The sequence below is a fragment of the Malus domestica genome, chromosome 15, assembly GCF_042453785.1.
Source record: "Malus domestica chromosome 15, GDT2T_hap1".
Classification (NCBI taxonomy): domain Eukaryota; kingdom Viridiplantae; phylum Streptophyta; class Magnoliopsida; order Rosales; family Rosaceae; genus Malus; species Malus domestica.
The window spans coordinates 47,632,075-47,704,163 of NC_091675.1; the positions used below are offsets into that span (position 1 = coordinate 47,632,075).

General features: G+C 37.2%; 3 protein-coding genes and 1 long non-coding RNA gene across 6 annotated transcripts; 2 read left to right on the plus strand and 2 right to left on the minus strand.

The window, feature by feature from the left end:
* The first annotated feature begins 5,829 nt into the window (after positions 1 to 5,829).
* On the plus strand, positions 5,830 to 10,550 carry LOC103401962 (GEM-like protein 1). 2 transcript variants are annotated; one of them, XM_008340689.4, is made up of 4 exons: positions 5,830 to 6,456; positions 6,615 to 6,716; positions 7,710 to 7,981; positions 10,060 to 10,550. In XM_008340689.4, the coding sequence occupies exons 1-4, from the start codon at positions 6,111 to 6,113 to the stop codon at positions 10,255 to 10,257; spliced, it is 918 nt and encodes a 305-aa protein (XP_008338911.1). In that variant the 5' UTR covers positions 5,830 to 6,110; the 3' UTR covers positions 10,258 to 10,550. The 2 variants fall into 2 exon arrangements, with proteins under 2 accessions (XP_008338911.1, XP_028949761.1); XM_029093928.2 differs by having other exon boundaries at positions 5,968 to 6,456; positions 6,630 to 6,716.
* Positions 10,551 to 13,673: 3,123 nt separating this feature from the next.
* On the minus strand, positions 13,674 to 17,070 carry LOC103401963 (zinc-finger homeodomain protein 2-like). 2 transcript variants are annotated; one of them, XM_008340691.4, is made up of 2 exons: positions 16,073 to 17,070; positions 13,674 to 13,981 (listed from the first exon to the last, which is right to left on the minus strand). In XM_008340691.4, exons 1-2 carry the CDS (start codon positions 16,872 to 16,874, stop codon positions 13,953 to 13,955), a joined length of 831 nt encoding a protein of 276 aa, XP_008338913.1. In that variant the 5' UTR covers positions 16,875 to 17,070; the 3' UTR covers positions 13,674 to 13,952. The 2 variants fall into 2 exon arrangements, with proteins under 2 accessions (XP_008338913.1, XP_008338912.1); XM_008340690.4 differs by lacking the exon at positions 13,674 to 13,981 and adding an exon at positions 14,821 to 15,147 and having other exon boundaries at positions 16,073 to 17,060.
* A 30,406-nt stretch (positions 17,071 to 47,476) lies between these two features.
* On the plus strand, positions 47,477 to 51,104 carry LOC114821655 (uncharacterized). Its single transcript, XR_003769339.2, has 5 exons — positions 47,477 to 47,893; positions 47,994 to 48,061; positions 48,710 to 48,773; positions 49,448 to 49,514; positions 50,703 to 51,104. It is a non-coding gene; the product is annotated as an uncharacterized lncRNA (long non-coding RNA).
* A 747-nt stretch (positions 51,105 to 51,851) lies between these two features.
* On the minus strand, positions 51,852 to 54,084 carry LOC103401964 (serine/threonine-protein kinase-like protein At1g28390). The gene has a single exon (XM_008340692.4). It carries the CDS (start codon positions 53,561 to 53,563, stop codon positions 52,025 to 52,027), a length of 1,539 nt encoding a protein of 512 aa, XP_008338914.2. The 5' UTR covers positions 53,564 to 54,084; the 3' UTR covers positions 51,852 to 52,024.
* Positions 54,085 to 72,089: the final 18,005 nt, after the last annotated feature.

Consider the following 72,089-nt stretch of genomic DNA (forward strand, 5'->3'; position numbering starts at 1 on the left):
AGTACTTGCAGTGCTTCTTACAAAAAACATAAGTTACTTTAAGTGTTTTTGGAATCTAAAAATACATTCACCAAAATGCAGCAGCCACTTTAAATGTTTTTGGAATCAATCATTAGTAGAAATGCAAGTGAATCTTGAACAGTACTTTAAGTGCTCATGGAATTCAAAAACACCTTTATAAATTCAATAATTTTAAAAACACTTTCAAATGAGCTCTTAAGAAGAGAAAAGAAAACCTATAATTTTTGTTGTGATGTTGATATAAAGCAAGTACAAATTTCTCATTGGGCCATCTAGACAATGGCCGCGTATTAGTACAAGAGGAGCGTGTTTGAAGATCCATGTTTTCGATTTGGGGTTGAAATGTAAATGTCAATGGTCGTACGTATTATCCTTATCAACACACAACTTTAAGCCTTTGCAATTTGCATGTTGATAATTATCTAATTACTATTAATACTTGACAAAAAGGAAAAAACAAAGTCGTGTCGTTTTACATTTAATCGATGAAACGATAAAGTCATTGCATAAATCTTGTTCTATCTTTTTTTTTTGTTTTTTTGGAAAAAAATTGAGAGGAAGCATGTGATTTTAGCAGCCAAATCTGACTTCCCGGCATGATTTCTTAGTTAAGATGAATGGATCGTACCAAGAAAATTTGAACATTAGTTGTTAGTTATATTTGTATTCTAAAAGGGAAGTTCAAAAGTTCAAACCTTTTCTTCACTAAAGTCCGTTTGGTTTGTAGATTTGAGACCAGTGATAGGATATAAATCATTGTTGGGATTATGAAACTAGTAATACGATTATTGAGATCTGTCATCACGTGAAGATGTGTCTATCATACTTAAAAATATTTCCGTCATGAGCAGTTATTTATTGTAACTTGCCAATGCGTACACAGTAAAACATCTCTATAGTGACACTCTATAAGGAAATAACTTCCTCATATTCATAAAATTTCTAGTCTCAACTCAATTTGGGCCAATTATAATGATTTTGTTGCTTGGAATTTTTGTATTGATTGAATAATTATTTAAAAAAATTACCCAAAACTCATGTGACACACCCCTATCCGGAATGACGTCCTGAAAGATGCGAAAAATTTTAAACCTAAAGGTGCCTAATAACAGAGTGCACATAATCTAAGGTCACCTACCAGTCGGAACCCTCTCTAATGGTCTGTATGACTGGCATGTCGGAACCACCTCTAGTGGTCTGTACGACTAGCATCTACTTGGATCCAAGGTGAGCGTGTGATGCAAGGTGAATAACATAAGCACTAACACCGGGGGTGCAGGTTATGAGCTCTCAACACAATTCACCTCATCAATAAATCACATGAGCAACATAAACCTCACCTAATACTCACCTGTGCGTCCACAACACCATTTCACATATATGCATTATATACTATTTTTTTTCTTCTGGGAAAGTATACAGGTTTTACATTGAGGGGATATAATTGTTGATAAATGAGATGTTTTGAAAAGCTTTATTTTCGCCCATTCACGTTTTCTGTTTTGCACCCCTCTAGGTTCTAGTAGCAAAGTTCCTTATCGACAAGGATTTGTGGCATGTCCCTGCTAAGGTGGCGGCCAGCACAGCTCGATTCGGGGTCCTAGTGGACATTCCGGATCGGGGTGTGTCACATGGGTTTGAGTTAGAGTTGTTAAAAATTGCAAAAAATGAAACCAGTCTTGAACGCATATTTTCCTTCTCAAAATCAAACAATCTACCCACTCGAATCACACTAATCAAACTAAAAGCTTAGACTGGTTATAAAAAAAGAGTCTAAGTGGGGGGGGATTGGGAGGTTGGAGGCGTTGTATATCCCATGGGCTGGTTGGTCGTTGGATGACGAGAGGATGAACATGGAGTCATGCAAAGGAGGTTGGGTGGTGGTGCTTAGTGGTGGGCTTTATTGCTTTAAAACAAAAGCATTAAAGTCACTCAGTACTACGGTTTAGTGGTATTCCTCTTTGATTAGAAGTGAGAGATCTTAGGTTTGAATCTCGTAAATGGCGAATTCGACATCAAATTAGGTTGTCCATTGTGTGGTTTAGCCGAACTGTCCCATCCTCTTAGTGTAAAATATATATTTGTACTAAAAAAATGGAATTTATATTGGTTTAGTGTGTAGAATAGAGGTAAACAGATGTATTAAAACTAAAATTGTCTAAAATATCCTTAGATTTAAAGTTCTTTAACGGAATATGTGCAGTGAGACCAAAACAGTTGAAAATCTTAGTTTTAGAAGGCAAAGTGACACAAAATCAATTTTAGGAGTAAATTGAGACTAAATGATAGTTTTAGGGAGCATCAATTAATAAGCCTTTTTTTAAAGGGTAGTGCTATTCACACACACTTTTTACTTATGACAAACTCTTGTTAACTTTTGTCTATTCATCTTCTTTAATTTATTTTATCCGACGATCGAAAATTAAAAATGTAGTGAGAGGTAAAAATAGTGTTTAAATAGCATCACCCTTTTAAAGTATAAGCTCGCTCTAATTGTCATTTTATTTCTAACAAGTAAGATATTAGTATGTATATTTACACATATGTCATAAAGGGGAAAAATCTGGTGACTCTTGGAGCCTTGGAGGTGATTATTGCACTCATTTTCTTAAAAGGTAATACAAGAGCCTCATCAGTAGTTAGCTAGACAATATACATTTCTCATTTGATCATTGAAGAAATGTCACAAGCTATATCACTAATCTACATTAAGACCATCTCCGATCCTTGAGGATAAAGTTTCAAAATTCAAGCCAGAAAATTTTAGGTCATAACCCAAAAACTGTTTTTCTTCTCCAACCCTTATGGCTTAAAATTTTAGCCGAGATTATTAAACAATGATTTTAGCCTAACTTTATTCTTTCGGTAACTTTTTTGAAAATAAAATTTATGTAAATTATCCTAATTTATTATTATGAACATTATAATCTAAAAATATTTAAATTCTCATAAGTAATTAAAAATCATATAAATATATAGGTATTTATAAAGTTTTAAGTTAAGTTTGATTTAAATAATATCTTAAATTATTTTAAACGTTAGATTTAATTTTGGACCGTCAAATCTATTTTTTACCATTAGATTTGATCTCATTTGATCATAACCGTTAGATTATAAGTAAAAAAAAAAAATTGAAATATGACAGTTTGATGCATTTAGAATAATTTAAGTCAGGCTTAAATCCTGACGGGAATCTAGCCTAAATATATATTTGATCCTAAGGGCTTATTTTAGCCCATGGTTCGAGATGGCTTGGGGAGTTTTAACGCTTATATTTTAAGCTTTATTCCATAAGTCAAAAATGGCCTAAAAGAAGTAAAAACAATTTAACACCGTAAATGCAATGAGTTGAAAAATAAGCCTTATGTTACGCATTTTCATTTACAACCTGCTTAATTTGATTTCACAAGGCTCCTATAGGCTATAGCTACTTCCCCCATTTCCATGTGAGTAGGGGACCCTGCTTGAAGTACTGTTTTCGTACATTTATTCATTAAGTTACAAATGTTCGTATTTTGGGACATCTGTATAAAATTAAATAGGACCACATCATTCTTGGATCTATAAATTCATTGAATTTTGTGCTGCAAAATTACAACGAAGGATCATGAAGCTTAGCTGACTGCAAAAGACGAAACAGGCAAACCACTAAACAGCCCATGTGTAGATAAAGCACTGCAGCCGCTGCTTTTGGTAAACATGGTGAATCCAGAATTATTAACATGTTTTTTCAATCTTTTCAATGAGGTATTTGATCAAGCACTTAATGTGCGGAATGTTGACATTTGCTGAGTGCTGTTGAGAATCTCTGGTGAGTTCTATTGAGTACAATTGCTAAATAATGAGACTTCATATCAAATGGTGTTGACGCATCTTGTTAAGAATGTTGTTGCAACTTGCTAAGATCTGATAAGTAAGCATATCATTGAACACGTAATAATAAGCACAAATGAATCTACCATCAAACATTCAAAAGATCCCAAAAAATATTCACATGCGCTTGTTACAAGTAGGTCTCGGAACGACTCCGGGACCTACATGATTCGTAATTCTTTTTGGTGAACTTAGAGGATTTAGGGTATTGATAAGTAAATATGCTAGCTCACATAACAAACACAGTATTTTTACTTTCTATCTTTTGTCCTGTTTAGGAACAGAAACACATTATTTTCTGACATGCAGGGTCTAGTTCCAACTCTAAATCATCAATAGAAAACATCTGCAAAATTATATGCTTATGTACTTGAAATATGAACTGCTCACTCGTAATTCCAACGATTCCATTGTACAACTGGGATTCAGGTAAGGATTTTGGGAATGAAATTGAGTAACGATAATCAAATATTTTCTCACCAGACCATATCCTTAATTATTATTTTTGGTAATACTGATTTCGATTTTGATTCTTGAAAGTTCATATACATATTAACGGGAATTAACTTCATACTCATTTAAATGGAACTATTGGTGTATAAATGTATTTGCTATGTTGGTTTTATTACATGCAAGTTGTAAGATGTAATGTGAGTCTTTGGATTATATTCCATATGATATTTAGATTAGATTGTAACGAGTCATAGCTCATGACAGGTGTAAGCATCTTACATGATGACTTAAGAATGGACGGTTGTGATTGAGTTGTAATGATGTGAGAGAATGAGTGTGTTACTCACTCCTCTAATGGTAATATATGCTTTCCGAGTTCCTTGCTTGGAGGGATAGGAATCCTATGAACCTTGAAGCTTCCATGGCTCTCTAATCTCTTCCTCTCTGTACATTACTGTATTCATTTTTTCCATTGAAGAAACTCAATCCAGAAATCAAACACTAATAGGAACGCCTTAAATTTCGGTTTCATTTCCAATCATTCTCATTCCGATTCTAGATATGTAAACGTTCCATCGAGGTTATGTATTTAAGTAATTATAGACAAACTTCTAATTACGTATATGTAGGCAATATAACTTGATACATAAACTGTAACTTGGTTGAAACCATGCACCGATGTAAAAGTCTACGAAGCTTGTCTACATCTTGTTTTATCTACTAGAAGTTTTTGCGATTACGCCACGTCTACATCTTGTTTTGAATTTTTTATATAAATAATAAGACAAAAAGAATAGTGTGAGAGGAAGGAATGGAAGATGATGGTAATAGGAGGGGAGAGAATCCTACACCAAAAGAAGGGGGGCTTCCAATTAATCTGGGTGCAGTGAGATTAAACACGAACTCTCGATCACTAAGACAATTAACTACTTGCTATTTCAAAGAGATTACTCGCACGCGAGTATTTTTACTGTATACTATACAGTTCTAGGAAAATTACAGTCGCCGCTGCTACTGAATACTGATTATTGCACTGGACGAAAGTCACAAAACCAATAAACGAAACCCTAATCTATGAGAATTATTGAAGCAGCGATTTTATATTTTATTTTTTGAAAATTGAGGTTGTAATAAGACAGCTAATTTTTCTACTGCTCATCTGCAAACGTTGGCTGGGAAGCATTGTAAAAAGTAGAAGCTAGCTTTTTCTCTTATGGTTTTAACTTTTACCGATCTGTGATTACTTGGATTTACATGGAGTTAAAAGTCATGCTAATCGGACGATCAGCTTTTGGATGAGTAGGCTTTTAGGTGTGCATGTCTACGAAAATGACAGAAGCTAAGCTATGCATGTGTATGAGCCTGTGACGGTGAGGAGGAAAGAGATAGGTCTATCCATGCTGTACGTCCACTTCCGGATATCAGGAAGAAATGCTTCCATTGCTGTCTAGATTTGGCCTGCATTTGTCCATCTCCATAAACAAAACAAAAAAACTTGATAGCTCAAGAGAAACCATATGCATGGAAGATCATTTGGGCCTTGAGATATAAAGCCCAAGATCCATTGACTATTTGACTACACAAATGGACTGTCAAAATTCCGTCTTATGACAGACACTGTCCATGTCCAAATCCAAGATCCCAAATAAAACGCTCCTCCCCTCAGAAGCTGAATCTGGTCGCACCGGTTGTCTTCTCGCAGACGAACAAGCCGTTTGAATTCCCAAACAAGACAAAGATTCCATTTTCCCAATCACTACAATATGAGCGACCACAAGGCGGCAGCTGCACCACCAGCACCTGATCACCCACCACCACCATCTCACTCCCAAGACTACGCTCCATACCCTAAGCTTGACCTCAATGACGTCGCTCCGCCTCCCCACTCCGAAACTTGGACCTCCGTCTCCATCGCCTCTGAACCGCCGAAATCGGAGGGTCCGCCGGTGCAGCCACCTGTGCCGCCGCCTGTGTCTCCACCGGTGTCCGATCCGGTGGTTCAAGCCGAGGCTCGCGGTCCCATCCCCGGCGACGCCGCCACCTCCATGCCGGCGGAATCCAATCCCTACGTTGCCACTCCTGCGCCGCCTCCCCCCTCCTCCGTCAAGAGTGAGTAACCAACCAACACTTGTGTGTTCGATTCTTTGATATGTTAGGGTTTTTTCTTGAGGAAATGATGAATTTGTGAGTGTTACTATGGCGGTTGGAATATGACGATTGGTTTGTGTCGTATTGTATTGTATTGTATCGTTTGTTGTGGTTATTAGAGTCGATGGATTCAGTGAAAGATGCGCTTGGAAAATGGGGAAAGAAGGCTGCGGAGGCCACCAAGAAGGCTGAGGATCTTGCTGGCAACATGTGGCAACACTGTAAGTATTCAACTCCTGTTTAATTAACTGGTTATTTTGAGTGTTGTGTTTTTAATATGAATTTGCAATGATAATTGTTTTGTGCATGCACTAAAATCTGTATTAGCCAATGTGATTGATTGCCACGACCGGAGGTTATTTCTAGGCTGTTAAATTGCGGTCTTTGTGTTTTTATGAAACGATTAAGCAATTGCATAAAATTCTAAGTGTAGCAGTCTGGTTTGTGCATAGAAGAGGGAATGGTGTCAATATTGCGTGTTGGGAGTAGGGAATCAGGAATGGTGTTTTAAGTTGAGTGGATGTTAGAGTTAGGAATTTGCCTCTAGATTACGTTTTCACTGACTTCGTGATTGCTACATCATCATCATGAGTCTTCATTTTTGTGACTCTTCTTAATTGGACATTTAGTTCTAATTGCAGCGGTTATAGTAGGACCCAAGGTTCTAAAAGAAGCTAAACGCTAGTCGGGCGGCGGAATGGGGCCTAGGGGCTAGGCAAGGCCTAGGCAGACTAGGCAAATTTAAGTAAACTTATTATATATCGTATAAATAAGTGCTTTATTTATACTTAAAAAATACATAATTGTATTGGGATACAAAAATTGAAAAATAGAATGACATATAGATGAGAAAGCATTAGAACATATTGAAAACATGGAAACCAAAATATAATGAATGCTCATCAAAGTATTCCACAAGTCTCTTACAATTTATTAAAAAAAAAAATGCAAAATTAAAGTCATCTATTTTCTGTTTAAGTGAGATTTGCAACATAAGTGGGTGCCTAGACGTGCTAGGTGGGTGCCTAAGTATGTCTAGGCACATTTTCTTAATTTTCAAACGCCTACGGATTAATCGGGGCAGTTGCTAGGCAGAGATTTTTAGAACAGTGGTAGGAACGATGAATCTCTGATGATTTATGGGTTTTGTAGTAGTTTTTCTACTGTTTTTTTTAGTGAGAAATAATGGATGTAGTGCTGTTTCCCTGAACTAGTGAAGACAGGACCGAGTTTTGCTGATGCTGCTGTGACAAGAATTGCTCAGAGCACTAAAGTACTGGCAGAAGGTGGTTATGAGAAGATCTTTCGACAAAATTTTGAGACTGTCCCAGAGGAGCAACTTCAAAAGACATTTGCTTGCTACTTATCTACATCTGCTGGTCCAGTAATGGGAACTCTATTTTTGTCATCAGCGAAGCTTGCATTTTGCAGTGACGATCCTCTTTCATACAAAGTAGGTGACCGGACTGAATGGAGCTATTATAAGGTATAGTGAATTACTTTTGTTTGCTCATTGCTATTGCACCAATTGTCACCTTTTTGGAGTTACGACTTAGGAGCCATTTATGCTTCCCAATGGTGATGGTGCAGTTTGAATTCCTCTCAGATTTTTCCCTTGCATAATACATTACTTGTTATTTATAATAGGGGACTATTATTGGCACGTCAAAATTCTCATTTTGTACTCCTAACAAGTGTATACTTCTTTCTAAATATGGAAAGTTTGGAGTGCAAAATGAGAAATTTGAAGTGCCAATAACAATTCCTTTGTAATATAGAGGAAGTTACCTAACTTCTTGAGGTTAGTGATATTAAAGAAACTTCCGCTCTGTTGGAGAAGTTATACTAATCTCGTGTTTTGGTAGGTCTAAAATAAATTTTACCGCTGAGGTAGTTTATAATTGAAAATAGAGATTTCACTTCCCTGTTGAGTTTAATCTGAAAGATATAGAGGTGATGATAAACATACAAGTGATCAGCTTTTTTCATAAATCCCCAAGGGAGATTAATTTAATTTCAAATTAAGAAGGAGGTTTCTGTAATTCCACCTAACCTCAGGGACAGGTACATGTAATCTATAGGTTTCTTGTTATGTTGTAGTAGTAATTGCCTCCAATTATGTATTCCAGTTAGGAGCTAGTAATGATTTCAAGTTGAGTGACTCGGTATTTCTTCTGTTTATAATAAGTTCCAAGAGGTGTCATTACATTTCAAGTAGTGTCGACCACGTGTTACACACAGGTAGGTAGTGTCACATACACTAATTAACATAGCCAGGCCATTCCCCCAACCATATTTTAGCTTAGTGCTTGTGTAACTATGACCTTGTGAGCAATATATCCTGTAGTTAATATTTTACCCCCAACCTATAGGTTGAGATACAATTCAGTTGTTGGTTTTACCTGAAAAGGAAATCATGTTTCATGCAGTAATAAGGATCTAACACAACCTTTGACCATGACAATCTAAATGCTGGGTTAGGTAACTCAACCTTGTGTTGCTTTGTATGAACAGTTATTAAAAGAAACATGCTATTTGTATGATGTCACTTTACGTTAATTTGTCGTCGTTTTCTGTTCCGACTCTAATCTTTGCTAGATTTTGCTTAGTATTGCTATCACAATACATATTGTCAGGTTGTATTCTATCACTTCCTTATATTGCTTTGTGGTCGTTAAAGGCCTGATTGCATCCATTCTTTTGGATATTATTAGTGGGTTGGAATTGAATGTTTCTTTTGAAATGTGTAGGTGTAGCTATTGTTTGATGGTTTTGGTGTGGTGCTGGACTTTAATGGGTCAATCTCGGCAAGGGCTACAAATTTTTTAACTAGATATTATAGGAACTCTAACATTAGTCGTGAGATACCTAGTCATAACTTATATGTTGAGACTTGAGTGTAGAATTTTTTTGAGGTGGGAAGGCTGCTGCTCGAGAATGATGTAATAATGAAAAGCAATAGGAATACATCTAAAAGGATTCTTCCTTTTTAGGTTAAACTTGAGTGATATTAGTAGGTGGAAAGGTTTAAAGTGTTTAGTGATTGAATTTTCTTTTAGGTTGAACAGAGGATGAAAGGATTTATATTAATTGAAATTTGAAAGTATTGGCCAAGCAAGTTAATGGGTGAATAGAACATCTTGAAAATCATTTACTGGGATTTGGGAACGATCCTATATTTTGATTTCTTCCCTTTAGTTGTCTAATTGCTGCTGAACCCGTGCTTGTTTTGGCTAACTATCAAAATCTAGTTATTGTCATTGTTAATTGTAGATGGTGCACTTTGACAATCCTTGTAAGAGAGAGGATCTGTTTTTCTAAACACAAATCTTTTTCCAAATATGCTTTTAACAAGCCAGCTATTTCTTTGACACATTTTTCAGCATGTCCACTACATTTCTGTCATCTACGTATCATTATAAAGCCAAACCGTACGGAAAATGCCATGCTTTCTAATTTAAGGGTTACAAGAAGTGAAATCAAAGCTTTATATGTTTTCATCATTTTAAAATGTTTTTTTTGTTAGCTAGAACATAAGCTGGTATGATTCCATGTCATATGTAGGTGATTATTCCGTTACATCAGCTGAAGGCAGTCAATCCATCAACGAGCAAAGTGAAAGCAGCTGAAAAGTACATCCAGGTCGTCTCTGTTGACAACCATGAGTTTTGGTTCATGAGCTTTGTGCACTACGATAGTGCTGTGAAACATCTTCAAGAAGTAGTGCAGCCGCACCCTCAGAGTCAGCCCCAGAGCGCATAACGAGTGTAAGCCCCAATTATTTGCCATGTCACCGAAGAGGCATAATGTTGGAAAAACATCTATGTAGATGTATTATCTCCGGAATATGGTTTCCATGAGCTATAATGTGAATGTTGTATGTATTTTTGTTCCTGTTGGTGGAATTGCTGTGCTATGTTTCTTGTCGGAACCCACAGATTGCAGCTTTACTTTTCCATTATAGCGATTGACGGAATTTGGGACGTTGGAGGTTTAAGTCGAGTCTATTTGTTGTAAATGACATTTGTGATTATCTACATGATATTTTCAGACTATTATTTTGTTGAGAATTCAGTGTGAATGAATGAAAACTTGCATATTCTGAATGTAAGCAATTTTGTTTTCTATAGAACTACTAAGTGAGGAAGATGACTATAGCTTGGCATTTCCACCATTTGGTGGCTTTAGATGTAAGAGTGGACTTGTGGCAGTTATTATTCACTTAAATAGTAAATTGTAATGGCTTTCCGCTACCGCTCCTTACCAATTGTGATTAGCATGACGGTTACTATTTACTAATTATTTAATGGACGATTAATTTAGAATAGGTTGTTATGATTATGTTACTATAGTAGTTACTCTTCATCCATTGTGAATAGTAACTGTCATGGATTTGGATTTGGATTTGCGGCTAGAATCGACCCGGTAGCTGCCAAGGCTCCATCTACCAGCCATGGCAAAAAATGATGGGTGGACTTGCTCTAAGACCTAGTCTGGACTGTGGTCCTTGAGGTCCATTTTTTCGAAACTACATCATGTATTGACCCAGGCCTACACCTGCACCTGCAAGGCATACACTTAGACTTGGGGTCAAGCTTTAGCCCATAGCTTGGCCAGAATTTTTTCTTGAAGATTGACCAATGTACCTAGTAGGGTCCACCATTTGGTTAATCAGAGAGACAAGGATTGTTTGCCCTCCACTTCTGGTGCCCTTACTGTGCCCTCCTGTTTGTGTGATCACGGTTAAGCCACGTTAATATTTTATATTACTATTCATTTTTGTCTTATTATATCTATAAAAAAAATAATATAAAATGTTGACGTGACTTAACCGTGACCACACAAAACAGGAGGGCACGGGGAGGGCACCGGAAGTGGAGGGCAGACAATCCTTGTCCTAATCAGAGAACTTTCATTGTGCGAGTACACTATTGTGTAACGTTTTGTGTCAACAATATAATATTATTTTTCTTTTTACATGGTGTTATATAATTGGCATGGATTGCCACGGTGTCATTACACTTGCAATAACGTCTTGTGTCAAAGGTATTCTCTAAGTGTAAGTTTCGTTTTACACAGTGTTATATTATTGGTAGGGATCGCCACGGTGTCATGTTTATAATCGAGAAACTTTTAAAGTGTTTTTGTCAAACGCTCCTTTTAAACATTTCAAAAACACCACCAAACAAACTTTATTTTTTTTTTTTTAATTTCTCATTTTTGGCTGAAGATAGCTATGCTTCACCACCACATTATGAACCTGACATTACAAGTACATAGACCAGTAATACTAATAGGGGATAAGATAATCAGAAGGAAATAATTTCACTTCATAGACATTCTTCTAATTTTATAGCCGTTAAATTGAGCAACTAAAATAAAATTAACCATTAAAATTAACAGGGAATATGCGTAGTGTAAAAAATGGCGTGCTGAAATCATTGCCCGTGAGATAATGCATTTCCACAACTGCATAAACTGCTCTGATTCTCTGAAGACTGAGGCATCGTGGAATTGTGTGGTTATGAAAGGAGCAAACACGTCCAAGGCAGCAGGAAAAATTAAGCCTTGAGTTGACATTATTTAGAAAAATGAAAAGAAAAAGGCGAGAGTGAGTGAGTGAGTGCGTGAGTGGGGGTGGGTCACTGTTCTCTTCTATGCACCGACAGTCACGGATTATGGAGGCATGATAAGTTGTCAGTCCAAATGAGGAAATAATAAGTGATTGGACAAATGGACACTCTCTTTTTTTAGTCTTTCAAATTTGAAGTCACTTGAAACACAAGTTACTTTCTTTCTTTTGTTTTGCCCTCAATTTAATCAAAACCAAATGCAATGCAAGCAAACATGGGCCACTCTACTTCCACTTTCCCTTCCCCAACAACTTACTCCACTTCTCTCTATCTCCGGCTTTATATGTCTTTCTTTTCTTCTGAGAAAAAAGATAATTAGGAGTAGTATGTGTGCGTATGATCATTGATCGCTTAACAATCAAATCACGATTGAGGCCCTTTGAAATGCATATGAAAACACCAAGCTTGATATTTAAGTGGCTATGAGTATTTGTCTTTACGCTCGATGTTCTAAATCCGGTTTGTATCTTTTGGGAAGAAATGTGTATATACTATAGGTGTGATTCAATTTAGATTATGTGTATATACGATATATTTCATTGATCACTTAAATAAAAACTATTTTTATTATGCTTTTAGAATAATCAACTATAAAATATACCAGTCAACTGTTTGATAAACTGTATTTTAAAAACGATGCGGGTATGAATAGCAGTGTAAAAGTATTTGATAAAATTTAATATAAAAAATGCTATAACTATGTATATGATAACAATGGACATATTGGTAGGGGTGGTGGCTACGATGGTGGTGGTGATGGTAGTAATAATGGTGAGAGTGATAATAGGGGTTGTGGCGATGCTTGCAGTGACAAACGATGGTTATAAAAGTAATACCAAACGAGACTTAAGTATGACATTTTTACATATATTAAGAAGTTACTTTATTGAAAATATGTCCATTTCTTACGATAAAAAAAGGAATTGTTTAAACTCATTTTTAACAGTAAATGCATGCAAAGTCTCCCAATCGAGCCTACATATATCAACAATCAGGAATCATAATCACTCGTTCGTGGATGCGCACTTTAGTTACTGGAACACTTTTCTTCTTTTACCACAAACAAAATACATACAATGATGTTTCTCGTTTATATATAAAACCGATATAAACAAATATATATTAGCTGTAATGTCAGTCCCATTTGTATTTTGTGATCAGATCCTTGGATAGAGAGGCAAACAGATGGAGAGCCCACCTGTTTAGAATAAAGCAGCAGCAGCAAGTAACACGAGCTCACACAATTTTTCCAACACCTTCAACCCTCCTCTCCACCACTTACGTAACTATTTATTTCTTTAATCAACATATATTTTCACCATTGTATTTTTATACATCAATACGACATGCTTGCATGTTTGATATGTTGGAAATATATAGGATATATATTGTTAGGGTTTGTCGAGAATGTGATTTTCTGGTCCAAATCATTTATTTCTTAGATACAACTTCAAAGATATTTCAATATATCATGTATATATGTGTGCCTTCTCCTGTATAAATGATTCTTCTACGTTGTAGTTAACTTTACTTGCAGACACAATATCGACAACCATATCCACCACATATTGACAATTTTAAGTTCGTAGGATCAACAATATCAATGACAAATCCGCCTATAAAGAAAATTCAATACTTGTTTGTCTACTAACGATGTATATCTTATTTAAAGGTACATATATGCAGATATTGGAAGTGTGTAATTATTCCACGATATCGTTCAACATAATGATATATTGTGAATCTGACCTAATGATTATGCTGGCTCTTGAGGATGGTGGTGCTCTACATTTATACATACAGTACTCTCTTTGGTTAAGTACTTCAAACTGGAAGAGAGCTTGCAGTGAAAACTGTCAAGAAATAGACCAATTATTTAAGAAGATCATCAAGCGCTAGATTAACTAAAATTTAGAGTATTATAGAACGTAATTGTTTCTGTGATTTCTATAAAATAAGAATTGGAATTAAAAAATTTTTGGTTCATAAAATTTTTAAAAGATTAATTTTTGTCGTGTTAATTAACTGTCAAGAAACTAATTAGGTCTTGGAAACTTATATTGTAGACAGCGTACTCGTTCAGTTGTTCATGCAACTTAATTTCGTCGACCAGATTCTTGGTCAGCGTGAACATATCAATTAGGAACTTGAGATTGAACTGCTAAAATTAATCAGAGAAAACATAAAATATTCATATATTCCAATTCGGTAGCTGCTAAAATTAAGGCTTTCCACGATCAACTCTTTACTCTTTTAATTGGTAAAGAACTTTTGCCCTCTTAAAGTAAAACCCAAAATAATTTATGGCTCATTTCCTTCACATTTTTTTTTATCAATGTGAGTGGGGTATTTAAACTACATACTTCTTCTAACTATGGAAGAAAATAATCACTAGATCAATAATTAGTTGGTTTTTTTTAATATTTAATTGACTATACTTGTTCGGGCGTAGTCCACAGACTTGTAAAAAAAAACTTTTGTCTAAGTTACTAGCTAAAGAGAATTTTGATAATTAATCGAGACGAGAGAAACATGAATACAATTTTTTTAGTATTAGCAATATTCCGCGCTAATTTATACTGACCTACATAAGAATGCAATGTATCTTCTGACCAATAAATAAATATATCGATCATTTACGATTAGGAAAAAAAGAAGAAAGTTATAACACTACGCGTAAAAGATAAGCTAAACAAACTAACAAGTGTAAAAGATCGCTAGAACAAAAAGGTGGTCAACTAAACATGTTCTAGTAATGTAGACTTATAACACCACGTCGCACTGTACTATGTCATGTTGCCGTTACATGCATTTAATTAATTTTCGAAATTACAAAAGCAACAAAAGAAATTCCTTTTTCTTTTGTCAAAAATGAAAATAGAGATAATAAAACAAATCCAATGCATGAGATCACATGTGTCCGGTAAGCTCAGAAATCGGTGAAATTTTATCAGCTTCTTTCAGTTTTCAGCTGGAAGCGTCCAGAGATTAATGCAGTATGAAGGTTGAGCCAAAATTACTAAGAGAGAGAAAGTGATATGAGAGAGAGAGAGAGAGAGAGAGAGAGAGAGAGAGGGTCAAGCTAAGATAAGGCGGTGATCATGGAAGAAAATAAGGATAAGATGACAAATGTGGATGAACTTCCAGAAACCCAAACCGCAGAAGTAATCCAGAATAATAAATTAAATTTAATAAACAAAACAAAAATAGAGAGCAGCTTTCAGCTTTGCTTTGCTTTGCATGCTTATTAGTATTACACGTTTAGACTGCAGTTTTAGGAATTCTCTGGTCTTTAATCATATGATTAATGAGAGTTCATTAATTAATCACAACCCAGTTTAGCTTAAGTTATGTAAGCTTTCCCTCTTATGTTGGTTTTCTCCTCTTCTTTTTTCTATTGTTTTACTCGAAATTGAAAACTGCCCTAAACGGCATTTCGTTTTGGATTTTTAGGGCAAATGTTATATCTCAGTAAGAACATGTGCACTGCGTAAAACATGTCAGAACAAGTTAATGTTGGTCTTAATCAGTATATATATTAGCTAATTAGCACCAAATCCAGATACTAATAACACTAATTAATTAGTTAGACGAAAGGAAGTTTAGTTAGAACCAAGTGATGAAACCCTAGCTAACCAAGCTTACCATGCTAATTATTTCAAAAAACAGACAAAAAACAAAAACAAAAAGAAAAAGCTTAGCCTGTTAATTAAATCATCATTGATAATCAGCACTAAAGTAAAGAAAATCATCACTCTACTTGCATGATCATGAATTAAGGGTACTAAAGCTAAAGATTAATCATAACACGATCATAATTTAATTAATTAACTGGGTAATTAGTACACTGCAAGACCTCTCTTCTCTCTGAGCTAGCTACCTAGCTAAGCTAAGTAGGCATTAAATGGAATAAAATTTGATTAATTAGGGCACTAATTTCTTACCAAGAGTGTGCTTGTTGTTGTGCATCCAAACCTTGAACACATGGCGCTTCACTCCGGTCTCTTCGCAAAACTCCTCAATCGCTGCTTCTTCATGTTTCTGAATTCTCCACCCAACTTTCTCCGCGAACTCCAGCATCTTCTCCTTCTGCTCCTGCGTGAACTTTGTCCGGTGTCTCTTCTTGCTCATCCCGAATCCTCCTCCGCCTCCACCGCCGCTCGAACTCGGATTCGACACGTCCTCTTCCTCTTCCCTACTATGAGACCCTCCGCCGCCGCCTGATGCAGCAGGCAAGGCCAGTGTCGGCCTTGCATGCGGCGAGGTGATCAGATAGCCAGAAGGTGGCGGCGGTGGGCGATAGTAGCCCGAGGAGAATTGGTGCGGATGGTGGTGGTGGTGAAGGTGGTGGGACCCACCGGCACCCTGTTGGTGATGAATTAACTCGGCCTCGGGCTCCTTGCGGTGGAAGTTGCGGTGGCAATTGCAGGCGGCGCATTTTAAGGCATCGAGGGTGCCCTCGTCTCCCGCAGCGAGAAACTCCCCGCAGCCGTCGAGGGCGTGGCCGCCGATGCCGATGGCGTGGTTCTTGAGGCACTCTCTGTACCTGACCATGGTGGATACGGCAGTGGTGGTCGTGGTGGAGTTGGGTGTTGCGGCGGTTCCCCTTTTTCGAACGATGGAGGCAGCCCCCTCGCCGGTGGGCCCCAATTTGGGCCTGGAACTAGCCGCAACAGAGGCGTAACCTGGTGGCGCCGCCTGCAACTCCATCTCCTCGTCTTGCTCTTCGTGCTCGTCAAATTCCATTCTCTCTCTCTATGTCCTCTCTCTCTCTCTCTCACTCTCTCTCACTCTCTCTGAATTCTTAAGGAGAAGTGAAGATCTACATGGTTGCTGGTGAACCCAATGAACTGATAAAGATGACGATCAACACCAACAACAAAAAAGCTTCCTCAACCGGAGACAGACAAAAGTACATGACCACTGCTAAATGTTGGTTTGTATTACATCCAAGTGTTATGTATGACATAATAGTAAATAATTATTTAGTTTTTTTTTTTTTTAATTTCAAACAACTGTTAATTTTTTTTATATTTTTTTTGTTATCTTGTAAAATGGGTACTTTTTTAGAGGGAGGTGGATTGTCTGCCCTCCTATTTTCATACTCTTTCCATGCCCTCTTGTGATGTATGGTCACGGTTAAGCCACGTCAATATTTCATATTAATTTTTTTTATAGAAATAATAAAACAAAAAGTAATAAGAATTTAAAATGTTGACGTGACTTAACTGTGACCACACAAACATAAAGGCATGAGGAGAGTATGAAAATGGAAGGGCAGACAATCCACCTCCTTTTTAGAGAGGAGAAGATAAGAGGAGGGTGGAGAGTGTGGCCATCAATTCCCCAGTCTTACTCCAAACATTTCCCTTTCATTTACTTTACTTTCTTTTTCTTTTTGTTTTTTATAAAATGATATAATAATTATATTTAATTTATTTAAGTTACGTAAAAGATAGTTTAAAAGTAAGTGGAGAAAATGAAGCACACTGTTTTAATCAACTTGACAAAACTCAAGTTTGTCTTACATTTACTTTAAGTTGCTTTCATTTTATCGTAACTAGTGGTTAGGCGTTCCACAATAGTTTAAGTGATTTGATTCTTATATATAAGAATCAGACAGTCTAAGTTTAATTTCTATAACATTATTGTTAGAGTGATGCGAGTTTGGTATATATGAGTTCTATATAATAATCGTGGGACCATTTTTTTTCTTTTTCTTTAATTTATGATTGGTTGTTCTCTTTTTATTTCTCAAATATGTGTCATTTATTACAAATAAATCACACTATTCATGTGTTTGATATATTGAACCAAAAATAAGAATCACCCACTCGTATATTTTGATCTATTGTATGATTGTGATTTTTATATTATTGACATCACATTCAGTTTTACAGTTACTATGGAAGGCCTTAACTCTTTAAACCTTTCCCAGGTTATTTTCTTTGGGATTTGTTTGGTAGCCTCTGCTTTTTTTTCTTGTCATTTATTCCTTGGGTAATTGTATTGGTAAGAGCATGGAGTTTGATTGGTTGTTTTGGGTTTTTGCGTTTTCCTTTTATGTGGAAACAGTCTTTTGTTTTGTTCTTTTTTATCTTTGTGGTAAAAGTGGGATTAGGATTCACTTTCTCACTATTAGCATGAAAGTAGAAAAAGGAAATGGCAGAGAGTGGGGAATACCCACTTATTAACCAGTATTCTCTCATGGCAGAGACCAGAGAGTGAGGTAGCAAATGTTGCAAGGTTCATGTTTGGAAACAGGGATAAGATATTTGAAGGGATTCAATGCAAATTCAACCCTAAGGACAGTTCTCTCCACTTTGTTGGAAGGCATTGAGTTTACAAGTGTAAGGAAAAAAAAATTAAGGTTAGCTGTTTATTTTATTTTATTTTTTTCAGAACAAAGGATATTGTCTACACTAAGTTAGGAGAGAGGGCTAAGCTTCACAATGAACTAGCAATAATGTGGTTCAAATTTACCTTTAGTGAAAATCGAACTTTAGACCTCTCACTCAAGTGGAGGAATACTACTTGACTGTGGTATTAAATAGCAACAACAAGTTAGTGAGACTTTGCACATTCTTCTAATATAGTCTCAGTAACTGTTTGGTTATTACCTTCTCACCAATAAATAAATTTATTCGTTATTTTCAAATTACAACTAGATAAGAAAAAAAATATAAATTACCTAACAAAAGAAGAGAGATAAATCAATTAACAAAACATAAAAGATTGACTAGAACGAAGGTGTGGTCCACTATGCGTGTTATAGTATGTGTGGACGTATAAAACCACGTCGTATATATCAAGTCATGTTGCCGTTACATACATATATACAATTATTTTTTCAAAATTGAGAAAGCACCAAAAGAAACTACTTTTTCTTAAATAAGAAAATAAAAACAAATCCAGTGCATGACATCACATGAGTACGCTAAGCTTAAATATCAGTGAATTTGATCAGCTTTACTCATAATGCACTAAAAAAATGACGGAAACAATCTTAACCGAACTAAAGTAATCACTAATGAACTAGTTGAGGTTGATTAAGAAATGATTATAAACGTACATAGGACATGTCAATGTAATACCAAGCTTGCACATGCTAAAAGAAACACCACAATTTCTCAATTACAACAAACTCATTAGAAATACAATACAATTTCTCAATCTTGAAAGATCCACATCTAATCAACAAGAAAAATAATACTCACGAGTGCTAAACCTTGAAAGTTGTAGAACCATCGTAAAGGCATCACGAGGAAAACACTGCACCACCCACTATTGGTCTTGCAATTGTCAACAAATTAAGAAGCACTTCTATGAGTCACCACCAATAAATGTAGCTTCCTCCTCATAGTTCTTTCCATGAACACATATGTCCTAGGTTTGAAACTACCCTCCGCCTCCAAATTATTGTAATAATTTCAAACCCTCCCCCTTCCCTTAATAATATTTTTTTTTAAATGCACACAAACTGAAAAGAAAAATGGAAACGACCACCTTATAACTCTGAACAACAATAGCTGCTCAAAGATTCGAGTTTGACTTGTATGTAAGCCGTAAATGCTACAAATTAAATCTCTCATTGACATATTGGGAGAGAGACAACTACAAAGACTCTTTTAGCCAAAGCTAATGAGCGACCACAACTGGAAGATGAAAAATTGAAAATGGTTTCAAGATAGGACAAACAAGGAGGGGAAGAGACCAAATTGGATTCTAGCTAGTTAGCAACTAGGGTTTTTATGCTACTCACTTAAATCTGAACTAATTCAATCTTCACGCTACAAAGGTTGAATCCGATCAAGATCAAATTGGATCCTAGTTCGAATTGAGTATAATGGTTTAGCCCCTCAATATCTATTGCAATTTGACCAACCACAACATATAGAGCACTGACCATTAAAGAAAAAAGCCACATTAATTATGTATATGATGTGCTTAGTTAAATTTTCCAATATATATAAAGTTAATCAATGAATTGAAATATAACGGAAGGTGAGGCAAATCAAATAATTGATCCAGCTAGGCTGGATGTGGATCAAGAACCAAGGGAGAGGTGGGGTTGCTCCTACAATGCTTACTGCTTTAAAGATTGGCTACAGAGGCTGGTGTGATTTGCTGAGGACACTGATTTTACATGGGAAGATTTAAATTGTCGGCATTTTTGGGAGCTGCCTACGTGCCCTCCATTTTCAGACATTATATTCATGTGACGTCTTCTTCTCCCAACAACTTTTAAAACTTATTCGATCCAGCTTTGATTTCTCACGGACTTTATTTACAGTACCGTACTCTCAAGTTTAGAATTTTTCGGCATGCATGGCTGGGTTTAGGGGTCTATAATTTCTTTTTGAAGTAATTAAAGTGAGCTTGAGAGCTAAATTGAATAATTCTTGCTTTCCATGTTCATGGCCCCTGCAAATTTCAAATCAATTAACAGTTCGTAGTTAAGGTGAGCCAAAGTTCTTCCATGGAGTCTGCTCATGGTGGAGGAGTGTATGGCAATTGAAGGTCCCTAACAAATCAAAACACTTTGCGTGGCAGTGCTGCAAAGGAGCTTTAGCGGTCCAACATAATTTGATTAGGAGAAGGATGAGAGTGGAGAATATATATTTGTAGGGTCTGTGGAGAAGAGGATGAGACCCAATTACTGTCCAGACACGTTTAGCTGTCCAACATTGGCCATGGTCCCTGCAAATTTCTCATATAAAAAAAATTGAATAATACTTGGGTTTCCGACATGGGGATTGCACATATTTTATCTTTTACAGTAACGTTCTTCACTATATAAAAATCATAATTTCGACATCTCAATTTTTTAATCTTCATTTAAAATCATTCATACAAAAAAATTATTTGAAGCAGAGATCGTTTATCATCCAAATGTATTAAATAAATGGATGATTCATCATGAATATGTTACTTAGTAGTTGGTACTCACACTGTTGATTTGTTCCATACATTTGGATGATGACACGATTTTCCAATTCGAATGATTTTTTGTAAAAATGATCTTCAAATGAAGGTTAAGAAGTTAAATTATCCGAATTATAAAATTTTATACGGTTAATATTCGTTACTCAAAAGAAGAATATTTGCATTCCCCAAAGAAAACGCAAATATTATTTAAAAAATAAATCATATAGGACCAATAGAATGGAAGGAAACACATACATAGACCCACCAAATTAAAAAGAAAATAGACTTTCCCAAAGTCTTAAAAAAAAACTCCTTCCCATTTCCTTTTGCATAGTAATGAAGTATAAACTATAAAGTTGAAAACAACCCTTGGGCTGTCTTTGCTAATTTTCTGTATTCCTAGCTTTGGCCTAGTTTCCATCCCTCATGTTTTTGTTAGTTTCCTCCGAAGTCAAAGGTAAATAGATTTGCCAAAAGCTGTTGTTGAGGTTGAATCATACTACTAGCGTTTTTCCTGTGGTAATCTGTTCCAATATTAATGTCACAGCCCGTCCCGAGATTTTCTTATTAAGGACGTGAAATGACGGATTTACCATTAGCGGGTATTAAGGTATGTGTGTGTGTGACGCTATTTGGATTAACTTTATATAAGTTTTGGAAAAAATATATTTAAGTTGGGATGGATTAAAATTAATGGTTTTGTAAATTTGTGTGGTTAGGGTTTGATGTTGGGTTTGTTTGGAGACCACACACACACCCTCGGGACATTTCCCTTTTCCTCCCCCTCTTTCCCGTGTCTCTCTCCATCCTCCCTCACGACTCTCACTCTCTCTCTCACCCCGATCGTACGGACCAACACCAAAACCCCCTGAAACTTCATAGATCGAGGATTTTGAAGACACCATCGTGCTCGTGAGGACTCTACGAACTCAACCACACCCATTTCAGGTAAGAAATCTTTCGATTTCACGTCGAAACCATAAGCACCGATTTTGGCACTGTTCATGAACTTGGTGTTGGTTGATTTTTAGGTCAATCCAAGCTTATAGTGAGCTTAGGGAGGTTCTAAGGAAGCTCGGGGACGTTCGTTTGGAAGTTTTGGACGTCGGGATCACCACGTTCAAAGTTGGCCGGTTTTCGTGGGATTTCTTCGGTGAGGTTTCGAAGTTTTTAGAGCCTTAAAGTAGTATAGCGTGAAACTTCATGTTTGGGGCTTCATTTTGATATAAAATACGAAGAAAACGGTTGAGAAACGAAGGAGAACAAGAAGTTTTAAAACTCGCCGGAATCCGGCCACCGGAAAAACCAGTCCGGCGACTGGTTGGGGAAGATGACGCGCGTGGGGGGCGCGTGTGTCCGTGCGTTCCCTGGCGCGTGGGGGCCCGTGTGACACCAAAAAATTAATCTAAAAATTTCTCGACGTCCGTGACGTCAAGTAGGTCGATGTGGTATATTCATATACCCAAATTGAGCATAGTATGAGAAGTTATTTCGAATTGTTGGTTATATGTTTAAATTAACGTTCTTATAGTTGTTTCGCATATAGGTGACACCTATCCCGAGGACGAGCGCATCCAGGGACGTCACGGGGGTTACGACCCATCGACTTATCAGTGAGTGGGCAGTTTTGTTTTCGTATTACCTATATACAATTGTTTTTCCCAGAAAATGCGTTTATATGAAAATTATGATTTAAATTGCCATGCATGCAAATGTTGAGATATTTAGTTTGATAATTGATGCATATATATGTTAATTGACGCGGTGGACACACATGTGAGTTTTTATATTATTCAGATGAGTTATTTTATGAGAATTGCATTGAAAGCTCATAACCTGCACCCTAGGTGTTAGTGCTTATATTATTATTCACCACACCGCACGCTCGTCTTGGATCCAAGTAGGTGGATGTCGTACAGACCATGTGAGGGTTCCGACATGCTAGTCGTATAGATCACTAGATGTGATTCTGACTAGTGGGTGACCTTAGTTATGCGCGCTGATGATTGATGAGAGAAGCACTAGAGCGTATTTATACACCTTTCATCGTACAGACTACTATACGTAGTTCCGAGTGATGTGCAGTGTAGTGCGGTACAGGTCACAGTTGGTGACTCCGGCAGGGCCGTATAGGTCACTGTGGTGACTCCGACTGAGTGGGATGTTGAGCTTTAGAATCAGCCGTACAGGACCATTGTAGGGTCTCCGGTTGATTTATTATTTCACCTGATTGATATTGATGCATTTCTGATTATATTTGGCATGGCGTGGCATATTATTTCTGAGATGTTATGTTGATGGATATGAGCTGAGTTTTGATGATATGTGTATATATATGTTTATATACTATTTTTCTGGGAAAGTATACAGGTTTTACGGTGAGGGGTTAGAAATGTTTTAAACGAAATGTTTTGGAAAATCTTTGATTTTACTGACCCACTCATCTTTGTTTTGCGCCCCTCTAGGTTCTAGTTAGCGGTTGGTGGTTCTCGTGGTCTTTTTCGGCATTCTGACAGACGTTCTGCATGTAGGACTCACCTGCGGGTGATGTATTTTATTTTGGTCCTACTTGACTGCACTTAAACCTATGCTCTGAATTTTTGTGTTTACCTTATAACTCATCCTTTTATTCTAGTAGGTGGTTCTACTAGAGATTGGTTTGAATTCCTTCATATTCTGTTATATCTTGCTTCCGTGTCGCACTTTTGGTTACGTCACGCTCACGTGACGGCCAGCACGCCTTGATCCTCTGGGTCGGGGTGTGTCAGTTTGGTATCAGAGCCTAGGTTGCAGTCCTGTATAATTGTTAATGCTTTAATGATCTTTTGATGTTTTCTGTCAGAATTATGCCGCATCGTAGAGAGCGTAGGGAGTCCCGCCGTACTCCTGACCCTAATTTCCCGGATATCGTTCAGTTGGGGGAAGCAATGGCTCAGGCTTTTCAGAATGTAATTCGTCCTCCTCCCCCACCTCAGATGACACCCCTGGAGACCATGTACAATTTGAAACTGGATCGTTTTATGGGTAATGAAGGTCACGAGGGGGCAGAGAAATGGCTAGATCATATTGAAAAGACATTTCAGGTGATGCAAAGTCAGGGGAACTTTCCGGCTGATAGGTGGGTTGAGACCACTACCTGGTTTTTGGGTCGAGAGCCGGCAGGTTGGTGGAGGAATCAGACGCAGTTTATGTCCCCAGCTATGGCATCTGATTGAGAAGTATTTAAAGATAATTTTAAGAAAAGATTTGTTCCCCCAGAGTATATTGATCGCAAGAAACAAGAATTTACTCGATTGAAACAGAAGAATATGACAGCTCATGAGTACTACAGAAAGTTTACTGATTTGTCTCGTTATGACCCTGATACAGCTGGTAATTAGGGAGAGATGCTTCGACGTTTCAAGTTGGGATCTAAGAAAAAGTGGCGGACTTTTGCCAGTGCACTTCCCTGCGCCGATTATCATGAGTTTTTCGAGATTTTGGCTAGGATGGAGGACTCTGATAATCTTCCCAGTGAGAGTGAGGATGACGAGGACAAGAATGATGGTCAGAAGAAGGATGATAAAGGTAAGGGTATCTCTATTCCGAGACCTCGTAAGACGCATAATTTTAAGAAGAGTGGGGCGAGTTCGAGTTCTTCTAGTGATGGATATAGTATTACTGGCCCGAGGAGAGGTGGTGGTAGATTTTCTGGTGGGCCCAGATTTCAGAGGCAGATGGATTCTGGTGGTGCTGGTGGTTCTGGCGCTCCGTGGTGCCGCCGTTGTAATTTTCGTCATCATGGTGAGTGTAAGAGAGGTAGTGGTGCTTGTTTTAATTGTGGGCAAATGGGACATCGGGCTTCTCAGTGTCCCCAGGGTCAGCAGAGACCTCAGCAGACCACTATGCCACCTCCAGCGCCGATTCAACAGAGTTTTGGACCTGGTAGTTATGGCCAATCGAGTCGTGGTAGTGCCTACCACTACCAGGGGGATGCTGCTCCGTGTGCTCCCGGACCTTATCAGTATCCCCAGGAGCCTTATTCTCAGACAGGGTATTCTCAGGACTTTGGGGGTTATTCTTCTTATTCATCTATGCCAGCTGGTGGATCTCAGTGGCATCAGGGAGGTCAGCCCAGTCAGGGAGAAGTTGCTACTAGTGGTGCAGGATTATCTAGGCAGCCTAGTCAGTCAGGCCAGGGACGTGCTCCCCAAGGGCGAGGTAATCAAGGCAGTAGAGGTCGTGGTGGACGACAGCAAGCTCAGGGGCGTGTTAATCACATCTCACTGCAAGAGGCTCAGAACCATCCGGACTTAATCATGGGTACGTTAAATGTTCTTGGTCATTTTGCTAAGGTTTTGATTGATTGTGGTGCTACGCATTCTGTGATTTCTCATACGTTTGCTCAAATGACTCAACCTCACCCTTCACCTCTAGGATTTGATTTAGAGTTTGCCATGCCTAGAGGAGATAAATGTTATGTTGTTAGTGTGTATCTTGGGTGTCCAGTGATGGTAGATGACATAGTTATGCCAGCTGATCTTATTCCGTTAGATATTGTGGATTTTAATGTGATTCTAGGGGCTGATTGGTTGCATTATAATCGTGCCCATATTGATTGTTATGGTAAATCAGTTACTTTTTATCGTCCTGGACTACCCGAGGTTACTTTTGTGGGCGAAAGAAGTGGGGTGAGATATGGTGTTATCTCTGCCATAAGAGCAAGGAAATTATTATCGAAGGGTTGTCAGGGATATTTAGCACATGTGGTGTTAAATGATGTTGTTTCTCCTAGTATAGAAGAAGTTGGTGTGGTCAGACATTATCCGGATGTATTTCCTGATGATTTGCCGGGGCTGCCGCCAGACAGAGAGGTGGAATTCTCTATTGATTTGCTTCCAGGTACTGACCCTACATCTCTAACTCCTTATAAAATGGCTCCTGCTGAGTTGAGAGAATTGAAAATTCAGTTGCAAGAATTACTTGATAAAGGTTTCATTAAGCCTAGTTCGTCACCTTGGGGAGCTCCAGTATTATTTGTGAGGAAGAAAGATGGAATTCTGAGATTATGCATTGACTATAGGCAATTGAACTGGGTAACGATTAAAAACCGTTATCCATTGCCTCACATCGACGATTTGTTTGATCAGCTGAAAGGTGTGTGTGTATTTTCTAAGATTGATTTGAGATCCGGTTATTATCAGTTGAAGATTAAAGAGGAAGATGTACCTAAGACAGCTTTCCGAACCCGTTACGGACATTATGAATTTCTGGTTATGCCATTTGGGTTGACTAATGCACCTGCAGCTTTCATGAGGTTGATGAATGAGCTATTCCAGCAATATCTTGATAAATTTGTTATAGTTTTTATTGATGATATTCTGGTATACTCTAAATCTAAAGTAGATCATATCCAACATCTTAACTTGGTATTAAAGAAATTGAGGGAACATCAGTTGTATGCCAAGTTCAGTAAGTGTCAATTTTGGTTGACTGAAGTGGCATTTTTGGGGCATGTTGTATCGGCTCAAGGAATCCAAGTTGATCCTCAAAAGATAGCAGCAGTGGAGAATTGGGAACAACCTCGAACCGTCACTGAGGTACGAAGTTTTCTTGGTTTGGCAGGTTATTACCGACGGTTTGTTCAGGATTTTTCTATGATTGCTTTGCCGTTAACGAAGTTGACCAGGAAGGATGTTAAATTTGAGTGGGATGAGAATTGTGAGCGGAGTTTCCAGCAATTGAAATATTGCCTCACTCATGCTCCGATATTGGTACTTCCTGATGATAGCGGTAATTTTGAGATTTATAGTGATGCTTCCTTGAATGGTTTGAGATGTGTTTTGATGCAGCATAATAGAGTGATTGCTTATGCTTCTTGACAGTTGAAAAATCATGAAAGGAATTATCCTACTCACGATTTTGAATTGGCAGCCATTGTATTTGCTTTGAAGATTTGGAGGCATTATCTTTATGGTGAGAAGTGTAAGATCTTCACTGATCACAAGAGTCTTCAGTATCTATTTACTCAGCATGATCTTAATCTTCATCAGTGAAGATGGATGGAATTATTAAGTGATTATGACTGCACTATTGAGTATCATCCGGGTCATGCTAATGTGGTGGCTGACGCACTGAGTAGGAAACCTCAAGGTAGACTCAATGCCTTATATGCTAGCCGTGTTCTTCTTCTTGCTGAACTGAGGGCAACTAGAGTAAAGTTGGAGTTGGAAGATCGAAGTGGAGCCTTTCTTGCTAGTTTTCAAGTCAGGCCAGTTTTGGTTGATCGTATACTCGAAACTCAGATGGTGGATGAGGAAATTCAAGAAATGGTTCAGTTAAGAAGTGAAGGGAAAAAGAAAGACCTCAGGATTCGGGAATCAGATGGTATGCTTATGCAGGAAAATAGAATGTATATTCCGAGTAATGAGGAATTAAAGAAGGAAATTTTGGATGAAGCGCATTGTTCAGCTTATGCGATGCACCCAGGAGGAACTAAAATGTACCATACCATTCGACCATTTTATTATTGGCCGGGTATGAAGAGGGAAATTGCTGAGTATGTGAGTAGATGTATTATTTGCCAGCAAGTTAAAGCAGAAAGAAAAAAGCCTTTTGGGCGAATGCAGCCACTTTCCGTTCCCCAGTGGAAATGGGAAAATATAACCATGGATTTCGTGTATAAACTCCCTCATACACGAAACGGATTTGATGGTATTTGGGTGATTGTGGATCGACTTACCAAGTCAGCGCATTTCATTCCAGTGAGGGAGAAGTATCCTCTGAATAAATTGGCTAAGTTGTTCATTACGAAGATTGTGAAGTATCATGGAGTTCCAGTGAATATTATTTCTGATCAAGACCCAAGATTTACTTCTAAATTTTGGGTAGCTTTTCAGGAAGCTCTTGGTACGCAATTGCTTTATAGCACTGCTTATCATCCTCAAACTGATGGGCAATCAGAGAGGACTATTCAGACGTTGGAGGATATGTTGAGATCTTTAGTATTACAATTCGGTGATTCCTGGCATGATCGCCTCGACTTGATGGAGTTTGCCTACAATAATAGTTTTCACTCGAGCATTGGTATGTCACCATTTGAGGCACTTTATGGTAGGGCGTGTCGTACGCCATTGTGTTGGTCTGAGGTTGGTGAAAGAGTGTTAGAAGGCCCAGAGATTGTGGATGAGACTACTCAAAATATTCAGGTGATTAAGTCTAACCTGAAAGTAGCCCAGGATCGACAGAAGAGTTTAGCAGATCGACATGCCACTGATCGAGTGTATAATGTGGGCAATTGGGTATTTTTGAAATTGTCACCTTGGAGAGGTGTGGTACGATTTGGAAAAAGAGGAAAGCTAAGTCCGAGATACATTTGACCTTATGTGATCATTGAAAGAGTTGGTGAAGTTGCCTACCGGTTGGAGTTGCCTCCGGAGTTATCTAAGGTCCATAATGCACGTCTCTATGCTTCGACATTATATTTCTGATCCTTCTCATGTGATCCCTCCTCAACCGCTAGAGATTAATTCGGATTTGACATATGATGAGGAACCAGTCACAATCTTGGATTGGAAAGATAAGGTTCTAAGGAATAAGACGGTGAGTTTGGTGAAGGTGTTGTGGAGGAACCATTCCATAGAAAAAGCTACCTGGGAGACAGAAGATCGTATGAGAGAGATGTACCCAAGATTATTCTATGGGTATTAAGTGGTTTAATTGGTTATGGGAATTTCGGGGATGAAATTCTATAAGGAGGGGAGATTGTCACAGCCCGTCCCGGGATTTTCTTATTAAGGACGTGAAATGACGGATTTACTCTTAGCGGGTATTAAGGTATGTGTGTGTGTGACGCTATTTGGATTAACTTTATATAAGTTTTGGAAAAAATATATTTAAGTTGGGATGGATTAAAATTAATGGTTTTGTAAATTTGTGTGGTTAGGGTTTGATGTTGGGTTTGTTTGGAGACCCCACACACACCCTCGGGACATTTCCCTTTTCCTCCCCCTCTTTCCCGTGTCTCTCTCTCTCCTCCCTCACGACTCTCACTCTCTCTCTCTCACATCGATCGTACGGACCAACACCAAAACCCCCTGAAACTTCATAGATCGAGGATTTTGAAGACACCATCGTGCTCGTGAGGACTCTACGAACTCAACCACACCCATTTCAGGTAAGAAATCTTTCGATTTCACGTTGAAACCATAAGCACCGATTTTGGCATTGTTCATGAACTTGGTGTTGGTTGATTTTTAGGTCAATCCAAGCTTATAGTGAGCTTAGGGAGGTTCTAAGGAAGCTCTGGGACATTCGTTTGGAAGTTTTGGACGTCAGAATCACCACGTTCAAAGTTGGCCAGTTTTCGTGGGATTTCTCCGGTAAGATTTCGAAGTTTTTAGAGCCTTAAAGTAGTATAGCGTGAAACTTCATGTTTGGGGCTTCATTTTGATATAAAATACGGAGAAAACGGTTGAGAAACGAATGAGAACAAGAAGTTTTAAAACTCGCCGGAATCCGGCCACCGGAAAAACCAGTCCGGCGACTGGCTGGGGAAGATGACGTGCGTGGGGGGCGCGTGTGTCCGCGTGTTCCCTGGCGCGTGGGGGCGCGTGTGACACCAAAAAATTAATCTAAAAATTTCTCGACGTCCGTGACGTCAAATAGGTCGATGTGGTATATTCATATACCCAAATTGAGCATCGTATGAGAAGTTATTTCGAATTGTTGGTTATGTGTTTAAATTAACATTTTTATAGTTGTTTCGTATATAGGTGACACCTATCCCGAGGACGAGCGCATCCAGGGACGTCACGGGGGTTACGACCCATCGACTTATCAGTGAGTGGGCAGTTTTGTTTTCGTATTACCTATATACAACTGTTTTTCCCAGAAAATGCGTTTATATGAAAATTATGATTTAAATTGCCATGCATGCAAATGTTGAGATATTTAGTTTGATAATTGATGCATATATATGTTAATTGACGCGGTGGACGCACATGTGAGTTTTTATATTATTCAGATGAGTTATTTTATGAGAATTGCATTGAAAGCTCATAACCTGCACCCTAGGTGTTAGTGCTTATATTATTATTCACCACACCGCACGCTCGTCTTGGATCCAAGTAGGTGGATGTTGTACAAACCATGTGAGGGTTCCGACATGCTAGTCGTATAGATCACTAGATGTGATTCCGACTAGTGGGTGACCTTAGTTATGCGCGCTGATGATTGATGAGAGAAGCACTAGAGCGTATTTATACACCTTTCATTGTACAGACTACTATACGTAGTTCCGAGTGATGTGCAGTGTAGTGCGGTACAGGTCACAGTTGGTGACTCCGGCAGGGCCGTATAGGTCACTGTGGTGACTCCGGCTGAGTGGGATGTTGAGCTTTAGAATCAGCCGTACAGGACCATTGTAGGGTCTCCGGTTGATTTATTATTTCACCTGATTGATATTGATGCATTTCTGATTATATTTGGCATGGCGTGGCATATTATTTCTGAGATGTTATGTTGATGGATATGAGCTGAGTTTTGATGATATGTGTATATATATGTTTATATACTATTTTTCTGGGAAAGTATATAGGTTTTACGGTGAGGGGTTAGAAATGTTTTAAACGAAATGTTTTGGAAAATCTTTGATTTTACTGACCCACTCATCTTTGTTTTGCGCCCCTCTAGGTTCTAGTTAGCGGTTGGTGGTTCTCGTGGTCTTTTTCGGCATTCTAACAGACGTTCTGCATGTAGGACTCACCTGCGGGTGATGTATTTTATTTTGGTCCTACTTAATTGCACTTAAACCTATGCTCTGAATTTTTGTGTTTACCTTATAACTCATCCTTTTATTCTAGTAGGTGGTTCTACTAGAGATTGGTTTGAATTCCTTCATATTCTGTTATATCCTGCTTCCGTGTCGTACTTTTGGTTATGTCACGCTCACGTGACGGCTAGCACGCCTTGATCCTCTGGGTCAGGGTGTGTCAATTAAGATTCCTTTCACGCTTACACTTTATATTTTATGGTCCTCCAAACTTCAGATTTTATCCACTAATTACTGATACATATTTATTAATTCATTGAACTCACACTGGATGCAGTAACATCAATCAACTCATATTATTGAAAGTCTTCAAATAATATTGGCTAATCATATATTAACGCTCATATGTAAGATTCGAATTTCTGTAGTTTTTCTTTTTTCCAAAAGTATTGTAAAATATTTAGCTGAATTTCTGTAGTTTTTCTTTTTTCCAAAAGTATTGTAAAATATTTAGCTTACAGTGTAGATAACTAAAGCAATGATTATTAATAATCGCAATCCATTAGATTTTGCTCAAAGGACAAAATAATTCAATGTACTCTATACTCTATAACCATCTTCTGTTTCCTCTCTCTCTCTCTCTCTCTCTCTCTCTCTCTCTCTCTCTCTCACACACACACACACACACACGCATAGTTACTCGGCATTCCTTCAAGATCAAAGAGAATTCTTATGAGCGAAACAATCCCGAGAAGTTTTCATACCGATCCTGATGAGATTCCAACTTTAAAAAATGACAAAACCATCAGCCTAAGTGGTGTTCAAATCATGTTATGAAGTGAGTTGCTTCTTAACTGTTACTCATAGGCATGCAATGCATGTTAAATGTGAAGAAAGTTAAGAGTTCTACTATAAAATCAATTCGTAATAAGGGGAGTAGCTAGCACAATCTCTTATAAGTTCATGTAAGGTCTCTCCTTCCATTAACGTGTGATTTATTCTCAATACGCCCCCTCACATGTGGCAAATTTTCAAGTCTAACACGTGGACAACATAACGGGATGATGTGAAGTGTGTGTGGTCGTTTGGCTTCACATATGAGACAACCTGTTCTTATACCATGAAGAAAGTTAAGATTTCACCATAAAATCAATTGAAAATATGTGAAGTAACCCAACCTCTTATAAGCCTATACAAGATTCTTTCTCCAATCAATGAGAGACTCATTCTCAATAACATGTGTATGAATATATATAATTCAAGATTGTCGATCATTGCGCAGTTTAGCAGGATCATAAGAAAGATACAACTTCGGAGTTTGAATAATTGGATTGCATTGGATTGATTTCTGCAGGGTTGGACTCTTCGACTGTCCGTTGCACTTACTCTCAGCATGGGAGTGTGAAGAACCACTTTAGGGTTGATGTGGACTTGTCCTCTATAGTCTCACACGTGACACAAACATTTCTCGAGGTTCCATACGCATATGAGAATATATTCTAATACTTCATACATTTATTTATGAACTTATTAAGCTTAAACATTTTAGGTTAAATTGCTTTCAAATCTGTAATCTACCGTCTAAGACCTTGCAAAGTTCAAACTATTAATCCCCCAACAAGGGAACAACAAAATCACTTCCAAGTAGAACTATGATAAATACTGTTAAGCATGTAAACCCTGTACGTGGATTAATATATTTAAAGGTTGTGAAAGTTTTGAAATATAATTAAGTATCGAATTCGTAATTTATAAGAATGAAAATTTAAACCTCTTACACTTAAATGTAAATAAGATGAATTCCTAGCGTTAGGTGACGCAATCGGAGCGTCATGTGATTCCCTCCCGGCCCCCTGAAAGCCAAAGCCAAAGCGTGCTTTGCTGGTTGCTAGTTTGCTAGTTTGCTAGTTTGCTTGTGCGCATATCTGATGCAATGCCTGTCAGCCACCAGGAAACACCCTCCCACACCTTTCACTACTTTTCAACTTTTGGATGCTTGAGAGAGAGAGAGAGAGAGAGAGGGAGAGAGAGAGAGAGAGAGTGTGTGTGTGTGTGTGTTAATTATACAAAACATTAGTGAATATGTGTGACGGAGGAGAGAATGCTAGAGTCTAGTCAGCATTTGTCTATATTGTAGTCGTTGATTAATGTGAACTTGAATGCACTGACTTATATGTATGTTTAAAAGTAATTGTTTGTGTGGACGATTGATTTTAACAATTAGTTATTTGTATGTCACTTTATGAACTTAACAACAGAGCAAATTCATTAATTCTAAACATAGTGTAACGCAAGGTAGGGTAGTGTTTGGGTCACACCAACCATTTTACAGTGTAATTGTGTGCGTGTTAAGTGGGTGAGAGACATTTGAGTATAAAAAAATGGAGTAAATGATAGTTTTTTACCGTTAAATCTTGATTAAAGATTCAGTAACCAAATCGTATATATCAAGAGATAGTATAATTTTTCGAGAGAATGAAAGAGAGAAAAGATGTCTTGAGGAACAGTGACAAAGACAAGATAGAGAAAAGGAGTGGAGGGGTTAGGGTCTTCATTTCCATTTCCATACCTTTTGGCAGCCTTTTGATATTTTCCTTCTCTAATCAAATCCAAGAGAAACATTGCCACATCTTTTTTTTTCTTTCTAATTCCTATTAAATATTAAATGTCACTCTCACACACCCCTCTCCCATCTTTCTGTGCCCCTCCCAAGTCCCAACTCTCTCTGAGAGGGCCCTCCCCCTCCATCAAATTTTGATCCACAACTAAGACAATGCATTTACCAATTAATCATTTTTTTTTTCTTTTAAAGGAAATTAGTTAATGGTTTCGTCACGTGAGTATAACATTAGCTTACCAATTAATCATTTTTAATCATCATAACATTAATTTGTCTCAAATATGTTTACCATAATTAATCATAACATTAATTTGTCTCAGGTGATTTGTTTGTTCCATGTAAAACAAAAGCTAGCCATGCATAGTTGTAGTTGATGACGGATTTATTATACAAGATTTAAGAGTATCATAAGTTTGGTTTGAATCTCATATCCAATGTGTCAAAGTAAATTGAAATGGCATCATAAGGAGACTTTCTCTAATGCACATCAAAAGTGCACATTTAATTCAGTTACACAATAAAATGAGAGTCGTCAGATTATTTGATCTAACGGGGATGAAACTACTTTTGTTTTGTTGTTTAATTGAATTAAATGTACAGTTTTGATGTACATCGAACAAAATACTTTATCTTTTATGTATTATTGGGCGTTACAAGTCGGTTTGAGATAACTTGAGACAACACAAACACGTTAAAAACTCAATGACAGATCAAAAATTGGTTAGCTTTTGTATGTGTGTCAGCCCATTCGTCTTTCCACTCCTACACAATTGGGCCTTGCTATTGGGTTCGATTATGTTCCTCTTTATCCTAAAAAAGATTTTGGGTTTAGCTCATGCAGGCTTTTAGAACCCTATTTCTTCCCAAACCTAAGCTAAACCTAGACAAAAATTGAGCCTCCTCAAATTAAGGGCCACACAAAGGCACTAACCTCATCCAGTTTTGGTTAAAAGTTCACATTATGTGAGAAAAAGAGTTCATTGGTCATGTTTTCTGTGTAAAGGATACGATGTATTATTTAAGATTAGGATAGTGAAATTGATACCATGCGAAATATCTTGCAAATAAAAAATTTAACTTTACATAGTAGACTAGTCAAATGAGCTAGTCAACTAGTTACAAGTTAGTTAGTAATATAAAGAGTAGTTGCAATAACAAATTCCAACTGACTAATACGTCCAACTAATCAGAGTCTGCCCAGATTAGTTTCACAATAATAATTCATAAACTTGAACACATTTAGATATCAGTTCATTATGTAAATAGCAATGACAAAGTAATTATGAAACAAAGTATGCTGGATTAACTAGTCAAGCTCACCAGTTAACTAAATACAGATTCGTCAGTTAATCAAATCCAAACCTATGAATCAAACTTAGTTCACTACAAGTTATCATAGTCTACAACAATTCAGTTTATTGCTCATAATATGTAATGTAAACTTGGTAGCTAACACATATAAAAGAACAACTCATTGGATGCATGAAACATATGCAAGTAAGATACATGAACAAGTTTAACAAACTTGGAGCACAATAAGTTTTTGGCAGGAAAAACGCACCTATGGGTTAAATGACCGAGGACTCTCCTCTGAGACCAATCTACGGAGCAGCTTTATCTTTGTATAACCTTGTCTTACACGAGATAAACTCCTTCAGTCTGCACGAAGTGGCAGCTCCTCTTGAACTCTTCACCTTATGGCACCGATATCAACACAACCAATGCAAATGATATGACAATGATGGTTATAAAAAAATCTGGATTCAATGATTAGTTAGTTTCTCCAAACAAATACTTGAAGGAAGAAACTGATGAGAATCCAAAACGGGTCAGTTTAAAGATTTGAAACTTGAAGAACTTGACCACAAAATTAAAACAAAACCATGAAGAACAATGCAACCCTATTCTACAATGAGTGGGTGTTTAATGCATGACCATGGTTTTGTGGCTAGGGTTTCTAATGAAGAACACAAGAGGTAGCCCAAGGTTTAAAAACACTCCTTGAAAATGTAAATTTCCTAGCCAAAACAATTGAGCATATAAGAAGATTTAAACAAGCATTTTTGGAGATATACAAATATTCAAAGAAGAATATTACCCAAAGAAAAGACTTGATGCTCCTAGGGAGATCTGAGATGGTGAGGAAAAACAAACCCTCTCAAAATTATTTATAGCAACAAGGACAAGGAACGCTTGTCAACATAGAGAACAATCTTTGCAGATCAAAGGCTGAAAATTCAATCTCGTATAAAAGCTGTTAGTTAACCCATTTAGGTTATTGATAAGCTCATATTTATATATATTTTACATCAAATTCACTTGTCTTTTCTTAGTTAGTTCCTTATATTTTTGAGCTATTTACTTTGTTTTTGTGTTTTGTGGGATTTGTCAAGCAAATAAAAGAAAAATAGCACAAGTGGGATTTTAAGTAACAAATTCGTTAAAAATGCATGTGCAGATCAGATGACTTTGGAAGAAAGTTGCGAACAGCTCAGAATGAATTAGAGAATGAGCCTTATATGCTTGGAAAGCTATGACTGTCTATTTTCTGGAGCATTTCGCGGATTGCTAATATCATTTTTCTAGAAGAAATTATGGCCGTTTTAACACTAAAAGGTTACCAAGAGGTTGAGCAGTTTGTAACTGCAATGAAAGCAATAAACCCAATAAATCTAGCAGCCAAAACTGATGCAACCAAGAACAAGTCAGCTGACACTTATTCAAATATAAAAGGGAATGGAATTGAAGATGAGGATTAAGGGGGAGTAATTGGCATAAAGGCTACCTAAAGAGTTACAATTGTTTTACAATTTCCTCTCACTTATTGTCATCACTAAATGGCTATTAGTGGGTGAGTTAAGGAGAAGAAAATGATGCAGCAAGAATTGGTTTAAAAGCAGCGTTGGGGAAGGAAGGAAAGAGGAGGAGGCCTTAGTCGATTTCTTTCGGTTCTATCTTCTCAAACTCATGTCTATCTTTTGTTTTAACTTAAGGATTGTGTGCAACTAAATTTTTAGTAGTTAGGGGCTGTTTGGAAGCCCCGAATATGATTGCAAGTTTGTTATGACATTTTGTTTGAATTACTTTTATGAACGGATGAAAATTGGTTCACTACTTGTCTCATTGATGATTTCTTTATTTGTTTTCTATGGATGCATACATAGTAAGCACATCTAGGATTCTAACGCTATGAATATGTGTGTGTCTGCCCTTGTCGAATGAGGACCTACATATGTTCTAGAGTAGTACTTGTTAATTGCAATTAACATGTGAACCAATTTCTAGGATAAGTAAGACAACACCAGTACTTACGATGCATTGTGATGACTCAAACTCTTTTCGTTCTTAATGATTTCTACTTGTTAAATCTATGAACACGCCATTCTAGATTGCATGCTAGGGATTAAGTTAAGTTGAAAATGTCATTCTCTTAACATACTACATAAGAAAGAGTAATAGGTTGAGTTCTAACATTGAGCCAACTTGAGCATCTTCATCCTGAAATAAAAGGAATTTGAATGAAACATAACATGTTTGCATGATTATTTGGTGGTGGATAGCAATTCCCCTGACTCGTTTTTCTTAATTTGTGAACTATTTAAAATTTGTTTCTGTCCTGTTTTTGTTCGATTTAATTTAAATAGCAAATCAACTCCAAAAATCTCAAAAATTTGTGTGAGCGTAGCTCTGTGTGTCTCGTGTCTTCATATAAAATTTCGTAGAATTTAGATAAGTGTAAATTGGTCTAATAATTATTTTTCGGTGACTGGCCAGTAGGGACAGCAGCCTAGTTTTTGTGACATTTTAAGTAGTTAGATAAAACAATCTTCTGCGGGAAAGACCCTTATTTTCATATGCTACAATTGACAAATCTTAGCTTTAATAAGGAAAATCAATAGGACATTTGTGTGCTACTTTGTGGTGTGCTTTTAATCCTATTAGTTATCTTAAATTGTGTGCCGAGCTAGCCGGACATCAGTGAGGAATTTTGACCTAGACAACATAACTAGTCAGAATGTAGCAGAAATGTAGACATGAGATGCACATGCATGAACAAACCTTTTGAAGTGAGATGTGCCACATTCTTGAACATTTCTTCCCAGCAGATATAACCCATAAATAGAGAATAACCTAAACCTAGATTGCGCATGTGTGTGGTTCAATTACAATATCTGACAAGGAAAGCCAAACCTAAAAGTCTTGACTGCACAGATGAGCTTGACATCTACCATCCTAGTAAGATTGTTCATTTCAATTTCATAAAAGGTTTACGTTTCAATCTTATTAAGGGAACGACTAATTAATGTTGTTAATTGCTAAGTAATAGTGGAGTAGGGAGTTTCTACAAGAGTGAGCTATAATTTTCATTTTCCTTTTATTATGCCTAATTAACTTTGGCAAGTGGCCCTTTACCACAATGGTGGAAATGTGTTGTGCCCTTGCATGATGATGTGAGTTTGAACCACGTCGGTGGCTAATCTAACTTACTAATGCTATCGCTGGACTCATAAAAAAAAATCTGATTAACTTTGTCTTAAGAGTTGTTAAGGTGGCGTGGGCTAATTTTTAGTTGGGAAGAATGGGCTAGTTCACACTAAGTGGATGAACTTATATTAATTAGCACTAGAAAAAATTTATTTCTACAAATTTCAAATGAGGCAAAAGCTATCACACTTGAACTCGAAGTCGAAAAAATATAACACTGCACTCAGTGTGTGAAATAAATAAATAAAATAAAATAAAATAAAAATCAAAATATGGGTTTTTAAATAAAAGGAAATAGAAAACTTCTCTTGCACAATAATCTAACAACTCTCACTTATATTAAGTAGCGTATTTGGAAAGGGTTACAGAGTTGGAATGGGAAGCTTCTAAGTGTGGCTAGAAAGGAACTTCTTGTCAAAGCTGTTGCTGAAGCTATTCCTACATATGTTATGAATTGCTCTTTTTTACCAAAATATTTTTGTGATAGTTTGAACCGGTTAGTAGCCTCCTTTTGGTGGAATGACTGTGATGGTGAGAAATGCATTCATTAGTACTCTTGGGATAAATTGTGTTTCCCTAAATGTAAGGGTGGGTTGGTTTTCAGGAACCTTTATGCCTTCACTCTTGGTTTACTTGCTAAATAGGGATGGAGACTTATTTTGGGATGGAGACTCATTTTGGATCCGCATTCTTTGGTGGCCCATGTGTTGAAAGCAAAGTACTTTCCTAATTCCAACTTCCTAAATACATCTGCATCTTCTGACTTTTTGTATTGTTGGAAGAGTTTGTGCACTGCTCGTACAATTGTTGGCTTGGGCTCTAGATGACAAGTGGGGAGCGGAAAATCAATCAATATTTAGGAGGATATTTGGATCCCTCTTCTATCCATCTTCTGTATCTTCTCCCTAAAACCCACCAATTACCTTCTCCAAAATGTTTGCCAACTCATCTTTTATACGGTAAGGGCATGGAACGTGGAATTGTTGGGGTTTTTTTTCTTCGAGAAGTGGAAGCGATTCGTGCAATACCTCTGAGCTTCTGCCATGTAGTTGACCATTTAATATGGCATTTTGAGAAGAGTGGTAATTTTTCGGTGAGAAGTGCTTACCACATCACTCGGGAATGGTTGAATCCGATAAACAATGAGGCTTCCTCCTCTGCAACCTCGGGTTACAACACTAAATTTTGGGCTAGGGTTTGGCAGGCTAATGTTCCCCCCAAGGTGAGGATTTGCTTATGGAAGCTTTGAAAAAACATTATCCCTACCAAGGAAAATCTAGGGAAGCGACATATTCCTACAGACTTGGCATGTGTGTTGTGCAACCATCATACAAAATCAATTCTTTATCTTTTGAAAGACTGTATGTTTGCTAAGTGCACAAGGATGTCATCTCATTTAGGGATTTTGTTACGAGGTTCATCCTCCGCATAATTTCTAGATTGTACTATGAAGATCGCTGATCTACTCCATTCTGCTCACTTCAAATCTGCAATGATGATTTGTTAAGCAATTTTGGGGCACTCGTAATGGAAACCTTTGGACCGAAGAAGGTGAAATTCCTGATGTCGTGGTGGTGCACGCTCTTCACTGGTGGTAGAGTTTCGTGATTGTTAATACGGATATTCATCCCACCAACCCATCTATGCGCATCACACCAAAATGGAAAACTCCACCCTCTGGCCACCTGAAATTAAATTTTGACGGCAACTGGAATGGCAAGAGGAAATTGGGATGTTTTGGCCTGATTATTAGAGATGATTCAGGTGTTTTTGTGACAGCATCATGTGGAAATAAGCCGGATATTTTCACACCCTTACAGGCAAAAACGGTTTGATTTGGGCAATGAACAGGGGTTTTACAAACTTCCTTTGTGAGAGCAATTGGTTTCAGATTGTGGAAGCTTTGAGTGATTCTTCTACTAACTTATCCTATATTGGCCAAGTTGTGGAAGACATCAAGTTTCTAGCTTCCTCGGTCATTGAAGTGCCTTTTACCCATATTCATTGTTAAGCCAACGTTGCGATTCACAAGCTTGCTCGTTTTGGACTACCTGTGGAACATTCTTATGAATAGATGACGTCCCCTCCTAATATTATAGTTGATGTACTTTTGGAGGACTGTGCCTCATCCTAATGAGCTTTCTCTATATTGTGTCACTGTAATGGTTTTTTGTTATTTTAAAGAAAATTACTATCGGTTCCTTAAATAAATAAATAAATAAATAAAAACTCTTATACACTCTTCTAATTCAATCTTAGCTCGTCTATAACTTTTTTCTATTCTCATTCCAAATGTGGAAGGTCTAGTATCACTCAACTATAATAGTAAAATACAAGTCTTCACAATCTACCATCCCTAAAAAAAAAAATTCATCCTCACAATTCACCACAACTAACTAGCAAGAAGGATTGGAAATTTATTTCTTTATTTAACTCGCATTTCGGATTCGAGATTTTTTATTGACCCCAAGTTTGAGGGTGACAGAAGCACTCCCTATCCTAGAGTGGTTATGTTCTAATTGTTTAGTAATGCTAAACTATGGAGAAATGTGTTGTGACATTTAGCTTGATTGTAAGTTAAAAGTTCATATTTTATAGAGAATATTTTTGCTTACCACCCTCAAGTGATAGTAAAACTCACCACCCTATTTATCATCGTTAGATGAGTTTAAATTTCGAGATTTGTGTAGTGGATAGACACAAGTCTCAAAATTTAAACTTATCTATTTTCGATTCATAAATCATCATTTCAAAAATTCAATTCAATTCAATCCGAAACCATTTGCCTATTTAATTGCCACAATGAAATTTCATTGTTTCTTAAAAGATCAAAGTGTTCTTTAATTTCTTTAAATTTAATTAGATGTCTCAAATATTTTCGATTTGACTAATATTTTGTAAGAATGATGTAAGATGTAAGATCCCACATCGTCTAGGGGAGTGATCCTTATATGCATATTCTCATCCCTACCTAGCACGAGGCCTTTTGGGAGCTCACTTAACACGCTCTGATCCTGATATTCCATGAACACCAGGATAGGCACGTGCTGGCCGACACCTGAGAGTGACAAAAGTCATTTATTGAATGCAAATGCTGAGAATAAGGAATAAATAAGGCTTATAAATATAAAAGAATAAAGAATATGCATTTAAGGAACGTGTTCAGAGCAGACAACTAACTAGAATACTAAAAGAAATAATATAAAATTGAATGAACAAAAGAATGGGTCCTACACCAATAGGACTCGAAGATGCCAATGCGAAAGTGCCTTGACGCCGGAATTGCATGCCTCGATTCTAAGTCCTGAAGGGGGCGCAAAACAAACATGAGTGGACCAAGTTGATATATATATAATAAAATAGTTATCAACATACTAATCCCTAGGTTTTATGTAAACACATATATAATGATAAACATAGGTTTTCCAAAACCTAGCATGCCGTGCAATGTCTCAAATCATAACTTGTATTTATAATAATCACTAGTTAATTGTCCGATAACCCCCAGGCCCCATGCCGGCTCCCCGTCTCTGAGCAGACAATCAGAAGAAAATACACTTCAGGCCCCATGCCGGCTCCCCGTCCCTATGCTAAATAGCCAGAGGAAACACACTCCAGGCCCTATGCCAACACCAAACCATCGCCAGGAATGGACCGGAATCTATCCCTACGTCCCGTAGCAGAAATGACCACTAGATAAGTACAAAACCATTGAATATATATATATTGAAAAGAAATTTCATAGTATAAAGTCATCCATCATCTATACTATAAAGAGGTGTTCAAATCATGTTCTAAATATCATATCGTCATCCATCAGATATTCTATAAGAACATGGGTTATAGGAAAAATAGTAATAATTCAAACTAACCTCAATAAGCATGTTATCTCAAAGCATCTCATAGAACATAATTGTTAAATCATGTTTTTCCATGTATACATTTCTATTATTAAAACATGCATTTTAGAAGGGGTCCACTCACAGTACTTAGCTACCGAAGAGCCACGCAACTAGCGAAGACAGAAACGCCACAAATAATTACCCCTAAGCACATAAAGGGTCCAATTAATAAAATTTATATAATAGCAATTGAATTTGGGAAAACGGACATTGCAAATGGTTTCAGAATGTCGAATTACCCTAAGAAAGGTCTCGGTTAAATTTCGTAAACGTCAATAGAATATTCCTAGAATATTCCCCCATAAAGGGTTTGGACAGGTTAGGGTTAAGGGTTTAGCTAATTAGGTGGGCTAGGTTTAGAAGAGAGGGCTTATGGCCTTGGTTTAAAAGGCCTGAAGGCCTTAAGCCTAAGGGTTTTGGGTTTTTAGATAAAAAGGCTTAGAGCCTTAGCTAATTTGGCCCAAAGGCCTTTAACTTAAAACAATTAATAAAATAAATAATAAAAACTGAAATGGGTTTTGGGTTGAGCTTGGTAGGAAAGGCCTAAAGGCCTTGAGATTTCTGGGTTGTCGGATTAAAAGGAAGGAGAAGGCCGGATTTCGACCGGAAAGCTACACCAACTTTAAACGGCCATAACATTGTTAAAACGCAATGAAATCGAGTGATTCAAAAATGAAAGTTGTAGTTCTCGAAGAGAAGAAGAGAATGGTATCTCACACGACGTCTAATTCATCATGGTTTGACCGAAAAATGCCTCGAAATCCTCGAAGGTTGCCGAAAAATGGGTAAGATTCAAATGAGTATAACTTCTTCAATACTCAACGAAATTGGGTGAAACAAAAAGGAAAGTTGTAGTACTCAGTGAGACGAAGAGATTGATACCTTGCATGCCATCCAAATCACAGTGGTTTGGTTGAAACTTGCCTCGAAATTCGTTGGAGTCGTCGGGGGAGACTTGGGTGTTCTCTGGGTGTCCTGGAGCTTCGCTGAGACGGGGGAGAGAGAGAAGAAAGTTCCAGAGGTGATGGTGGTGTCGTGGCTAGGTGGTTGTGGTGGTGGGTATGTGTGTGTGGGTTTAACGATGAGGATGGAATAGTGAGGTTGAGAGAGATGGAGAGTGAGAGAAAGAAGAGGGATGAGAGAGATGGAAGAGTGACGGGAATAAGGGACACAAAAACAGAAGGTGGCCCCTTGGGCACACCAATTAAGAATTAAAAACTAATTTGAAATAAAATGGGGGTTGGGTGATGCTGGCTTCGGGTTCTATAGGAACTCCGAAGTTAAGCGAGTAGCGTGCGAAAGCAATCTCATGATGGGTAACCCACTGGGAAGTTCTCGTGTGAGTTCCCATAAACAAAACCGTGAAGGCGTAGTAAGGGCCCAAAGCGAACAATATCATGCTACGATGGTGGAACGGGCCCGAGATGTGGTGGACCCTGGGCTGAGATGTGTTAGTTTGGTATCAGAGCATAAGTTTTTAGGCAGTATTGCATTCATCACACGCGTTATCTAAGCATTCTTGGTTCTTGAACCTAATTTTTGAAACTTGCCACCTTGTTGAACACAAAAAATGGGTTAGCTTTTACTCAAGTTTTGGGCACTTTAGATGACTTATCGTCAGTTTAGAAAATCATTTTGGAAATTGCCCCTAGATTTTAAACAACGAACTTTCCTACCAAGGAATTTCCGTTTTGAGGAACGAGTTGCTAGCCCCATAGCCGAGCTAAGATATCAAGAGTTGAGTATCACCAGGGATTTACTAATTGTTTTAACCAACCCTTCAAATTAGGAAACCAGAAATGGTTTTGTTCCTTTGGTAGCACTTATTAATTTACCCTTTCTTAGAATCTTGGTGAAGTAACATATTCTAGAAATGTCTGAAGCGACAACCTGGTGCCAAAGTGGTAGCATTTAACGGAAGATCATCTGAGAGACAATCATTTTTGGTCCCTGATAACACTAATATCTCCAATGTACTAGTGACCATTCTGGATCTTCAGGAGGAAGATCGACTTCCGTTTAAGTTCATTTCCAAAGTAGAGTTAGCAAGTTCTTTTTCCAGCCTTGGGGCTTTCCAACCAATGTTAATTCCCAGATTTTCCTTTCGTTGTTATAGTTATTAATTGGGTGAGAATAGGCTTGCGAGTGTGAGTTGTCATATCCTGGGACTAACAGAAATCCCAAAGCAGTAATCAAAGCCTCCTAAGATCAACGAACTACTTCGCTTGACCAGTTCCTTCCCAATCACCCGAAGCTTATTACTCGAAAACCTGTAATTAGCTTATGGCAACACTACTGATAGGCTGATTAGCAGTGGCTACTTGAGCCGAATAAACTAGGATCGTGGGAGCTTATTAACAAGCTTTGTATTAGGATAGTAAACTCATGGTTGTTTTCACCTTATCACCTACCTAGGTAAACAAAACCTCTTCGATTAGCCACCTTTCGATCACCTTAGTTCGTGTCGTAGAGTTGGTTAGTAGTATAGTACGTTTTGAGGACGTATACGTTTGGTGTCATAATCCAAAATCTTCCTTAAGATATCACTAAATTGTGAAGTGAGATACATCATCGACCGACTTCCTAGTATTACACCAACTTTCCTTGCTTCGTATTGAACATTTCTGGAGTCATTGAGAAACTTAGTTACAGAGTTTACCAATTAGGAATTTACCTAACTAGGGACTAAACACTTTATCTTGGGAATCTTGAACCTATTCGCGAAGGCGAAAGGCTAAACCTTAGATTCGTACCTAGACTTCAACAATTCAGTCGGTTGACGACTAAAACCATCAGTTTTACTTTGAGTTGTTGTTCTCTCCGATTAACTTTTGGAAACCTAGAGTTTTTTCATAGCCTAACAAAATTCGAAGTAGTCTTACCAACGACTCTCTCTTCAATTTTAGTATCAAAAATTGAGTGTTGGGGAAACACCGACACTCAGCCTTATATCAATTCCTCAGGTAACCCCTGTTAGTTGGTACTTTCTTGGGAAACATAATCTCGGTAAACGACATTCTCTCCTTTTCCAAAAAGGGTTTAGTGGAAGAAGGTTAAAATTCTTGCAAGGTATTGCAAAACTATGATATCTTGATCTTGTTAATTTATCGACAAATTGTTAGCGATCTTTTGGGCTACCGTGTCTCTCCTCACTTACGACCGAGGAAAGTTAATTTAGGTTGGGTTATTGCAAATGATTAAAGTTTCTGACAATTGAAGTGTTGTCTCATCTTACCCTTATTTTACACCTTTTGTTAGCTCTAATCATTTCAAGATCCAGTGTGACGTGTTCTTTGGATGTTTCGACCGGGCAGAGGCAACATGACAGAGTATTGCTTTTATTTGCCAATGGTTAGAACCATTCCAAACGAAGCATCTTATTCATGACCTAAAGTCAACAGTCATCATCTTTATTCGAAAGATGGATGACTCTTCTTTGTGGAGAAACGTGTTCAAATCTTCACTAACCTCACAAATTTCTCGAGTACACTTTCGCTGGGAAAAAGCTAAATTTCTGACAGTGATGAATGGAAGAACTAAACCAATGTCTACGATTGCACTATCGTGTATTACCCCGATCATGCAAATGTATTGCTGCTACAACAACAAAAGACGTATCTACCCTTGAACGTCTTTAGCTTGTCTTATCCCATTCTAATCAGGATTTGTGAGTATCGATTTGACGATACTTACAAATGATCAAGAATTGTTCAAGTCGTTATAATCACTTCTTATGTCTGAGTAGAGAGAGGAAAATATCGCTATACGAGATTTTGGTGATGTATGGTGATTATCAATTGATGTGACAAGTCAATTCGCTTTTCGTTGGTTCAAAAGTTCAACATTTTCACCTCTTGGTGATGGAAGGTATTCTAGTTAACCTTGGGTATGTGTCTACCCTACTACACTTCGTATTGCCTTGAAGTGGATGCACTGTCTAGAAGAACTGTTGACGTTTGAAGTGCAATTGTGACCATTAATTACTCAATCACCCAGCAAATGCTCAGTTGAACGAATCTTTACCGTGGTGATTGGATATCTTGAGAACTACTGTTGTAGTGAGGTTATGCCTTCCAATCCAGTTGTCTCGTACTCTAGGTTTGATCCTCAAATTCTTGAGTATTTTTCTAGCCTTCTCGACGTAGTTACTTTTCACTAAGTTTTGGAGAAGTCTTCTTGAATACCACATGTAGTAAGTCTTGTCACCGGCTACATATCTCCCTTATACTAACAACCAGTCTAAACGGACTATCCAAATTTTCTTGATGTGTTACGTTTATTTGCTTTATAGTTGTAGCATGATCGTATTTGATACTTATCTTCACTAGAAATGCTTATAACTACAATTACAAAATTGTTGGTCTTTGTTATGACACTATGGAGATTCTTTGCTTAGCACTTGCTTGATAGAGGAGTTTTGCAAACAAGTGTTCAATTGTGAGAGTTCACATTATAGAAATGTTATCTTATTGTTGTTGTTACCCAAGTAGGGGTAGTGCATGAGCATGGTAGAGACTTGACTAGACGTTAATTGTTTATTTCCCAATGGGGGGCATGATGGTAATATTGCACCCTCGGGAATTTGTTAGTTGCTTATCGTGACAACAATGAGTTGTCGATATCGCGGGCTGCAGAGCATAATATCAAGGACTTATTTGTTGGATTCGTTAAGCAAATAAATAGGTATATTCTTTTATGTTAGTGCTTACCTAGTACTTATTGTTTGTTGTATTTTACCTATTTATTACTTGGGCTCAACCCAAGGATATTATGTACTTACTTTCGGAGTACGCGACGCATGGGAGTGTAGTAGAGAAAATCCTATGTTCAGTTTTAAATCAATACAACTACTTTAACCTTATGTTGCTATTTATATGTATTTTTGACGGGATGTTAGTGCATATAAATATTTTAGACGTTTTGTTTTTGTGAAAACTATTATATTATAGTATTGTACTGAAGAAGAAGGAAATTATGAGTTGGAGGCATGATAGAGGAATCATTGCACTCCGATCGCAATGGAATGACATTTTCCCTTTTGTGCAACCGCTTTAACTTGATTTCTTTGTTACGTACACATATTTTATTCTTCCTATCTTCGAGTTTTGTGTAACAAATGATTTCAAATTTTGGGGACGAAATTTTCTTAAAGGGGTAGATTGTGACGACCTATCCCTACTTTTCAAGGTAATTTTCTTTTTATTGGTGTAATTTGACGGTCATACCCTTTTTGGACAAAAGTGGAATGTGATGTGGATGTAGTTTTTGGCTTTCAGATTCATTTTCTTGGGTTCGTACTTAATTAGTACTCGTTGTCACGATCTCGTGGATGTGAGTTAGACCCGAATCGGATTTGTAACAAAAAAGTTACGCTCCGATAAAGTAGGTTGAATATGACTATTTTTGTACACGCGTGTACAAATTTACAATATCATAACACTGTCAAGAGGACAGATTTTGTACATTAAAAAAATTTATACAAAATCTGATATCCAATCCTCCCCTTGATTTTGTGGATCCGTGTTCCCTACACTTCACGCATTCAACCAATCAAAACCCTTAAAACCCTCTCATTCTCTCATTTTCCCGGATTTCCTCACCACCAATCACTTTTGTTCCCTCAATTTGGCATCCAATTCGTGACCTTCACACTAGTCACCAATAAAAAAAAAAACTTAGTATTCTCTCTCTCTCCCCCCCCTGAAGGTCTCTCTTTCACTCTCTTTTCTCTGCAACAAGGAAGACCAACCCTAAATCTTCATTGTTCGAGCTTAAAAAACCTTACCATTGTGTTCACCTTACCTCCACGAACACAACCATACCAACCAAACTAAGAATGGACGAGTTTTGACTCGCCAACTCGGAAGGTTTGAACTCGGACGAGTTGAGTTCGACGTGTTTTCAACCGAGTCACGATGTTTTAGGACTCGAGAAAGCCTCTACGCAACTCCCTAGGGTCCCTAGTCAAGGTTTGAGTAAGTTTTGACGTGAAACAACTCGGTTTCGAGAAGTTCAAGTTTGACCCATGCATTTCGAGCCAATGTCCGGCCAAACCACAACGAGTTGGCCGGCGTGCAAGGTATCAATCTCTTCATTTACCTGAGTACTATAACTTTCCCTTTTTTTCACCCAATTTCATTGAGTATTGAAGAAGTTATACTTATTTGAATCTTACCCAGTTTCCTGCGAGTTTGACTGCTTTCGAGGCATTTTACGACCAAACATGGCGAGTTAGATGTCGTGCAAGGTACCATTCTCTTCGTCTCTTCGAGAATGACAACTTTTGTTTTTGTTTCACTCAATTTTGTTGAGTAACGAGGAAGTTGTGAACGTTTAAAGGTTGTGTGGTTTTCAGGCCGAATTCCGGCCTTCCTCTTCCTTTGGGTCTGGCGACCCATATGTTGGACTTGGGCTAGGCTTTTAAGCCCTACCTTTTCAAACCTAGGCCCTTAGGGCCAAGTAGAAGAAGGCCTTTGGCCCGTGACTCTAAACCCAAACCCATAATCCCTTTAATTCTTTTATTTTTATTTTATTTGTTAAATTAAGAGCCTTGGGCCTTATTTGTGAAGGCCTAAACCCCAAACCCAATCCCTAAAGCCCTAAACCCTTTTAGTTTAGGCCTTTAGGCCTAGAACGCTTAAGTCCAACCTATTAATCTAACCCAACCTAATAACCCTTAACCCAAATGAAATATTCCATTAGGGAATATTCCATCCGTCAGGGAATATTCCGTCATTCAAGGAATATTCATCCTGTTGACTTTTGTTGACTTTTCGGAAATCTAAGCAGGACCTTTCATAGGGTAATTCGACGTCCTGAATCTGTTTTTGACGTCTGTTTTCTCTAATTCAATTGTTATAATATAGTTTTATTAATTGTACCTTTTTGTGCTTAGGGGCAATTATTAGTAGCGTTTCCATCTTCGCTAGGTTGCATGACTCGTCAACGGCAAAGTATCTGTGAGTGGGCAGTTTATTTTATACCTATACATATTGATAGTTTCCCTAAATGCGTAGTTACTTCACTTTTACGCTTATATTGCCAAGTATTCATTATTGTGATATGAAATGTGATAGATGCTGCTATATGGTTGGGATATTATTGTCATGACATTCATACATATTGTACATGCTCATCTTGCTGCACCCTGGTTAGTACTTCGCCCAGGGCCAGGGCCAGTCATTCACATGTATGTTCATATCCGCACCATTTGTTCGCCTTGGATCCAAGTTAGGTGCCAGTCCTGTCAGGTAGATTGCATTAGGCAATCTGACTTGTATGTGACCATGCTTTTGCACCAATCTTTGCGTGATCGTAGTACTAGAGCGCATTGATTACACCCAGTATTGTCGGGTAGAATTGCCTTAGGCAGTCCCAACTCGTGTGCTAGCTTAGATGATGAGCAAACTACTTATAATTGATTATCACATGATTATATTACTTTGGCATTTGATATATCATGACTTGGCATATTTCTGGTTATATTGCTGTTATATTCGATTACATACTTACGTAGTATGTTTTAAGGAAACTATACTTGTTTTACGACGAGGGGTTAGTATATTCAAAAATAAAGGTTTTCGTATAAGCATTGTTTTGCTGACTCACTCAACTTTGTTTTTCGCCCCTTCAGGTTTAGTAGCTGTATTTATGCATATACGAGGATTCTGGCAAATCTTAGGAGATGGTTACCTTCAGTGGTATAACCTTCATCCTATTTATTATACTGTCTTATGCTCTAACATCACGTGTGAAAAGGGTTCAATCCTGCTCACCCGCACACTCTTTTGATTAGGCACTTTTAGGTTTAATTTATTCACTTTTTCCACATCACTACACTTTATGGCTTCGTCACCTTCCAGGTGTCGGCCAACACAACTCAATTCAGAGTCCAAGTAGGCATTCCAGGGCGGGGTGTGTTAGTTTGGTATCAGAGCCTAACCCTGGCTGTGGTGTGCCGACGAGAACGTCGGGCCCCTAATGGGGTGGATTGTAAGATCCCACATCGCCAGGGAGTGATCCTTATATGTATATTATCATCCCTACCTAGCACGAGGCCTTTTGGGAGCTAACTGGCTTCGGGTTCCATTGGAACTCCAAAATTAAGTGAGTAGCACGCGAGAGCAATCCCATAATGGTGACCCACTGGGAAGTTCTCGTGTGAGTTCCCAGAAACAAAATCGTGAGGCCGTAGTCGAGGCCCAAAACGGATAATATCGTGCTACGGTGGTAGAATGGGCTTGGGATGTGGTGGATCCCTGGCCAGGATGTGACATAAGAGGTTCAACTTAAAAAATAGACGGTTTGGATCGTAAAAGTTTGATTTTGTGTGAGTCCCACAACTAATCCCCATTTAAAAAAAATAAAAATAAAAATAAAAATCTCTTCCCTATAAGGCTTCATTTGTGAAATGATGGAATGATACGAGGGATCAGTAGATACAATAAGATATACTTGCAATTATAGAACAAGATATGCTTGATTAAAAGTACAATAAGATATACATGCAATTATAGAACAAGATATGCTTGATTAAAAGTACAATAAGATATACTTGCAATTATACAATAAGATATACTTGATTAAAAGTATCTCGAAAATAATATCCTGCGTAAATTTTTGTATTTTTGTATTTTTTTTGGTCTTTTGATATGGGTCTAATTGGACTAAAAATTGGATCTATTTCAAAAATAAAAAATCACTAAAAATTGGATATATTTCAAAAGATGGGCTATAAAATTGGATTTCTTTCAAATTTTCTTTTTTTTTTTTTGGTTATTTGTAATTTTCGTGGACCGTCGAGTAGACATCGACCTGCATTTGGCTAGAAAAACATGAGTCATAAAGGAATGAGAAGAAAGCCAGAAACCGATTTTCCATATTGGCAGGCATTAACAAGCATCCAATGCGGAAGAAGAAGCATTAACTGCGATCAAATCCAACTGACAAAAGCAGAATCTTACCTTAGACATGGCTGACGGGCACTGCATTAAGTAGTTTTTGGAGTGGAGCCAACGCTTTTAGATGTGACCGTTGCTTGCGTTTGCATGCGCGCGAGGCCGTCGATGCCTCGATGGACCATTTAGCAAGTGATTACTGAGTAGGCAAACGCATGATAGCACCCACAAATCGGGAAAACTTTCAAGCTATTGCGGCATTGCCTGGTTTTCCGTTTTCAGAGACTGACCTACTCCGGTTACCAAACAGTCAGTCATCTTTCTTGGTTCTGCAGAATGCTGCTGATTAATTTATGCATACAATGCATGGGGATGGGGGTGCGGGTGGGGGTGCGGGTGGGTAATGCTATGTTTGCTATGTTCACTTGAGAGTTGTCTCTGTAAATTCATAAGACCTATTAGAAAGACTAATTCCAAATCTAGAGATTTAATCAATATTAGATAATTAAGTAATTTTCTTGATTGGACCATTAACAATTTTTTGATATTTGAAGTATATACATTGCATCTTGGGGTTTTTATAGTATTTAAAATAATTGACTATATAATTGTGCGCAACTTTGTCTCCCTACTTGCATTGTTAGTTTGACTTGGAATATCGACTATATAATTGTGTAGAGCCTACTTATAACTATGATTTAGTTGTTTTCTTATATTCTCAAGTACCTATTAATTCAAAGTCTCATAAACTAGTTGTCAAGATAACACAATTCCAATGATTTTTCATGTCCTCATCTTTTGAAAATATTGTATTTATCTATTTATTTATCATAAACAGATAACTAATTAACTCTCGTTTGAACAATTTTTATAAAAATGTGATGTTAGATGTGACGGTTGACGGTTGGATTCATTCTTTAGATCATTAAAAAAGAAGCCCAATCACCACTTAGTACTACTGTCTAATGGTATTTCTTTTCACTTGTAAGTGAAATGTATTAGGTTTGATTTCGCCAAAGATGAATATGAATCACATTATTGTTAGCCCGTTGAGAATTAACTCACTCTTCCACCCCTTAATGCATTTTTAGATCTCCGTAGCTTTTTTCTTCTAATACATACAAGCCAAATACAAAAATGTAACTTGTAACAGTTTTTTTTTTTCTCGTGAGAATAAACTACAAAGATACAAAATGTTGAGTAAATCAAGAAAGCAAATACCACCACCACATTACCTCTTGAGACTTATTTTACAAACCCTAACTTTTAATTTGAACAACACAATACTCCAAAATTAATTAAATTATCATCAGTTAGATAGGAACCAGTGGTTTCTCAAGCATTTTCTCACCGTTATGATTATCCAAACTAATCACCCACTTTGACATATCCAGTTCCACCGAATCAACCTCCCTCCCTCCAAATTCAAACACAAACCCTCTCTTGTGATGACGCACCACCCTCGGACTTCTCAAATTCAACACCCCCGTTGACCTCGACTTGTTCAGCCTCACCACTGACGGCGCCACCCTCAGCGCCACCCCACCCCCCGCTCCCTTCCGCCCACGATTCCTGCCTCCTCCTGCCTTAATCTCATTCACCGACCCAATTGACTTTGACCTCGCCACGCAACCACCTATCATCGCGTCCTCCTCACCCTCGCACTCTGCGCCCAACACACTCGATACCTTCCCGTTCAACTTCCTTCTACTCCCCCCTCTCATGCTCTTCACGTTTACAACCTCTTCGTATTCGCCGGAGTGGTGGTCATGACCATCGTTTTTATTCTCCACGCGCTTCGCGTTCACTCGCCGTTTGAATCTGCTCCATATAGGCGGCGCGTGGACTCTCTTCCTCGCGATTTTGAGGCACTCGACCACCTCCGCCATTGTGGGCCGCCTCTCGACCGAGGATCGCACGCACTTCGCAGCCAACACCGCCACGCGGCGGATCACGGCAGGGTCCGACGGTGGTCCGATTCTGGGGTCCAAGATTCCGGCGAAGTCGCCGCGCTTTATGATCGGCATGGCCCAGTCCACCACCGATGGCGGACTGTAGTTCACGTCAATGGCGTTTCTCCCGCTCAGAATCTCCAACAGGAGTATTCCGAAACTGAAGACGTCGCTTTTGGTGCTCAGATCCCCAGGCGCAAGATAGCCCGGGTCGAGGTACCCTAACGTCCCCGCCGGTGGTGTACACTTAACCCGAACGTCCTCCACGTGTCCCCTCAACGCCAGCCCTAAGTCGCCGAGCCGCGCGTTTCCGTCCTTGTCGATCAAAACGTTGGACGATTTAATGTCGCGGTGGATGACGGGCGGGTTGGACAAGTGGAGCGCCTGAACTGCTTTCGCCACATGTAAACAGAACCGGACCCGCCTGGTCCAACCGGGCGGTTGGGAGTTTAAGTGTAGCAGGTCGTAGAGGGAGCCGTTGGGCATGTACTCAACGACAAGCAACTTAGTGTCGTAATCGTTTCTTCCATCGGCGCAGAATCCGATTAGATTGACGAGCCTGGGGTGGTGAACTCTCGAGAGGATCTCGATCTCGTTCTCCGCGTTGTGAAGACTCGCCGACGACGACGGCTTCGTGGTTTTCGTCTTCTTAACGGCGGCGACGAGGCTGCCGTCGTCTAGGATGGCCTTGTAGACACTTCCGTGGCTTCCTTTGCCCAGAAATCTGTCAGCGGCGAACCCATTGGTGGCGGCGACGAGGTCGTCGTAGTAAAAGTGTCTGATCTTAATGGGCTTGTTGATGTGTTGGGTTTTGTGGGTTCTGGGTTTTCTCTTGCGGTCCCAGTTGTAGGGATCGCAGGTGGCGATTGCCGACTCTGCATTGCAAGAGAGGTAACCCATGTTTGCTGTTAATCTCTCAGTGACAAGTAATCAAATACCTGATGGGGCAAAGAATGATGGGCTTATGCTTTTGGTGGGTTTTTCAAGGTAGTGGGGAGGAGGAGATGGAGGTGATAAAGGTAAAGGTGGGAGGAGAAGGAGGAGGTGGTGGAGAGTGCCAAAAGCCATTAGTACAAAGAGGGATGGGGGTTGCGGTGCTTAAAGTCTTTGACTATGGTTATGTGATTTACAGCCTTTGGTTTTGGGGTAGAAAGGGATGTGAAAGCAATTCAAAGAGGCAGTGTGCATATTTTTAACTTTTGGCAAGTGGGTTTTTATTATTTTAGGTTTTTTTACATGCAAAAAAAGTGTGCATCTTTGAGAGGAATTGCTTGGGGTTGTTGGTCTTTAACTATTTAAATGGAGAAGTTGGGGCCTTATGGGATATACTTTTTCGCTTCATCTACTTTTCTAAACGACACCTCATTGCTTTATTGTTGCCATGCTGCATTAACTTTGATTTTAGTCTCAGTTCCCCTAAAATTTAATTTGTTTCATTCTTATAGAACTCACTTTTTGTTTCACATTATCTGAATTCTCCTTTATGATAACTTTTCTTACGTGGAAATAATATAGTAATCGCAACATTTCACGAACTTGATAGAATACGTGGGACGAAGATTATTAAGTTCTAGGATCAAAGTGGAACAAATTTACTTTCGTTGGGGAGAGTGATACTAAAATAACCAGGTATCTAAAAAATGTTAGGCACTAGTCGGATGACAAGTTGAGGTCTTGCCGTTAGGTGGGGCGAGACGGGGATTTAGGTGGAATAGGCAGAATCAAATAAATTTATTATATATTATATAAATAAGTGTTTGTTAATACTCTAAAGAAACATATAATTGTATTGTGATACATAAACGGTAAAAGAAAATGATATTTAGATTATAAAGTATTAGAACATATTGAAAATATAGGAAATAAGCATATAATGAGTGTTCATGAAAACATTCAACAAATCTATTATAACTTATTGATAAAATAAAATGCAAAATGAAAGCTATATGATTTTCTGTCTAAATGAAAGTTGCAACCTAGGTGGATTTAGGTAGATTAGGCCGACGCCTAAGCAGGTTCATGAGCATTTCTTAATTTTCAAACTTCTAAGGACTAATCTGAACGGTGCCTAACCATCTAATGCCTAAGCAGGGCTTTTTAGACTAATGAAAATAACATTTCAAGTCTTTTCAAAAAAGAAAGAAAATTTCAAGAAGCCTTGGGAAATATAAAGCCTAAATTTGACTTAATGGTGCCGAGTCTCTATTTTGTAGTTGGTAGAATTTGAAGGAGATGGATTGTTTTCCCTCCCCTTCCTATACCCTTTTCATACTTTCCTGTTTTGTGCGGTCACGGTTAAGTCACGTTAACATTTGTTTTTTATTTTATTATTTTTATAAAAAATTAATATAAAATGTTAACATGACTTAACTGTGACCACACAAAACAAAAGGACATAATAAATGTATAGAGGGAAGGGTAGACCATCCATCTCCGAATTTGAATTCCAATAAAAAAGCATGGAGGATTGAAATGCATTTTTCAGTTTACATTTAATAAATTCAGTCATGGGATGATTTGGTAGGTAGGTTTAGGAAAGTAGAACCTTCTATGAGTTTACGAATGATTTGATTGATAATCCATCTTTTACCCTTTTTTTTTTGGTTATATTTTCTTCGAACCACCATCCATAAAAATTCAAGGTTGAAACAAACAAATGCAGCTATCACTTCCAATGCGGCTGTCACTTCCATTTCAGCATCTTAATTACCCACTTTGGTATCATTCTTTGCTTTTGTTTGATACTACCCTAGCATTATCGGCAGCGGTCACGGATTGTTCTGGAGCCTACTCACAAATTAATTGAACTTCCAAACAAATATGTTGTTCAGAACTAACACTATTTCATTTATCATCACACAGCCATATCGGTCCAAATAAATATGATTGTAGGGTAATGATATAGAGATCACATGATGTGTTGTTGGTGATTGGAGTATTACATAAATATTAATTAAAGTATTTAATTTTTATTTTTGACACATCAATAATTAAAAAACGTGATCTTAAAATTCGGTTTACCTAGCTTAAACCTAGCTTTAATCAAGTTGTGATAATGGTACTACTATTTCCATCCCAAGATATAGGATCGATAGAAGAAGGCTGGGACCCAGATGTTTGTTGTGGATGATAGGTGAGACAGAGACATTCACATTGTAATAAATTGTGTTCACATTTTCAACATGATACATACATGATAGTATGAGACTATGAGTGGTGGATAAAGGGATGGCGGTGAGACCGCGGGATGAGAGGGCAACTTAATTTATGAGGGAGGTACGGAATAGTGAGAAAACGAGGTAATTCATCTCCTAGACATGATTCATCAACTTACTCATTAGAGTCGGCTATGTGTTTTATGAGTAGCTCATCAATTCAATCACCTTATTTTAGGGACAAAGGAGACCTTTTGTCTTGAGGTATTCTCTCGTTAGTAGGTACCCTTTTATTATGTTCAAGAAAAAATTGTATGAAATTTCATCTTCACTTGTAAGTGAAAGATCTTAAATTTGATTCTCGTAAAAAACGAATTTGAATCCTCACTTCCTTAGTGTAGATAATATCATTTGTTAAAAAAAAAAATTGGATGAAATTTAACAGAGGTAAGATGCATAAATATAGCTTCACTAATTTGAAGAAATGTTTTGAAATTGTTACTAGCTATCTAAGAATGTGCACGTCTCACACAATTTTGGTGTCTAGTCACTTGTACGTTGGATGCAGATTTTAAGTCTGGGGTTGGAGGGATTTTTCAATGTACATGTAATACGTTTCGGTACAATAAGTGTCGTAATACAAATAGTTGGATACTTGAAAATAAAATTTCCAACCATTTATATTATAACATGTAATGTACAAGCCATGTTCCCAAACATTGAAAAATTGCTCTCATGGTTTGGTGCTTGTCATCTTCATAGGCATGTAGTTGGATGAAGGAAATCGTTGTGTGAAAGTGAATTTAGAGGAATAGATCCGTTACAAAGTTGTACGATTTATTTCACAATGTGAGTATCATATATTAAATCAATCAAAATAAGTGTTCTTACATAATAATATGCCAAACAAAACGAATAAAAATGATTTGTAATTTTCTTGTGTCATACAATTCTCTTTCCTTTTTTACAAATGATCAAGAATTATAGTATTCAAAACAAGAATTTACATGAACAATCATGCATTTGATATTCTAACTGATATTCTAACAAAATTAATGTACCAATTTCTCTCATCAATGTATATGCTTTGGTATAGCTATTAACTTTGGTCGGTTTCTCCAACCCATATTTTTATGTCTTACACGATCGTTTTTATAATTGTCAGTAACCCCATTTTAACAGAATTTTACTAAACAAGTAAAAATATGTGACCTTCCCTTTGGATTATAAGTTGGATCTTTTCAAATAAAGTATGGATAAAAACCCAAATAAAAAAATAGAGAACACGGAGAAACATAAGTGTGAGTGGGAGGCATGATGAAGTTGGCTTTAACGGCACTCCGAAACGTGGGATAAAATAAAATACTTGCGTTTGGGACTTGGGAGTGGAGCCTTCTGCGTTTTGACTGAAGCCATTTGTATTTTTCCATCCAAACAACAACAGTAAGTTGGAATTCCAGTACCGTCCAACTAACTTATGGCTTCGTATTTTTCCAACCAAACAACAACAGTAAGTTGGATTTCCAGTCCCGTCTAAGAAAACTAACTTATGACTCAAATCTTTTAGTATGTACGGTTGAACGCTTTATTTATTATATGCTTGTCACATGTTGACTCTAAAAAAATTTCTTAGTCTACATGATGCGCAACCTAAATAGTTAATAAGCTAACTACTTCCTTCTGATGAATGTGGGTGTGCTAACTCCCTACCAAGCTCGGCTGACGAGTATAATGAAAGTTGTTGGCGTGTCAAACGCACTTATGACTTATGTATCTAAGTGATCACAACCGAGGAAGGACCACGTCTTGGCATTTAGGTTATAGAGCCTGAAGACAAGCCTGCTAGTCACTGTGAGGTTCAAATAAGGTTCGGCTTTCAATGTGCCGAACATTAAGTAACTTGGTAACACCTCACTTCGTCGAGAGGCTAATGAGATGACCTCTTTCAATAAGAAGGCCGAAGAATCCTTACTGACAGAGACTTTGATAGATAAGCAGTCGAACTCGAAGCAATGTTGTTGCTCTAAATTGAAGATGCTCATCGATTACTTGATTCTACGGCTCCAGTGTAGCTAATCCAAACTGAAGATGTCGTTGGTTGTCAACACAATGCTGTTAATCCAAACCAAATGTGTGTTGACGAAGTTAAGGAAGTTAGTGTTTTCTCAAAGGTTTGAAAGGGTTTTGCGTAGATTGAGAATTTGTGCATGGCCTTTGTGTGTAGAGTTCAAGGTCCATTTGAATGTTGCAGAGCCATTTCTATTTATAGGGGTGAATTCCGTGCTGATCACTCACACTAAAGTAGAATCCTACCTGGATTGTAACTCCTTAACGTCTCCTGATCCAATCTCTTTTCAGATAAGACTAATCCACTCACAACCTTCGACCCCTCCTATCAAAATTAGGACTCTGAATTCAATAATCTTTCAACATTTGATTCACTCCTAAACTGATCAGGCACGAGCCTTGATTCTTGAAATATTACGAATCTTATCAAAACTCATCCTAATCCTTGGTAATTTTACTTTCATTAGGACTTGGCCGAATTACTCTTTAACTTGATCCTTTAAGAGTCCTTCTTTCTCTTAGAACTCGACCGTCATATTATCGACTAGACTCAATCGGATTTAAAGAACTAAGAATTAGACCGAGAATCCCCTACTCATATTATGTTTATAAATTCATTCGACCCAGGCTCAATATTTTGAAACCAAACACATACATAGGAGCATATCGAAATTTCGCTTATGGAATTCGATTTTGTATATTTTAGAAGATTTAGTGGTGGGGGCCATGACATGCATTGTAGACCAAACGGGAAATAACATGCCATGAATTTCAACACCGTCCACTTCAACTATTCCACTAGAATAATATTGCTTTGCTTGATAGAGTCACACTTGGAAATCATGATAATTTCATCTTGACTATATTTTCCTCCCAATAATATTCAAATGATTTTGAGGTTTGATCTTATCTTATAAAAATACTGTCACCAAGTGTCATATACCTATAAAAGTTAACAAATGACGCAAAAATAAACAAAAAAAGTTGAGAATTTCAAAAGAAAAGTTCAGGGTCCTTTTGAGATTTTATCATAATAGTGTATACTTTCAAATGAAAAACCCTAAATCATGAGCATGCGGTAAACTCATTTTGCTTTATCTTCGATCATCTGATAAAAAAGATACAAAGAAATAAGTATAACCATTAGATGTGTACCTTTGTCTTCTATTTTGTTGCTTAATTGTAATGTCAAATATTTTTTCAAATATAGAGTTATGATGAAATGTGTCAACCCATGCTTGGACTGGTGATTTGCCCCAACTTGTTTGTTCTATTGTGTATTATATTGAAAATATCATTAAATGAAAGTAGTAAATATGCAGTTTGTACCATAAGCACAGCGTCAATCAAATGGATAATATTATATATGATAATACTCTTTTGTATTTGAGCCGGGAAGAATAATAACTTTCATCGTCTTTGAGAGTTGAGTGCAAAACGCTTTTAAAAAGATGATATATACGTTATTTTTAGTCTCTCACACACTCATACTTAATCATATTCGTTGTTTTTATTTAATTTATTCAATCCAAAGATCAAAAATCCAAAAAAATGTGTACAAGAGTGAAAATCACCTCCCAATCCGAAATTGTGTTCACATTCACCTGGGAAATGGCATAGAAAATATGGCCGATATATTAAAAGAAATTGGGTGGACGAATTTACTTGGAGCATCAAACATTTCAAAAATTCAAATACACGATGGCCCATGCTCTTTTAAAAATAATTTTTTAACGGAAAAGAAGAAGAAGAAAAGATTACATGTCACAGTCTGTACCACAGACCCATATTATAAAGATGGGATCAGGATCCTTTCTTGAGCTAAGGATGAGGATCCTCCTGACCAAGGAGTATGAGCCATTGGATGAAAATTCAACGGCTATAATTATTATAACTTTAAAGGAACCCCCTGTTTGTAGCCGTTGGATTTTCATCCAACGGCCCATACTCTTTGATCAGGAGGATCACTCATCCTTAGCTTAGGAGATGATCTTGATCCATAAAGATGAACACATTGAACATAATATGTATGTCTTTTGCTAGTCCTTGGGTAAATACTGGAAAGTATTCAACCCAACTCAGCACCTCTCCTGAGTAGTTCCTTTTCATGCACGACTGATCCCCACATGCTTGAATGACTAAGATGAACTCATGTACGTGTGCCCGATTGATCCTAACATTTTCGTTCAATTTTTAGTGCATTTCTTTTATATTTTAGTGGCTTTCTTTTATATTTGCATGGTTAAATATGTGAGATCATCTCCAACCAAAGGGTCGAGAGGGCAAGAGGGCTAAAAATAGCCCGAAAACCGTCTCCAACAAAGGGCTAGGCCAAAGGGCTTCTGGGCCCCACTGAACAAAAAAGGGCCAAAGGGCCAATCGGTTGGCCCAATCCAACCAGCTAGCCAGCCCAGGGCTGGGCTGGATTTTTCATTATTAATACATTTTCTGTCGGATATATCCAACAGTATTGTCCTTTTTTCTTTTTGGGGCTAATTTTTTATTTTATTTTAAAATTCCCCTTTTTTCCTATAAATACCTAAACCATTCCTACACCATTTTCACATAATTTTCACCATTTTTAAATTAAGTTGTTGTATTTTTTAAATTTAAATAATAAATTATGTTTGGTCCTATGGCCCTTTAGCCCTCGTTGGAGACAATTTTTTGTCACATGGCTAAAACGAGCCATATGGCTCTCAGTTGGAGATGGAGGCAAATATAACAATGTATTGTTCATTAAAATATTAATATCTTGGAGGACCAGAGGGCTAAATGAGCTCTCTGACCCTCATTTCGATTGGAGATGGCCTGAAAGACCTGAACAAAGCTTGATGATAAATGGCAGTTCGATCCTTATGCGGCCCATTTTGCAATCCTGGGCTATGAGTCGTGACAGTTGATCCACTGTAATTTGGGAAAGGTCCTGGGTTATGCCAACTGTAATGTATATGGTCAGAGATTCTTTTGCATCTTGAATATTGCGGGCCTTGCTTTACCCGAGGGCTAGGTTGCATCTGGTAGATCTAAGGCCGACGATAAATTGTACATGCATATACAACTTTGGAGAGGCGTTCTAGCAGCTCATAATTTTCAACACCTATATTTTTCACAGCTTAAGCATCTAGCTCGACAAGTGTGGAGTTTTTTTTTCTTCCGGAAACTAAATTCTCAGCGTGAGATTTAAACTTGAGAAATTGGATGAATAGTCCCTGAACTTTCGCTCAATTGGAGCGTTGGTCTCTAAACTAAAAACCTGTGAGTGTTGGTTCAATTGTTATAGTGTGGAGCAATATTCCTTTTCGATAAATCCATTAGAACTTCCATACAAAATAAAGGGTTTAAAGAGCAAAAAGTGGATGAAAATTCTAATGAAGTTAGGCAAAAGGACCATTACTCCACATCATTACAAGTTCAAGGACCAATACTCACGGATTTTTAGTTCATAAACCAAAGCTCCAATTGAACAAAAATTGAGAGACCATTGCTCAAATTATCTCTTTTCACACTCTCCAACAATGTATTGACAACCAAACGGTACATGTAGTTTGCTATAAATGTCATATCAATACTGTTATATTAAGTTTATCAGTGTCATCTTTGAGATTTATAATTTTGTTAATTTTTTGCCATACAATGTTTTAAACTATTTTAAACTTTGAGGAAGGAAATTAAATTTGGACACAAGAAGCGAGTACTTGTAGCCAATTAGTCTAACAAAACTGTTGTGGTTTTGTTTGTTGCAATTTCGTCAAAACAAAAGTACTCATTTTCATTGACAATCTAACCTACTTACGCCTTCCCATTGACAAACATTCGCAATCTCATCCCTTTCTTGCGAGATCTCCTCTTTAAGCTCTGTGCCACCCTTGTTTTCTTATTCAAACAACTGAAATAGGACACTATCTAAATATAAGATATAGTAGAATTCTACAAAAATATCTTAAAATTTAAAAGGATTTACATGATGACATTTCTAAATAATTAAGACTGCAACCCTAATTAGTTTTTAACTATTTATGGTAGTAAATTTAGCGAGCCCACCAGCTCAAAAAATCTTAATTCCGCCCTTGTCTGTGTAAGTATCAATAAAGGAGAAGTGACTTGTTCCCTATAAGGCAAAATTATTTTTCTTAATTTGTTATGTCAAAAAAGAGTTGCCTAAATTACACGTTTTTTTATTTTTTATATTTTTTTAAACAGACGATATTATTTACACTAAGAAGAGGGGTAGATTTAGCTTCATAATGGACTAGCAATAATGTGGTCCAAATTTGTCTTTGGAGAGAATCGAACCTAAGATCTCTTACTTACAAATAAACAAGAATATCATTAAATTGTAGTACTAAGTGATGCAATATTGACAAATGTTGTAATATAATATGTGGATGACCCACATGAATAGTTCATTACTGTTCATCCAAAAACAATAAGATGGATTATTATTCATATGAAGAAAAACGGATGGGTTACTATTCATGCACAGTATTTTACTATTCATTTGAGGAAAGTTTGTAAAGTAAATAGTGTTGTTATAGTAATCTTTTGCATATAAGATGAGAGCATATGAAGGAAGGAAGAAGTGAGAAGAAGAAGAAAGAGATGAGAGAAAAACATACAGAGGAAAGAAATAGGAGTTATGGAGGAAAAGGAAGAGAAGAGGAAAGAATAGAGATGCGGAACAAATTACCAATGAACCAAGCTAGAGAGAAAAGAGAAATAGTGAGAGTTATTTTATACTTCTATTATTTCATATAATGAAAGAAAGTACTATTGCTGCCCCGAGGACGTAGGTACTTGCCAAACCTCGTAAATATTGTGTCTTATTTATTTTATTCCACTGCACACATATCGTTAATTTTACAACACGTTATCATCACGAAAAACTCTCATGTCGGTGGAAATCACACCCTATAAATTCGGTGAAGCACTACCTATCTCTCATCTCTATCAGCTGGAATCTCATAGATAAGAAAATCTTTTCATTTCATCTTCATATCTCTGTATGACTAATTTTCTTAAAGTAAATATACATTTGGTTATATAACTATTATCATTATTATTGGCAGAAAATCTGCTAGCCATGTAAATAGCCTCTGAACTCTAACTTGATGACCTTTGATTGAGATATTTCCTTCTTGAAAGTTGTTCGTCCGCCCAGTACCTATAACATATCAAATTTTCAGAAAATTCCAACTATGTAATCATCTCAGATGTTTGAAATACCAACCCAGTTATCAATTCCTCAGAAAACTGGACAGTCATCTTATGAGTACCGAAACTCATTTTTTAGTAGCTAGATCGAAATTGTTTCTTCATGAAAGTTGTTCGGTATCCTTCTATCCATATCATACTAAAATTTGAGCCAAATCTAACGGTTCGATATTCTCATAAGTTGCAGGCACTACTCTTAACTCCAAAACTTATGGGAACTGTTTCGATTTTTTCAAAACTCATCGGAGGAGGACCACCAATTGGGACTTATTGTTACTATTACTTCCTGGGTAACTAAAATGATTTAGAACTATGAAATGAAAATAAAATAAAAAGGATGAAACAAAAGAAAGTGGTAGACAAAGAAAAAAAAGAAAAAAAAAAGATGGAGACTTAATCATTGTCTTTTTTGTTTTGGCATATTTATGTGAATGGTGTTGGTTTTAAAGCCCTATCACAAGTTCTATTTATTTACAGTGGGTGGAATTATTACCCTTTGCTTTAAAGTTTTGATATTTATGTGAATGATGCTGAATCAAAGCTATTGTCATAAGCTTTTATTTACTTAAAAGCAATTTATTTACCATGGCTGAAATTACCGACTATTGCTTTAATTTATTTAGTGTACTACATTTTATGAAGAGTATATAAAAGGACCCAAAGTTCCTTAATCAGATTAGAACCTAAAGTTTATTGATCCTCATTATACAAAATGATTGGACCTGAATTTCCACCATTAAAAAAGATTAGACCTGAAGTTCCACCATCATCATTATATAAAAAGGATCGGATCCAAAGTTCCTTGATCAAATCAAAACTTGAAGTTTTTGAATCAATTGAGAGAGCAACAATTCCTTAACTAAATTAAAATGATGGCCACAAGTGCCTCAGTCCACAAACTATTAAATAAGGGCCATAAGTTCATTGATTCATGTAAATGAGGACCATAAGTTCCTTAATCCATGTACAAATTAAGTATCGGCATGAATTCTAAAATATGAACCTAAAGGTTCTAATGATGTCAATTTTGAGAATAAATTTCGAGTGCATATGAATAATGTTTTGACCTAAAGTTTAAAATATGAATAATGTTAAGAACTTGAAGTTCTAACATTTTGTGTAGACATAAGTTATATGTGGTATGAGTTAATTATCGCAATTTCTGTCATACCTGAATTCCTTCCTTTTGGGAATAAGAAAATGGTGAACTTAGCAAAACCCGATCTTGTGACCATCGACATCTTACACAAGAGATACTTTCATGAATTCATAATTCATGAGAATTCATGTGGAAGCATATGATATTAGAAAACATATATACTTAAGGGCTCATTGAATCATATTCATGGAAATAGAAGTTTCCATTGTCTCTTCATTAGTTCATTAATTATGGAACCAGAAGTTTCCATGGGTTCATATATATAAAAAGCTAAAGTAGAAGCTTTCAAACATGTATAAATCCAAATGGGAGAATTTTTTCTTTTTATACATACACATGAGTTACAACTACAAAACCAAATAAATGGGGGGCCTTCACAAAGGTTGCTCATGTGAAGACTTAAAACTTGGCAATACCCCAGAAGGGAAAGGCACTGGAGGTTGATCATGTAACGCCTTAGTACTTGGAAAAGCACCAGAAGAGGAAGACACCAGTTGTCTTCAAAATCTAGCCACGAATCTTTGGTGATCACTTTGAATCCGACTTTTGGATTCATGTAGCTAGTCAAGCTTTCTTTCATGCTCGTCAAGTAAATATTTGCAAGTTTGTGCAACTCTTTATTCTCGTGCTTGAGCCCTCTAATTTCTTGTCTAAGACTTGCCACCTTAACAATTAATGTTTCGACTTGGCGAGTTCAAGCAAGTAGACGTTGGCCCATGTTGGATACAAAACCCGCACATTGAACACTAAAAGCCAAAGAGTATTGAACAACCAATTCATCAGACCTCTTTGAAAGTATTATTTTATCTCTAGGAGTGAGAAGGTTCCTAGCTACTACTGTAGCCATTATATCATTCCTCATCACAAAGTCTTCAACTGTAAGAGGGCCATTAAAAGATAAAAAGGACGAGTGCAGTATATTATCCTGACACGGCTCGTGTGTATCTCATCCGAGACTCAAATCTAAACAAGGGTTGGATGGGCAAGCCATTTTCAGAAATGATGAAAGAAAATGGTTAGATAGAGTGAAATCTTAGAAATACAACAAAGATAATTTTCACAAGCGGGCAACCTTCAAAGCGTGCATTTTTAATACAATTGATACCTCTATATAATAAGAGGCAACACATCCACCTGTTCAAAAATCAAAGAGACACTGCTCTCCAAATTTCAAAAGCCAGATTTTCCTGAATAAAGTTTGTCAACATTTCTCTGACGCAATCTCAGCTTTCTAGATATGAAGGACAACTCTATCAAAATATCTTTGGCAAAGTTAAAATTCGTAAGGTTCACTATTCTAACTACACCATTGTTGCCAACAATTGTGGGTGACAAAGTTATAACCGCACCACTACTTGCTATTGGGAAATCCCTATATATGTTAACTTTCGACCTCCATGGCAAAGAACACCTCCAAAACGCCTAACTCATCTTCCTTGCCGAGAATGCATCTGCAACTAAACCTCTCAACATATTCAATCTTCATTCTCTCGAATACCTCTTCAACCAAGTCCCTCAAAATACCAAACTCATTTTCTCAGCAAGAAACTCATTTCGATCGAAAACGTTTACACCAGCATCAAAATCTTATACTTTTTCCTTCAAGAGCAAATGTATCCCATATCATTAGGGTCGATAGTAAGAGTGTCTCATATCATGCTATTTCCTTGTCTTTTCCTTTGACATTGCTCTTACATGCAAGACAAGGAGAAAGAAAGCAATCAGTCGAAACCTGAAATCAAACTTCCAGTTAGGAACCGACTGCCTATAACCTTTCCTTGATTACTTACCTTACATTGCTCTCGAGTAGTCATATTCAACTGTTGTTGGAGTTGGGTCTCAAGTCACTAACACCATATAATAATTGGTACGTTGTTGGCTCTTTACACTAAAGCTGCCAAGCATGGATGAGTCACCAAGAAGTGATGGACCATCCAAGGGCAAAGGTTGCACACCACTTCTACTGTGCAAGAGACTGAAACAGAAGGATCAACGATGAGCCCATAGAAGTTCAAATGGAGAAAATTGGTGGTTGACTGAGTGAATGGAAGACCAAAGTTCAATGATGGGAATCATACTCATAGCCCCAGCAAACATTATCATTTTCTATTTCACATGATGTACAAAAAGGTAATGAAAATTACTAATTGATTACAAGTTACAGAGTTACCACACGGATTGAAGTCTAAGTCAGACTATCCATAGACTTGGCATTACTGAACTGTTGCATGCCCGAAGCATGACAGTCGCTGCATGAATTCAAGTTCTAAAAGGATAATCCATGGACACGGAAATTTTAATATATCTCATGCCAGAAGCATAATCGATGTGTAGGTTCCAATTATTCAACTCCCCACAAGTGGATATTAAAAATCCAAGCTCTATAACGCTTTAGAGGATGTTATGATCCAAATTCTAAAACAATTCATCTAATAAGAGATGACTATCTTAGAAGAGACAATGTAAAGCCCCTGAATAGGCAAGGATATCCAGAGTAATGAAATGCTTATAAACATGCATGCGCATGCACATGCACATTAGAATTATAAGATTAAGAATTGATGATTATCAATGTTAATTTTGGTTTTATAGTAGCTACTAAATTCATCAAAGAGATGTGTTGATATTGAGTTACGTTCTTTTGTTCGTCGACAAAAAGCAAAATTATTGGGCAAAATGGAGGAGGGCAATTCCATTACAATTTATTAAGAGCGTGGAAAAATGGACCTATAGTACAAATCGCCAAATGATGTTGAACCCAGAAGGTTACATATGGGCATTTGTAATACAATGAACTACAACATGATATGACACAAGGTTTCCAGTTGAAACCTGAAATTGTAATACACTCTTGGAAACATGATTTCTCATTGTAAAGCTTGTTCAATTCAGTGGAGAATTATACATGCCTGAAGCATATCTCAACAAGTAAATCCCTTAAATATACATGGAAGCAAGTTGCTCTATATAAATTCCAAAGGTGAATGTGTCATAAAGTGCAGAAAATCCCTGAAGGATTCAGACTGCTTGAAGAAAGCCATGGAAAGGTAAAGTATAAACTATGTACTCAATACCAATAGATGGTATAAATTGCCTTAGTGAGTACTATCTTTATGATGTTGCAACATACTAAATACCTTGCAATAGTTGATAATATTAGAGTGGGACTTTTGAAGAGTTTCGAAAGATTATAAAGCGTTGAAAGGAATATTGTCTCGAGCTGCAAATTAAACAATATGCCAACATAAATCTTATCCAAAATGTTTATGGTATTAAAAAACCATATGGATTGAAGATTATGAGTTGAATACTCAAATGATTAATCAATATTTAGACACTAAGAAAGATCATTCATCCTCATGAGGGAAATGATGAATTGATATTTAGTCCAAGAGTACCATATCTTAGTAAGGTACGTGCCTTACTGTATTTAGTACAATACGCTGAGTCAGATGTTACATTTTCTGTGAAGCACAATTCCAACATATGGTATTAGAATAAAGTAAAGTTTATCTTTTGATAACTCCAGGAAATTATAGACATGTGCTTATTCTATTCCAAAGAACTCACTAATAGCCATGGTCTTATTGGGCAAGCAAAAATCTGAATATCTCTTTAGCTTGCATACAAATTGCTCTCAGAAATGATTTGTATTTACATATGGAAATAAATTGATCCTACAACGATCAAGGAAACAACATTCAGTGCCACATCTTCATATCTCTCAGAAATACAAGAGTTTGGTTAAAACTTACGGCTATTAAAATTTGGAGCGCATGTGAACCACCTTTAGAAGCAAACACTCCAACTATCATGAATGATATTAGATTACATCAACATAGTAATCAGTCAAATTAAAGAATTCGAAATCATGGGGAATACTCATCAGGGGGAGCATCCAAAACGTATCAAGGTTTTAACGAGGCAATCAAAATTGATGTATGGCCATCCAAGGAGGAGTGTTGTAATATAATATGTGGATGGCCCACATGAATAGTTTGTTACTATTCATCAAAAAAAAATCAGATGGATTATTATTCATATGAAGAAAAACGGATGGATTACTATTCATGCACAATATTTCACTATTCATTTGAGGAAAGTTTGTAAAGTAAATAGTGTTGCTATAGTAATCTTTTGCCTATAAGATGAGAGCATACGGAGGAAGGAAGAAGTGAGAAGAAGAAGAAAGAGATGAGAGAAAAACATACAGAGGAAAGAAATATGAGTTATGGAGGAAAATGAAGAGAAGACGAAAGAATAGAGATGTAGAAGAAATTACCAGTAAGCCAAGCTAGAGATAAAAGAGAAAATAGTGAGAGTTATTTTGTACTCCTATTATTTCAGATAATGAAAGAAAGTACTACTGCTGCCGCGAGGACATAGGCACACTTGCCAAACCTTGTAAATATTGTGTTTTATTTACTTTATTCCACTGCACACATATCATTGATTTTACAACAACGAAGAATTAGTTGTTGATTATTGATTTTTATTTTTTTTAACAAATTAACTGTTCATTATTAGTTTCGTAATATTTACGATGAATTGATATGATGATTGGTAGTAGTGGTATTATATTCAACATCACCATCATTGGTTTGGAAAATTACACATGACCATGATCTAGAAGTTGTTTCAAACTGCCAAGAATCCCATTACACATCTAAAAGAGGGTAAACCTGTTAAAAATAGTCACTTATGGTTAATATATATTACATATAGTTCCATTTAAGTTAATTTTTCCTTTAAGCACAAACCTAGTCACTAAATGGAGAAGATTTTGGATGTGGTCATCGTTGGTAGTGGGCCCCTTCGTATTGTGTGAAATGAGGTGAAATACAAATGAGATCGGGTGAACATGAAAAAATTAGAAGTGAGATAGGAATGATTTTGTGTGTGCGAGCCATATGATCACTTAGTCCGATCTCTAGATTCTCCACCAAATGACACCGAAAACACTTCTTTTTATTTATTTATTAAGAGTTTTGAACGTATATAGAATTTACATTTATCTTACTAATGACTTCATAATCATCCACCAGATTATCAAACCTAAATGCGAGTTGTGAACACTTTTCAGACCAACTTTCTACTTGGGGTTTTCTTCTTAATTAGAGCATTTCCAATGCAAAGACTCAAATTTTAAATCTATATTATTATATTAGGTACCAAAAAAGTTATGGATTTATGGGTAAAACTTTGGAAGGCAAGGGTTCCCCCAAAAGTGAAGATTACTTGTTGACGTCTATGCAAGAATATCGTCCCCACATAACACAACTTGGCTACCAAGCATATTACGACAGATCTATCATGCATACTATGCCACTCCGCTTAGGAGTCAATATTCCATCTCCTTAAGAACTGCCATTTTGCTAGGTGTGCTTGGCTTTGCTCCATTTGGAGCCCCTGCCTCGTGGCCAAAACATCGACTCTTGCATCAACTGGTTCTCGGACCTGGCTTTTTCTCACCCCTTAGCTCTTTTGAAACATTGCTCATGATCTCCTAGGCAATCTGGAATAGCCGTAATTCAATGCTATGAAAGGGCACTTGCGAATCCCCATATCTTATTGTTGCTCACTTAATTACTTGGTGGCAGGAATACTTGCGCGTGCAAGCTCGCCAAAGTCAATCCCGCTCTATGGATCTTGGTCCTTGCAAATGGTCTTTACTATTGTCTGGTCGTCTCAAATTGAATTTTGATGGAGCCTGGAATCGTGATTCTCTAGTTGGATGAGCTTGCATCATCGTTAGGATGAATTTGGAAAGTCGGGGCTCATTGCTGGAATTGGCAGAACGTCTCATCTTTGCTAATGGCGGAAGCTTTGGCAGCTCATGAGTGCGTGGTTTGGGTAGCGTTAATAGGCTTTCAAAATTTTATTATGGAAGGTGACTCTCTTCAGATTGTGGTTGCTTTTAATCATTCGTTAACTAATGTATCTCTAATCGGCATATTATTGAAGATTCGAAGAGTTTGCTTGCCGCAATCACTGAAGATCTTTCTACCCATGTTTTCTTTCAAGCCAACACTATTGCTCATAGGATAACTAGGTTCAGTCTAAATATTAGCAATCATTTTGAATGGCTTGACCATCCTTTGAGTTTCATTATTGACCTCATTGTGGAGGATGTTATGTAATCCATTTGTACTATTCTTCTCGGCTTTCTTTGGCTTTAGAATCTAAGGGTGGTTCGGTATGGAATCCCAAACAGAAAATGGAATCTTGAATCCCTAACAGAAAATTTTTAGGACTGAAATTTGAAGACCAACCCCGAACAGAAATTTTGGTATTCCCAAAATATTTTTGGTATTTCGGGATGTTCGGTATCCCCAAATTTCATACAAATTGAAATACCAATAATTCATACCAAGTCAAATTAACATGCAACCAAAATAAAATAAATTACAAACCCAAAAGCAAACAAATAAGTTACAACCCTAATATGTTTGAAAAGTAACAATACAATTTTTTTATTTCGTGTTGAAGAGATAGACACATTTGGTTGAGAAGCAGCAGTGCAGGGTGAGTGTGTGTAGGAGGTTTGTACCGGCAATTATGGTGGTAAAGGGTTATGGTTACTACCTTTAGACCAAATGACATAGTTAAAATTTTGGAAATCCAAGAGTTGGATGGTAGCGTTGAACAAATGGAGTAAATGGCTATGGTTACTACCTGTAAACCACACCAATTATATTGCTACTAGTAGTTTGAAACAATTCAAATGTCCTTTTTTTCAGTACTTGAATTCAACATTCAACTTCAACATGCATGCAACCAAAATAAAACAAGTAACATAACCAAAAGCAAAAAAAATAAGTTACAAACTATAGTTCCAAAATAAAATAAGTTCCAAACCAAAAGCAAAAAGAAAAGCTTAAATATGCATAATATATATATATATATATATATATATATATATATATATATATATATATATATATATATATATATATAATATTCATTTTTGGTTCCGTATGGGATCACTGAAATATTGAGAAGACAATACCGATTTCCATACCAAATTTTCGAGATCAGTTCAGTATGTCATCCCGAAAATTTCGGGAATTTTGGTTTAGGATCAGAATTTTTTTGGTTTGGTTTAGGATTTTCGGGATTTTTTTCCAGCCCTATTAGAATCAATCTACTACTATCGTTTGTCTCAAAAATAAAAAAAAAAAGACTCAAAACTCATATTTGAATGTTAACAATTTAATTATGTGCTTTAGAGATGATTGGATTCAAAACACAAATCTCATTTTTCTTAGTTGAATAATATTTTTCCTAGTTAGCATGCGCTTCCCTTGAACTCAAATTGCATATTGAACCCCAAATTTTGATCTCAACTTCTCGGAAGACTTATATATAATTTTGATGAGTTTCAAGTCTTTGGTGCATTGGAGAACCTTAGACTCGTATTCAAACTCAAATATAACATTTGTCTTAAGTCTCCGATTATACTTATATGTATAACTTTTCAAAATTATTCTTTAGCCCATGTGTCATACTCTCAATTAGAATTAGGGGTGGGCACGGGCCGGGCTGAAATTTGGAGGAACCAGACTCTACCCATTGTAAATGGTAACGGGGTGGGTAGAGCTGGGTAATGGCGTTTCATAATTTGGAACTAGACCTAACCCGGATCGTTTGAAACAAGCAGAAATCGACTGGGTCCGTGAGTCTAGTTATTTTTTTTTGGCCAACACATAAAGGATGACCTTGTTGACGTTGTCTTCCTCAGTACATAAGGAAATCGGTCGTGGGAGAACAAGTTTTCCCAGCTGCAGTTACCTTCTTCCTCGATCATCATCCTTAAGACGCGCGAATCAAG

Bases quoted from the DNA above. Each gene is read 5' to 3' on its own strand.
- LOC103401962 (XM_008340689.4), top strand. From the start codon at position 6,111: ATGAGCGACCACAAGGCGGCAGCTGCACCACCAGCACCTGATCACCCA. The intron at 6,717-7,709 runs GTAAGTATTCAA...TCCCTGAACTAG, and splicing joins TGGCAACATGTGGCAACACT to TGAAGACAGGACCGAGTTTT. The intron at 7,982-10,059 runs GTATAGTGAATT...TGTCATATGTAG, and splicing joins CTGAATGGAGCTATTATAAG to GTGATTATTCCGTTACATCA.
- LOC103401963 (XM_008340690.4), bottom strand. From the start codon at position 16,874: ATGGAATTTGACGAGCACGAAGAGCAAGACGAGGAGATGGAGTTGCAG. The intron at 15,148-16,072 runs GTAAGAAATTAG...TCTCTCTCTTAG, and splicing joins CAACAACAAGCACACTCTTG to TAATTTTGGCTCAACCTTCA.
- LOC103401964 (XM_008340692.4), bottom strand. From the start codon at position 53,563: ATGGGTTACCTCTCTTGCAATGCAGAGTCGGCAATCGCCACCTGCGAT.